General features: G+C 35.1%; 5 protein-coding genes across 5 annotated transcripts; 1 reads left to right on the top strand and 4 right to left on the bottom strand.

The window, feature by feature from the left end:
• Positions 1-33,183: 33,183 nt before the first annotated feature.
• LOC144356500 (uncharacterized) lies at positions 33,184-35,530 on the bottom strand. Its single transcript, XM_078011191.2, has 6 exons — positions 35,400-35,530; positions 35,060-35,123; positions 34,174-34,368; positions 33,906-33,980; positions 33,679-33,789; positions 33,184-33,446 (listed from the first exon to the last, which is right to left on the bottom strand). The coding sequence occupies exons 1-6, from the start codon at positions 35,469-35,471 to the stop codon at positions 33,415-33,417; spliced, it is 549 nt and encodes a 182-aa protein (XP_077867317.2). The 5' UTR covers positions 35,472-35,530; the 3' UTR covers positions 33,184-33,414.
• Positions 35,531-36,155: 625 nt separating this feature from the next.
• LOC102808063 (lysosomal proton-coupled steroid conjugate and bile acid symporter SLC46A3-like) lies at positions 36,156-40,562 on the bottom strand. Its single transcript, XM_085495026.1, has 5 exons — positions 39,596-40,562; positions 39,012-39,143; positions 38,319-38,402; positions 37,429-37,585; positions 36,156-36,378 (listed from the first exon to the last, which is right to left on the bottom strand). The coding sequence occupies exons 1-5, from the start codon at positions 40,560-40,562 to the stop codon at positions 36,306-36,308; spliced, it is 1,413 nt and encodes a 470-aa protein (XP_085351152.1). The 3' UTR covers positions 36,156-36,305.
• A 5,313-nt stretch (positions 40,563-45,875) lies between these two features.
• LOC100368289 (uncharacterized) lies at positions 45,876-51,796 on the top strand. The gene is made up of 10 exons (XM_002737066.3): positions 45,876-46,083; positions 46,793-46,960; positions 47,534-47,718; positions 47,924-48,083; positions 48,233-48,326; positions 48,745-48,910; positions 49,669-49,813; positions 50,478-50,643; positions 50,995-51,179; positions 51,654-51,796. Exons 1-10 carry the CDS (start codon positions 45,876-45,878, stop codon positions 51,683-51,685), a joined length of 1,509 nt encoding a protein of 502 aa, XP_002737112.3. The 3' UTR covers positions 51,686-51,796.
• Positions 51,797-56,130: 4,334 nt separating this feature from the next.
• Positions 56,131-61,248, bottom strand: LOC144356503 (proton-coupled folate transporter-like). Its single transcript, XM_085495025.1, has 4 exons — positions 60,291-61,248; positions 57,290-57,373; positions 56,442-56,598; positions 56,131-56,203 (listed from the first exon to the last, which is right to left on the bottom strand). Exons 1-4 carry the CDS (start codon positions 61,246-61,248, stop codon positions 56,131-56,133), a joined length of 1,272 nt encoding a protein of 423 aa, XP_085351151.1.
• Positions 61,249-65,785: 4,537 nt separating this feature from the next.
• Positions 65,786-70,704, bottom strand: LOC102807843 (lysosomal proton-coupled steroid conjugate and bile acid symporter SLC46A3-like). The gene is made up of 5 exons (XM_078011198.2): positions 69,738-70,704; positions 68,958-69,089; positions 68,161-68,244; positions 66,454-66,610; positions 65,786-65,975 (listed from the first exon to the last, which is right to left on the bottom strand). Exons 1-5 carry the CDS (start codon positions 70,702-70,704, stop codon positions 65,918-65,920), a joined length of 1,398 nt encoding a protein of 465 aa, XP_077867324.1. The 3' UTR covers positions 65,786-65,917.
• Between the last annotated feature and the right edge of the window lie 1,385 nt (positions 70,705-72,089).

Genomic DNA, 72,089 nt, shown 5'->3' with positions numbered 1-72,089 from the left:
ATTTGTTGACATCATTATTAGGGTTTCGAGCCCATTTGGTCGAAACCCTATTGTAATTGTTCCGTTTATTAGGGTTTCGAGCCCATTTGGTCGAAACCCTTTTGTAATTGTTCCGTTTATTATTATTAGGGTTTCGAGCCCATTTGGTCGAAACCCTTTTGTAATTGTTCCGTTTATTATTATTATTATTATTATTATTATTATTATTCTTCCGCCTAAATTTTTGGTCACGCTTTATGTCAACGCCGTTGGACCGATCAATTCAGTACTTGCCACAATGGGAAAGCTATATGAGATCTGGTGCATATCCTAAGTTCAGACACGTAGGTCACATGACCAGGCCGCCATCTTGGATTAAAGGCGAAATTTTCAATGCCGAATTGCGCACCTTTCTGAGGGTCTGAGTGCTCCAATTTTTTTATGATAGTAGCAGTGCGACAAGGGCTACAAATCTCATCAAAAAAAACTTTAGCGGTCACGTGACTTTTTTTTTTAGAATTTTTTTAAATTTTGTTTTGCATCTCATTTGCATAATTTTCGACAAATCAACTAACCCTGAATAACTTTGAAAGATCATATGACATAGTATTTAATTCGAAAATATCGAGTCCAGGCGATAAGCCGTTTTTTATAAGAAGATTTTAGAATGTTTTTCCATATTTTTTTGTTCTTTTACATGGTCACGTGACCTCATTTTTTAGACATAATTGCAATATCTCAAGCACTGTTACAGATAGGAACATGCAACCAGTGCAATATTGAAGTGATGGTACATGAAATTCTACTAACAAACAAGATGACCATATATGGTCATGTGATCTCATTAAATATGCATAAATGTAATATATCAAGCACTGTTACAGATAGGGACATGCAACCTGTGCAATATCGAAGCTATAAGACACGAGATGTGACTAACTAATGTGATGACCATATATGGTCATGTGACTTCATCAAATATGCATAAATGTACTAACTCAAGCACAGTTACAGACGGGAACATGCAACCAGTGCAATATTGAAGTGATGGTACATGAAATTTTACTAACAAACAAGATGACTATATATGGTCATGTGACCTCATTGAATATGCATAAATGTAATATATCAAGCACTGCAAGAGTTAGTTACATGCAACCTGTGCAATATCGGAGGTATGGGTCAAGAGATGTGACTAACTAATGTGATGACCATATATGGTCATGTGACTTCATTAAAAATGCATAATTGAATTATCTCAAGCACTGTTACAGATAGAAACATGCAACCTGTGCAAAATCGAAGCTATGGGACATGAGATGTGAGTAACTAATGTGATGACCGTATATGGTCATGTGCCGTCATTAAATATGCATAATTGTAATATCTCACGCAGAATCACAGATAGAGACATGCAACCTATGCAATATCGGAGCCATGTGACAAGAGATATGACTAACTAATGTGATGACCATATATGGTCATGTAACTTCATCAAATATTCATAAATGTAATAACTCAAGCACTGTTACAGATAGGAACAAGCAACCAGTGTAATATTGAAGATATTGCACAACAGAAGTGACTAACACATCCGATGACCATATATGGTCATGTGACCTCATCAAATATGCATAAATGTTATATCTCAAGCACTGTTACAGATAGGAACATGCAACCAGTGCAATATTGAAGCTATTGCACAACAGAAGTGACTAACATATCCGTTGACCATATATGGTCATGTGACTCATCAAATAAGCATAAATGTAATAACTCAAGCACTATTACAGACGGGAATATGCAACCTGTGCAATATCGAATCTATGGAACAAGAGATGTGACTAACTAATGTGATGACCATATATGGTCAGGTGACCTCATCAAATATGCACAAATGTTATATCTCAAGCACTATTACAGATAGGAACATGCAACCAATGCAATATTGAAGTTATTGCACAACAGAGCTGAAAAAAACATCCGATGACCGTATATGGTCATGGGACATTATTAAATATGCAAGATTGTAATACCTTAAGCACTGTTACAGACAGGAACATGTAACATGTTTAGTATGAAGGCCATGCAATTTCCTTTAATATATTATTGTCAATGATGCTGATTTTGGAACGCTGCTAATATGTCAGTGGGCTCGAAACCCGACATTGCTGCAACGCAGCTATATTTATTATTATTATTATTATTATTATTCTTCCGCCTAAATTTTTGGTCACGCTTTATGTCAACACCGTTGGACCGATCAGTTCCATACTTGCCACAGTGGTAAAGCTGTATGAGATCTGGTGCATATCCTAAGTTCAGACACATAGGTCACATGACCAGGCCGCCATCTTGGATTAAAAGCGAAATTTTCAATGCCGAATTGCGCACCTTTCTCAGGGTCTGAGTGCTCCAATTTTTTTATGATAGTAGCAGTGCGACAAGGGCTACAAATGTCATCAAAAAAAACTTTAGCGGTCACGTGACTTTTTTTTTTAGAATTTTTTTAAATTTTGTTTTGCATCTCATTTGCATAATTTTCGACAAATCAACTAACCCTGAATAACTTTGAAAGATCATATGACATAGTATTTAATTCCAAAATATGGAAGTCCAGGCGAAAAGCCGTTTTTTATAAGAAGATTTTAGAATGTTTTTTCATATTTTTTTGTTCTTTTATATGGTCACGTGACCTCATTTTATAGACATAATTGCAATATCTCAAGCACTGTTACAGATAGGAACATGCAACCAGTGCAATATTGAAGTGATGGTACATGAAATTCTACTAACAAACAAGATGACCATATATGGTCATGTGATCTCATTAAATATGCATAAATGTAATATATCAAGCACTGTTACAGATAGGGACATGCAACCTGTGCAATATCGAAGCTATAAGACACGAGATGTGACTAACTAATGTGATGACCATATATGGTCATGTGACTTCATCAAATATGCATAAATGTAATAACTCAAGCACAGTTACAGACGGGAACATGCAACCAGTGCAATATTGAAGTGATGGTACATGAAATTTTACTAACAAACAAGATGACCATATATGGTCATGTGACCTCATTGAATATGCATAAATGTAATATATCAAGCACTGCAAGAGTTAGGGACATGCAACCTGTGCAATATCGAAGGTATGGGTCAAGAGATGTGGCTAACTAATGTGATGACCATATATGGTCATGTGACTTCATTAAATATGCATAATTGAATTATCTCAATCACTGTTACAGACATGAACATGCAACCTGTGCAAAATCGAAGCTGTGGGACATGAGATGTGAGTAACTAATGTGATGACCGTATATGGTCATGTGACGTCATTAAATATGCATAATTGTAATATATCAAGCAGAATCACAGATAGAGACATGCAACCTATGCAATATCGAAGCTATGAGAAAAGAGATGTGGCTAACTAATGTGATGACCATATATGGTCATGTAATTTCATCAAATATGCATAAATGTAATAACTCAAGCACTGTTACAGATAGGAACATGCAACCAGTGCAATATTGAAGCTATTGCACAACAGAAGTGACTAACACATCCGATGACCATATATGGTCATGTGACCTCATCAAATATGCATAAATGTTATATCTCAAGCACTGTTACAGATAGGAACATGCAACCAGTGCAATATTGAAGCTATTGCACAACAGAAGTCACTAACATATCCGATGACCATATATGGTCATATGACCTCATCAAATAAGCATAAATGTAATAACTCAAGCGCTATTACAGACGGGAACATGCAACCTGTGCAATATCGAATATATGGAACAAGAGATGTGACTAACTAATGTGATGACCATATATGGTCATGTGACCTCATCAAATATGCATAAATGTTATATTTGAAACACAGTAACAGAAAGAAACACACAACCTGTGCAATATCTAAGCTATGAGGCAAGATATGTGACTAACACATCTGATGCCCATACACGGTCATGTGACATCATTAAATATGAATAAATGTAATAACTCAAGCACTGTTACAGACGGGAACATGCAACCTGTGCAATATCGAATCTATGGAACAAGAGATGTGACTAACTAATGTGATGACCACATATGGTCATGTGACCTCATCAAATATGCATAAATGTTACATCTCAAGCACTGTTACAGATAGGAAAATGCAACCAATGCAATATTGAAGTTATTGCACAACAGAGCTGACAAAAACATCTGATGACCATATATGGTCATGGGACATCATTAAATATGCAAGATTGTAATACCTTAAGCACTGTTACAGACAGGAACATGCAACATGTTTAGTATGAAGGCCATGCAATTTCCTTTAATATATTATTGTCAATGATGCTAATTTTGGAACGCAGCTAATAAGTCAGTGGGCTCGAAACCCGACATTGCTGCAACGCAGCTATATTTATTATTATTATTCTTCCGCCGTTTTTCGGTCACACTTTATGTCAACGCCGTTGGACTGATCAGCTCAGTACTTGCCACATTGGTAAAGCTGGATGAGATCTAGTGCATATCCTAAGTTCAGACACATAGGTCACATGACCAGGCCGCCATCTTGGATTAAAGGCGAAATTTTCAATGCCGAATTGCGCACCTTTCTGAGGGTCTGAGTGCTCCAATTTTTTTATGATAGTTGCAGTGCGACAAGGGCTACAAATTTCATCAAAAAAAACTTTAGCGGTCACGTGACTTTTTTTTTTAGAATTTTTTTAAATTTTGTTTTGCATCTCATTTGCATAATTTTCGACAAATCAACTAACCCTGAATAACTTTGAAAGATCGTATGACATAGTATTTAATTCCAAAATATGGAAGTCCAGGCGAAAAGCCGTTTTTTATAAGAAGATTTTAGAATGTTTTTTCATATTTTTTTGTTCTTTTATATGGTCACGTGACCTCATTTTATAGACATAATTGCAATATCTCAAGCACTGTTACAGATAGGAACATGCAACCAGTGCAATATTGAAGTGATGGTACATGAAATTCTACTAACAAACAAGATGACCATATATGGTCATGTGATCTCATTAAATATGCATAAATGTAATATATCAAGCACTGTTACAGATAGGGACATGCAACCTGTGCAATATCGAAGCTATAAGACACGAGATGTGACTAACTAATGTGATGACCATATATGGTCATGTGACTTCATCAAATATGCATAAATGTAATAACTCAAGCACAGTTACAGACGGGAACATGCAACCAGTGCAATATTGAAGGGATGGTACATGAAATTTTACTAACAAACAAGATGACCATATATGGTCATGTGACCTCATTGAATATGCATAAATGTAATATATGAAGCACTGCAAGAGTTAGGGACATGCAACTTGTGCAATATCGAAGGTATGGGTCAAGAGATGTGACTAACTAATGTGATGACCATATATGGTCATGTGACTTCATTAAATATGCATAATTGAATTATCTCAAGCACTGTTACAGACATGAACATGCAACCTGTGCAAAATCGAAGCTGTGGGACATGAGATGTGAGTAACTAATGTGATGACCGTATATGGTCATGTGACGTCATTAAATATGCATAATTGTAATATCTCAAGCAGAATCACAGATAGAGACATGTAACCTATGTAATATCGAAGCTATGAAACAAGAGATGTGGCTAACTATTGTGATGACCATATATGGTCATGTAATTTCATCAAATATGCATAAATGTAATAACTCAAGCACTGTTACAGATAGGAACATGCAACCAGTGCAATATTGAAGCTATTGCACAACAGAAGTGACTAACACATCCAATGAAAATATATGGTCATGTGACCTCATCAAATATGCATAAATGTTATATCTCAAGCACTGTTACAGATAGGAACATGCAACCAGTGCAATATTGAAGCAATTGCACAACAGAAGTCACTAACATATCCGATGACCACATATGGTCATGTGACCTCATCAAATATGCATAAATGTTACATCTCAAGCACTGTTACAGATAGGAAAATGCAACCAATGCAATATTGAATTTATTGCACAACAGAGCTGACAAAAACATCCGATGACCATATATGGTCATGGGACATCATTAAATATGCAAGATTGTAATACCTTAAGCACTGTTACAGACAGGAACATGCAACATGTTTAGTATGAAGGCCATGCAATTTCCTTTAATATATTATTGTCAATGATGCTGATTTTGGAACGCTGCTAATAAGTCAGTGGGCTCGAAACCCGACATTGCTGCAACGCAGCTATATTTATTATTATTATTATTATTATTCTTCCGCCTAAATTTTTGGTCACGCTTTATGTCAACGCCGTTGGACCGATCAATTCAATACTTGCCACAATGGTAAAGCTATATGAGATCTGGTGCATATCCTAAGTTCAGACACGTAGGTCACATGACCAGGCCGCCATCTTGGATTAAAGGCGAAATTTTCAATGCCGAATTGCGCACCTTTCTGTGGGTCTGAGTGCACCAATTTTTTTATGATAGTAGCAGTGCGACAAGTGCTACAAATCTCATCAAAAAAAACTTTAGCGGTCACGTGACTTTTTTTTTTAGAATTTTTTTAAATTTTGTTTTGCATCTCATTTGCATAATTTTCGACAAATCAACTAACCCTGAATAACTTTGAAAGATCATATGACATAGTATTTAATTCCAAAATATCGAGTCCAGGCGATAAGCCGTTTTTTATAAGAAGATTTTAGAATGTTTTTTCATATTTTTTTGTTCTTTTATATGGTCACGTGACCTCATTTTATAGACATAATTGCAATATCTCAAGCACTGTTACATATAGGAACATGCAACCAGTGCAATTTGGAAGTGATGGTACATGAAATTCTACTAACAAACAAGATGACCATATATGGTCATGTGATCTCATTAAATATGCATGAATGTAATATATCAAGCACTGTTACAGATAGGGACATGCAACCTGTGCAATATCGAAGCTATAAGACACGAGATGTGACTAACTAATGTCATGACCATATATGGTCATGTGACTTCATCAAATATACATAAATGTAATAACTCAAGCACTGTTACAGACGGGAACATGCAACCTGTGCAATATCGAAGCTATGGGACAAGAGATGTGACTAACTAATGTGATGACCATATATGGTCATGTGACCTCATCAAATATGCATAAATGTTATATTTGAAACACAGTAACAGATAGAAACACACAACCTGTGCAATATCGAAGCTATGAGAAAGATATGTGACTAACACATCTGATGCCCATACACGGTCATGTGACATCATTAAATATGCATAAATGTAATAACTCAAGCACTGTTACAGACGGGAACATGCAACCTGTGCAATATCGAATCTATGGAACAAGAGATGTGACTAACTAATGTGATGACCACATATGGTCATGTGACCTCATCAAATATGCATAAATGTTATATCTCAAGCACTGTTACAGATAGGAAAATGCAACCAATGCAATATAGAAGTTATTGCACAACAGAGGTGACAAAAACATCCGATGACCATATATGGTCATGGGACATCATTAAATATGCAAGATTGTAATACATTAAGCACTGTTACAGACAGGAACATGCAACATGTTTAGTATGAAGGCCATGCAATTTCCTTTAATATATTATTGTCAATGATGCTGATTGTGGAACGCTGCTAATAAGTCAGTGGGCTCGAAACCCGACATTGCTGCAACGCAGCTATATTTATTATTATTATCAATCATACCTATCGTCGAATATCAAGTAAGTTAATTTGTTATGTATTTGAAGTATGAAGAACTTTGACAACATTTTATATCGGTTTTGAGGTCCACTGAATGCATCATTAACGATGTGGCACATAAATCTATCATATACCCTGCTCACACTATTTTAAAGAGAGATATCATGTTTATTTTCAGAGCTAACTGGTACGACTTTTGGCAAAACGTTAAATGGTAATCATGAATTATGAATGTATATATTCAATTATATTTATTATATTCTCCTACCTCACTATTGGACGATAGTACGAACCCACTGATTGACAGAATCTCCACTTCCCCAAGTGTAATATTCAAAGTAATATGTCGTGTCTTTACAATTATATCATATCATGGCTGTGCTAATTAAATTGCCTCAGTACGAACTATATATTAACATTACTGGAGTTATAAACAGTGTTTAACAAAATTTGTTAACAAGATGTCACCAGCTTTTTTTAATCAAAAATAAAAATTAGTTAGCACTTAATTTTTTACGCAATTACGTATTTACAAAAAGGATTGCCTTTGATATTTGTACTTATATTACCTTTGTTCATGTACTTATCAGTCTGATCATTGCAAATGAAAATAACGTCAATTGATAATACATACGTTGAATGCAAATAATACTATTTAAAATAAATTGTATCAATGCAATTACTTCATGAAGCGTATATGGAACATAAATCTAAATTTTGAAAACATAATTAATATTTGAACTAAATATTGAATTTTATGTACCAGAGTTGTAATGTTTTTTCTTAGTTTGACTAAATGGCTGTGTATTTTGGAGATTTACTGTGTAAAGTAATGTCGCTTTACTATGTTGTGTTTTCATTTGTCATATAAAATATATCAAATTTGCAAATAAAAAAATACAAAGTCTTATTTTTTGACGGATGAACATATACCAAAAAATATTGGTGATGTGGGCGGCATGTTTTACAACGATTAAGGTAACAGTCAAAATTCATCGTTGGAGGGCGCTGAATAAAGCGTGTTGTTAACGATAGTTTCAGATTAACAGTGATTTACTTATTTTCTGAAATAGAACTAATTTATTACGCTTTTTTCTCATCTGTCAGAGTTGCCGCGTGTTGTGGGTCGAATACTCAGATAAAACAATTTGAAACAGCGAATATCACAGTTGCTCATATGATAAAAACATAATATTAGTATCAGTCATCAAGCTATTCTAGTCAAATGTTCATGTTATCAAATATAATTATGATTTGAATGAATATTGTATGTAAAGATAGTTATATCATTCCGAATTATAATGAGTTTATAGTACAGTATATTATATGGAATGAGTTAATAACACAATGACATGAAATAAGCAGAAGATTCACCCCCAATTCCCAAAATGTGTCCTACTAACTAACTGTGCTTGATAAAATAAATTCCAGACATACCCTTTCTACAACTGACAATGCACTGGTACAAAAAGGTAATTTCATATTGCAACGTTTAGCACGACTTTTAGTAATTTGTTGGTTCACGGCAGAACTGGAACACTTTGTGAAAAGCTTTCCGTTTAAACGCTGGATAATCTCGTTGCAGCTAAATCTATCTGCTGGTTTTTTATCACAATTTTTGGAAATAAATTCCTGATTCTCAGCAAATACTGGCGTCAAGCGATGAGCAATTCCGTATCGTTGGTACACAGACCCGTCAGTGCTACTAATAACGTGTGTCAACAAACGTTCTACTTGTTATGCATGTTAAATTGCTGGTTTTATACGCACATTATTTAGGAGACACAAATTAAATAACTTTAAATAACAATAAAACAAGCTTGCATTAGGTATCAGCGGTGTAAATCGCAAACAGTTCTACTGCCATGTTTGACCTAATAATGTAATGAATTGCTGATGATATATCATTAACCGATGATGTAACACAAATAAACCGATATTGTAATAAACACCGGTAATGCTACACGCAACCATTAGTATAAAAAAGTAGTCGATAATGTAACAAAAACCGTTAATGCAATAGAAATGGCACAGGAGAATGATATGCGAGAATAAGTTGGGGAATTGACAGCCTCGGCGTGCAAGCGTCTTCGCCGTCTATTTCATGGTATCGCGATCGGTCGCCTTTGATAAATTTCATGGCAAGGACTACGTGGTACTTGAGTTAGGGTGCCACCAAAGTACATGCACTGAAAACGAAGTTTTGTTTGTTTTTTGCTAGAGCGTAAGTCAAGGTGGTGTACACTGACATTTAAGTAATGGATTAAGAGTAAAATCAAAGCGAACTACAATAAAATGCAGACTAAATCTCAAGAAATTGAATATCATCTACAAAATTACAAATTAGGAAAGTGCACACACAAAAAAGTAAAAATAAATCGAGTGCACATGAATGAGATGATTACTGCAAAACACAAGACTATAAAAATTAGCGAGATCGAGGTAAAAGCCAAGCATTCTGCTTGCAAGTTGGCAAGGATTGGAGTGAAGTTAAATTATAGCAATGTTCACCAGTGTTGAGCAAGCGTTGCTGGTACGTTACGAATCATGTCATTTGGTGTGGTAATATATAGCTGATATGCATCAGTACGCCATAGTCCAGTACTTTTATCAGCCAGTCAGGGAGGTTACCCTCAGCAACCGTTGTTGCCGCACCATTGCAGAAACTGTGACTGGCGTAACATTTGTTAGAAATTCTGCATGAAAGAGTTGATCTCGAATGTGATGTGTTACAACTTGACGCGTAACATAGATGATAAATGACTGTGCAGGTGCAATGGTGTCGACAAAATGGGTCTGTTTTAGAAGCTTTGAAGCGTGAGGGTCGTCACGTGCCCACGAGGGAATTGAGTCCCAACAACACAAGGTAATGGTGCAAAGGCTCGTGGGTAGACGCTTGAATGACACGCCATGGCCATTTGACGCATGCGCAGGTGACAACTCCCCCGCTTTGAAGGTGATGATAAGATTATCGGCGGGCTATATGTCCGAGCCAAGAAGGGTACTATCGGTGTCAAATATTGAAGCTCATGCGTCAGTGAACTCACTAACTCGCGGAAGCCCGAAGAAAGCACAAACACAGACCACAACATTAGTTTGTCATTCACATGAATGATTCGATTTTACTGATCAGTGTCATCGTGATTGACAATCTAGGACGAATGGGGTCACCGTGATTGCGTTTGACGCCTTATAATACATTACAAAACATACCGGTTGGTTGATGGAACATTTGTCCGGTGACCAAGGCAGGGCGAACCATTGCGTGTTGTAGAAGGCCCTGCAGGCAATGACAGATGAAGCGGTTGTGTAGAGATTCAGAAAGTATTATGATTCGGTTTAGTAATGAAGCAGTGGTGATGAGGTCTATCATGCGTCTTGGAAATATTCGTCCAACAGGAACACATTTACATGTGAAGTTCAGAGTTTCAATTAATGATAGGAGCAGTGATACTTTTAGATCAAAGTGGGATAGCAGGTAAGATGTTTCTCGGCTGGTAGGTGGTTGGCTATATCCACTGTGTGCAATTCAACACCATAGAAAGTAATAACAGATCATGGAACTGCAACTTTGTTGGCAGCAACAGGAATGCCTAGTATGAAGCATGTGTTTAGAATTATGTCCTCTGCTTCTTTGAATACATTGATGATTAGGAGGGTCGACAGCTAGGAAGTCGTCCAGTTTTTGCTTGGTGTCTGACTACCCATTGAAATGCTCTGGCTATCCTATTAAATGGGAAAGGTGCACAGTGAACACCAAAAATAGGACGCGGTGGAAATAGTAATGATCGTCCCACTTAAAACCAGTCAGTTTTTGTACAGGACACAGTCTGAATGCATGTTGAAAGCCTACTTTTGCGAGACGAGAACCAGGTCACTGTTTTCGGATAGGACACAGTCTGAAAGTTGTCACATTTAGGAGGCAGTATTTCTTGTACTAGGTTATATAGCACCTGGTGGAGTGCTTTTGGCTGGTCACTTCCAGGGGACCAGCGACGAGTGAACACACTAAATATTGTGTGTAGAAACTAGAAGTTTGCCATCATAGCCATGCGTTGCAGGCAGTTTTCAGGCTATGAACTGAATCATGTGCAAGTCGTGTGATACGCTTGTGTTGTAACTGACAAACAACCTAGCTGGGGTATGGTGGTCGGCGCGCTGGGTGGTCGTAACTTTGTAGTGTCAAGTTTCTGCAGGATTTACTGGAGCACGCTGGGTCTGGGTCTGGTCTACGTTTCTCTGGGTCAACTACTGTATGGCGAATGCACGCACGTGACGAGCGGATATCTGCAGTTGATATTAGCAAGGTCAATACAGGAAAAGTTGGAGAGAGTGAGAGAGACAGCTGTTTACGTCGCACTAGTTGTCGCTAACTGTGTGGGACCACGCACATTGACCGTCCAGTGTTGAGCCGTATGTGGTGGTGTATAGCGTTTCTGTGTAATTTTATTGTAATTTGTATTTATGTATTTGTAAAGTAACGCACGATCAGTTGTTGGTTACTTTGGCGTGGCCGGCCTGGTGATTATTTAATTTGTAGTGATTAATTTGCTTTGCAATGCGGAAAGTCAGTACTGATAATTAATGTGAAGTTATTTTGGCATTTATTTCAAAAGCAAGACAGTAGAGTGTGGGAGTACAATTGTATTTAAATTAACAATATGCATATTGAATCTATAATTCAGAAATATAACCGTTATGTACGTTAGTTTTGTTTTCTTGCTTTATGTATATAAATATGATGTAATGTACCACAGTGTGTTTATTGTGTGCGAGTGCTCGAGCGTGACTTTCGTGTATGAACAATAATAAAAACACCCCGAACCTGTGACAAATGCATGTTGAATGCCTATTTTTGAGAGAAGAGAACCAGGCCATTGTTTGTTGATCGTGGCGATGGCATCGTCAACGTGGGCATAGACAAAAGTATAGAAATTATTGTGGTCCAGGATTGTATTTGGTGAGCTCCATGACCGGGTAGATGTGTCGTGGTTTTAACCAGCGTGCAATCGAAATTCCTTATCATACGCTTCTGGCTTGTAGGGTGATTGCCGTGGGGCAAGAAGTTTTACATAGTTCATCATAAGAATGGCGTCTTCCAGGAAGTAAAATGAACGGTAGGCTGCATATGCAAAATGGCATTTAATCCATGATTCCATGATTTTTTTCTTTGATTGGTTTGTAAGGCCGGCGGCAAGGTGACGTCGGGATGAAAATCGAAAGCGTCAAAGTATTTTCCTGGGGTGCTGAACACCTCAATAACGGTAGGTTGGCGAGGTAGGGTGTGTTGAGCGGTGATGTCTGCCATTGCTTTGGGTTCGTAGAAATCCCATTTGCGTTGTTTACCAGGTTGTTTTAGAAAGCAAGCTGGTTCAATGCGGAGATGGGGCAAGTGGAAGTCGTATGCTTGTTTGTTTGCTGCGTTGGAATTTGTGTTGGTTCCCGGAGTCAACTGCGAATGACAAGTAAGACGCCATATTGTTCCGCTAGGACGTGATTATATTCTGCGTCAGACAAACGACTCAGTCAGTGCTGGTTTACATCCAGCCGACATTCTTACTCTATCATGTCATTTGTAAGTGATTTGTTGCACACCCTGTTTTGTGTTAGATCAATATAATAGCTCGCATTGATGTGTTCGAAACCAATAACATAATATCCTGCTTATTCTATGTACATTGTTATATGTAAGCAGAGTTTCCTCTAACGTTAGATTTAAAAAATAAAAAAGATACATGAACCTAAACGTGTCAGAAGATATACCACGGCTGTCTCGTGATGCGGTTTATCCATGATGTATCATAACTCGTTTATATCATAAAAGCATGGCCACATCAGTCATAAAATTACCCATATACCGATAAATACCAGGGCAAGGTCAGGGGCTCTGATATATTATGTTATCGATAATATGTTAGCAAGAGTATTAAAACTGCTTAGTATTAGTATTGCTTAGTATACACCCACTGTAATAAAACGATCGCGTGAGTCTACACGTTCCTAAGTTGCTAAGAGGTTACCGTGGATCAGTCACATTGTGAGTGTTCAATGTAAGTAATTTAACACAGTATACGTATTAAAAATGTACTTTTGTCGAGAATGTGCTTATAATAAGAATATTCTCATGTATTCTATTCTATTCTATTAAATACTTATGTTCGGATTATAATTTTCGAACAAGAGAAAAACTTTCAATGTTAAAAATATAATAAACATGTCAGTAATTACAGGAATTTATTAGTCTTAACTCATCAGTGACACTCACGCCCTCTAGTCTATTGTGCTGCATTTACCTACAAGCAAGTTCGCAGTACACTCGGTTGCGCATTACTTGTCTAAATGCGCAGTTAGAAGACATCACAGATACATTTTCAAAGGTAAGAGTTGTCGTTAGTGAAATATATCTCACCTACATTCGCTTTCCATGGTCTTAAGTAAGACGTATTTATAAGCTGGACGTTATCAATGCAAATATAAATACAGCGTATCAATTCCATTTATTTGTATTTTCGCCCAATTTAGTTACATAATATATGTGAACAAACAAATGTATAATGTATGACAAATATGTAGATATGGGTATTGGAATTGGTATTTATCTCAACTAAAAACTGTTTATTAGCGTTGAAATTCTACCTGGTGCGACCTACTTAATTAGAACAATGGTATCGCACACATTCGTTCGTTGCTAGTTGGTAAAAGTGGAGCAGTCACCTTCTGGGTGTTCAATGTTTCCATGCACCTAGTGTCTATTCGTTAAAAAGGACATTTGTAGAAATTATTATCTCAGTCAAATGTTGGGATTAATTGAATTAATAATTAATTAGTTTTATGAAAACATATGATTCGTGTTCCTGCTTTCCAGTAATTCTATTATCATGTCGTTTTACCATATTACTCCATATATTCTTTGTGAGAATACCGATTGAGTACGTGTCGGTAGCACTATCATTGCACTACCGTGGTCACTAAAATAATCATTCACAAAATTTTGCAAATATTTAGTCATATGTTACCATAGCGACATTATGTAGGCACATTTAATTCACACACCATTAGAGTATTGTTTAGAATAAGCAACTTGCATGTTTGGGCTAGACATTATAAACTTATGTTACAGGAATTTGATAAATATATCGTTTACTAATTGCATTTAGTAGTGGTAACTACGCAACGCTTTAACCGTCACATCCATGGCAATCACGTGATCGTGCCAACGGTTGCAGCGATTGGGTGATCGCATATTTACTTTGCCACGCCTTAGAGATTTAAAGTTTGAAAGATTTGTAAGAGAGAAGGGGGCGGCAAGGCGTTCCCTCAACTAAATGTTTGGATGAATAAAGCTGGACCATCTGTAGTTGTGCTTTTTTAATGAAATCACGAGTACGAGTTTTCGCCTGGACGCGACTTGGACTAAATACCGTCGGTGACTCCTTAAATACCTTCAAATCGATGAAGAAATTACATGTACCATCAGAGGAAAGAAATTTAAAGCTTCGTTTGCAAAAACACTATAGTTTAGTTATGTTAAAGCGGGGGAGTTTCAGCTGCGCATGCGTCAAATGGCCATAGCGTGTTATTGTTCACAAACAAGCGTCTACCCATGAGCCTTTGCGTTTTTAGCGTGTGTTGTTATCGTCGCTTGGTGACTCAATTCTCACGCGCGCGCAGGTGACGACCCTTCCTCTTTGATGTTCATACTAGAGATAATTTTAGATGAAAACTTCACATATGTTAATAAAATTAAAGATGTTGGTTACTGGCAAATAGTTGATGATCTCGCCCTCGCGTAAATCGACCTTAAATACCACCCCGGGATACTTCCTCGTTTTTTAATTGTAAATCGCAAGCAGACAAGTTGTTTATTTAATTATTTATTTATTTACTCTTTATATCACTTTCTTTCCTTAAAATAGCTTACAGTAGTTGAGCAACTCTCCTTCCACTAATGGAAATTGTAATATATATTCTTGGTAAATACACATTTTTTTTTCTATTTCTTGGTTTTATTGCTGTGCCGATCGCAGTCTCAAAACTGTTGTTTAATATTAAAATTTTCGAATTGTGAAGAAATATTGCCAGAATGCAATTTAATCGATAACAAGTACAAACAACTCATAATGTAAATAATTTATCAACAGTCTGTAGTGTCGTTTCGGTGGCCTACCTCCCAGTGTCTGTATTTGGTAGGTTTTATTTATTTATTTATTTATTTATTTATTTATTTATTTATTTATTTATTTATTTATTTATTTATTTATTTATTTATTTATTTATTTATTTATTTATTTATTTATTTATTTATTTATTATTATGTGACAAAAAGATGTACATTGTGATTGGATTCATTAATTCATTAATTCTAATGTTTTCACCGCTTTTTAAATTAAATTGGCAACGCGTTTAATGTATATTTATTTTTATTGTTTCATTACATTATATGCATTTGGTATAGTGTTTTTTTTATTGTTAATATTGAAAGTTATCGCCAAAAATAAATTGCGTTTTTTTTTTAATATTGGCAAAAACACATTTTTTTGATTCAAACAATGATTGCTTTCATCGTTTTGTTTAAAAGGTCAAACCAATCTTCATACCCCCTATTTCACAAATGGACCATACGAAGAGAATATACCTGTAAATACAGCGATCGGTTCTACAGTCGTAAAAGTTACCGCTATGGATGAAGATATTTTAGAACCCTCTGTTAGTATTATTCTTTGTTTGTTAATTGGCAATAATATCGACATTACGTACGATATATCCCAGACGTGTACATGTGGAGAACATTTGAATATTAATTATGTCACATTAATTATAGACGAAATGATACCATGAATGCTATTTTACTGTTTTCAGGAAGTATGCAATTATGAAATTTCATACAGTTTACAATCATATTTAGAGGATATCGCACTGTTGTATTTCGAGATTGATAACATCAATGGTGAAATAACAACGAAAAGAAACTTCATTCAGGAACTTGGACATTGGTCAAGCGTACGTTACGAGGTAATTCAGAGTCAATCCATATCATTGTTACCATAATAAACGATCATTATGACACAGAAGGATTGTATTTATAGTTCAGTGCCCATATTTATGGAGTTAGAGGGCACCGGTCATTAAAGCTAACCTATGAGACATAGGCCGCTCAATTTGATAGAAACTAACAGTTAATTTGGCTCTGAGTACGTTAACATCGACATATTAACAAGTATGTTGTTTGAAAAATCACAATATTTATTTTGATAACGCGAATTGCATTACCATTAAATTGCCATGAAAAACACAGTCCGGATATACATGTTCATAGATGTATATGTTTTATACAGCAAGTCGATGTCATCACGTTGTTCAATGCGGGCGTGTTTATAATGCCGATTGTCGTATATTACACACGGAACGAGATTATTGACATGCATTGTTAGCCGAACCATGTGTATTAGTCGTCTGCCCTGTTGTAATGCAATTTAATCTCTTATATCGCATAATAGTGCAGTTTGATATGTATTCCAACTAGATTTGTGTGCCAAAATGGATTTTATTGGCTTACTTTATTAATTTTGATGTGCTGATTTCAAAAATGTTGGGTGCCATTTTTTTTAGAAATGTCTTGAGCCGCCATTTTGAATTTCAAAATGGCCGCCAATAAGTGTTTTTTTCTGATTTTAAATAGAAGAATAAATGAATAAAACTATTTATTTTTTATCTTTTGAAACATACGAGTTACTGCCTCATCAAAGAATGACATTATGAAATATTAACACTGTTAAAAAGCTTGTTTAAAATTTACCAATCACAGTTTACTATATAAACCCACCAACTATCTGTAAATTGTAACAGAAGTTAGTTAACATTTACAAAACTTTTCTACAGACAAATATTAGTTTCATATGACTATTCAAGTCAATGTTTATACACATTTAGGATTTACATGGTCCATTATAAGTTATGCATCAATTGGATTTCAAAGATTAGTAACAAAATTACTATGGGAACTATGATATAGACTATTCGAAACAGATACAAAAATGATACAATGTACTAAATTCTAGCAAATTAATAGAAATTTCATACTTCTGACATCCTTCATAAAAGATATAATAATGTAGCTCCGTCGTCTGGTCGACTTGCTTTACTTGATAGCTCGTGTAGAACTTTAAGTCACATACAAGTATTGTATCGCGATGAAAGGTAGATCGCAGCGTTATTTCCAACAACGATTTGATTACATCACACCAAACCATATAAATCAATAAGCGTCCATATCAGCACACCACATAATCACCCTATCAACTCTCCACACATTTGCCATCAAATCCAAGAATTTTTTTTTAGATTTTTGTGCCACGCGACAGTTCTGATCATTGAGTGTCGCTGTTTTCTCTCCAGACTTTTTTTCTATATGTTTGTGCAAATTGCGGGTGCTAGTGCTGACACATTTGTGCCACAGAAGTCATATTCATCATTGCGACGACATGACAGGGCTGCGCGGCCATCTCTCTATCAAATAGCAATTGCAATGCTCTATATCCTGGCGTCAACCAGGCTGGGTCGAACACAAGCACCTACGTACCTTAACCAAGGTTCTCCCGAAGTGAACTCGGCCAGTAGAATTGGCCTTCAAATTAAGTCTAGTGGCACACTCACCCAGGGTAGGGGTCGACCTTTTTGATGTTGAGCCTAAGGTAGGATTTTAACTTGGGTCTGCCAGTGACCAGTTTATTATCCAAGACGTTTGTTATCATGTTTTATCAATTGAGTTTACGCCCTCTAGTGTTCGCTTTTTATGATCATCACTTACATAATTGCTCTTTTTTCCGCTGAGTAACAAATAGAGTTAGTTGCATTTGTTTACGCTCGAACAGAAGTGTCTGGTCTTTGCTCATACTGGCGGTTATAAGTAATTTGATGAATTATCAAAGTTAACATAAATATAAGCAAAATCAGTTTATCAAATAGCCTCAATATATATTTCCCTTACATTTATAAATAAATTTAGTCAAGGCGTTACTCATCGTAATTTTACAAAACCTCAAACTTAGTTAAACCAATCACGTCATTACTGTCCCCTGCACCAGTTGTATTTATGTGGCATGTTACACGATGGTCTATATTTTGCACTTCACCCATTACAACATATTCGGTACGCAATTTGGCTGTGAATCGATCGAATTAAGTTACAATGCGCTGTGTTTCGTTACAGTGTTCAATTTAGTATTCATAGTAATACACAGTAGTGTGGGTGCCATGTATTTCATTTATGGAAACAGTTTCGCCACAATACGTACTTGTGTCACGAATAGTTCACGTAGATGGGATTTACACACTTAATTTGTTTGGTATTTCTATAATTAAATTTAATTAATTGGGTGAAAGATGGGTTAGCGAGCGGGATGTTTACATGACTTTTATGCAGTATACTTGTTAGTAAGCTTCATTGAATGCCCAAATTAATTTAAAGTCGACAACACCACGATTATATGGACTGTTAAAAGAAAATGTACACATTAAAAAAAACTTATGTCAGTGAATTTGTATTTCTAGTTTTTAGTGGTCATTTCCGATGATGGTTGCCCAAGCAAATGGAACAGTAGCATTGTCACAGTGAATGTCTGGGACAAGCCTGTATTCAATGTTACAGAATACATGTACGTAAATAATCAAGACAAATAATATAAATAATAATTTTATTTTGCAATATGACTTGTACACATGCAAATAGATGCATGCTTTTAACACGGAACTTTGACTTTGACGATGAATTTATCAATCAGTCATTTGTCAGTCTTGTAAAGTTTTTTGTATTTTCATGACTAGCATGCCAACATTTCCGGTCGAAGGAGATCCACCGAAGTCATGGTGTGAAGGCATTCCCAAAGCTGTATACGGGATGGCAAATGAAACTATTATGTATAGCATCATTGACGGCAATGAAAAAGGTACAAATGTCTAAAATAAAATATTCACTGTAACTTCTACTAAAATAAATTGTTGTGATTACTATATCTCTAATATTCCAGTGTGTTATAATAACATGTGCTATTTCAAATTAGTACCGGGAACACACTACAACCGACTTTTTATGATTTCAGGACATTTTATAATTGACTCGCAGACTGGGGTTATATGCAATGATTACGAACTTGATAGAGAAGATACTGAACACTATATTCTCGTCGTTGCTGCATCCATACAAACAGTATTAGAAGGGCAGTTATATAAATCGGGTGAGTAATTTGTTGTGCTATTTTCTGTTGTATTTTTCTCCATGAAACTTGTGTTCTTGATAACGACTTTACAATTATGAAATTGAGTCATACACTATCTCAATACATAACACATTGATCTAGTTGACCTTATTGTGAGTTTTGTAACTGTTTTCATGTTATATGTATCATTTCAGATTCAGAATTTCTATCAAATGATTTGAATGTTTTGATAACTGTAGACGATGTCAATGACAATAATCCATATTTTGAATCATCAATGTACACCATTGCCATGTATCACGCTGTACCACCTGGGTCCCAAGTGATAAATGTCAAGGTTTGTCACAACTATGAATATCATCTGACTATGTTTCAAAACAACTCGATTCAAATAGACCTATTTTGAGCCATTCCATTAGAAAGCATTTGTTCCGTTAGGAAGCGATCTTAAGGATCAGATGACCATGTCATGTCATGTCTCTGGATACAAAATATAACATCGAACGCTATCAGCTTTACCTACCGTCTTAGTTGGATTCCCTCGTTCGTAACCCATTTACAAAAACGACAACTTTATTCTACTAACTGTTCTCCATACATGCTCAGACTGTTAGTGGCGGTATAAATATCGTTCAACGTGCCCCAATGAGTTGCTATTATGCGTTACAAATATCATATACGCGGAGCACATATTCAGATCAAATTTGTTCTGAGGCATATGATTGGTTATCAATACAAATTACTGTACAATGTTTCGAACATTTCAAAGTTTTAATTCGCCATGGGATCTTTTTTCTTCCTTTTTTAATTATTAGGAACGTGTTACTTTTGTGTCCATTATAAGCCGTTATAGCACAAACGTCACTTCATTCACCTGCATCACATTTGACATGAGAGCTATAGAATATATGTAGTACAATGCATTTATGTATTTTTTAGCATTTTAATCGATTATTTCACCGTTAGATTTTTTTATTCCTTTCAAAGTCATGTCACTCTCGGTTTTGTCAATATTTGAAATTACTGTTCGGCATTTTAAATCATCAGACAAAGGTGACTAAATATAGTTCCACAATTATTTAATAATGCAGTTTAACTACATAAAGGTTTTACAATAATATGATGTTATTACGAGGATACAGCAAAGTATGCATGAAGACAGTATAGCGTGTGTTACTGTATCGTGGAGGTCAATGAATGTTTTGCAGTATCCTCGTAATAACCTTGTTATTATACAGCTTTTCCACCAAAAGATACTTCATGGGAATGCCAAAATCCTAAAAAATTAAAACATATTTAGCGATTTTTATCTTTGTTTGGGTTCCGGCCAAGCTTCGCGATGGGGGCTGCCATGTTTGTTAATGTTAGACAACGCTTACGCGCGTATTTGTTCCAGATTTAGAATTCGCATTTGCTAAAAATATTGTAGGATGCAAATACCCATTGCAATACCCGGTGAATTGATTCCTCAATCACAATAGAAAGACATATTTATAGGAAACAGTATATCAGTATGAACAAAATATCGTCGATAGATTTTGTTGATGCTTGAAATAAAATTAAACTATACTTTGGGACTCGAATTTGGAACATAACACCATTTTATATATGCCATTAACCTAAATTAACGACCACAACAGGTGACGTCGTTCAACACATAATGTGGTCATATGGCGAGTTAAATAATTGAAATGTTCAATAAGATATCAATGCATTGTACTATATATATTCTATAACTCCAAGTCAAATAAAATAAATACAGTGAAGTTGGTTGGAATTAAAATGGCATACAAGGAAAAAAAGAGCGACATGTCGCTAAAAAAATAAAAGTCGCATGGCGAATTAAAACTTTGAAATGTTCGAAACGTTGTGTAGTAACATATATTGAAAATTACTCATGTGCATCAGAACAAATATTACCTGAATATAATTATGATCCTCTTATATAGTTAGACTTAACGCCGAGTAGATGAAAGTTGTCGCTTTTACGAAAACTGGTTACGAACGAATACGGACCCTCGGAACGGTTGGTAAAGTCGTTAAATCTAACGGCGTTCGGCGTTATATTTTTTCTAACCAGCGATGGTCGGGTGATTACACGCATACGTTGAGTTGATCACATGACATGCTCACTTGATCGCTAAGACTTCTTTCATGGCATGTTTCCAGCTAGGATTTTCCCACAGAAATGAAAAAAAAAAATAATGTTTATTTTAAATTATTTTATCACGCAGGCTTTAGATACCGATTCTGGGAATAACAGCGCCATATATTATGATTTAGAAGACAATTCTGGTTTATATATAATTGAACAAACTACAGGAAAGATATTCACATCAAATCTATTGCCAGAAAGTACAAGTGAAACTCATATATGCTACGTCAAGGCTACTGATAACTTTGGTACAGGGTTGTCATCAACAGATGTTGAAGTTAAGGTAGACACATGTCTTAAGGATAGCTCAAATAAATCATGCACACTACACAAAAATATCATGCCGAAAAAGTGTTCCATGTTCTTTATTAAAAAAGGTGTACTCATGTGTTCTTCTTTGAAATTAGATATACCTCACCGGGCTCAGCAACATCGTTTTGATGGCATCTTTCTTCACAATAAGTCACGTTAAATCGAATGCCGAGCAGTTATCACAGTGAGTGTAATTAAATAATAAATAACTAATCACGACATGTATACATGAACGTCTTGCCTATTTCTTATTTGACATATGATTTTACCGATGTTATAGGTGGATTATATTTGTTGATCGCAACTGTATTTGGAATAATAAAATTATTATATACTATGTATACTACGGGGCGTTGGTAGTTATACTCATATCGTGGTACGTGGTATATTGTTCTACAGAACAGAGATTGTCAATTCTCTCAGGGAACGTGATCAATATTGCATATCGCGAGCTGAAGTTTGACTATTATGCAAACATATATAGCTCTAACCCTGACAATAATCATTCTTTCTAAAGCTTGAATGACAATGTAAGTTTTAACACTGCAGGAACATCAGCAATGCATTACTCCTAGAATGTAACTTTTTACGTATTTGGCCAAGCAGTCAAGACGACAGTGGTCTAAATGCAGATATGTAAGTTAAATAATATCTAACAAGGCGAAAACAAGTAATTTTATAAATGAGTGTTCCCTAACGGCCTGCAAAATGTGATTTATGAATGTGAAATTATCAATTTTATTTCTCTACAGTACTGACATTTGGTTCTCATGCGTTTATCCAAAAACAAATGAAATTGTATCCGGAAGCACATTGACAGAGTGAGTAGTTCGTGTGTGAGGTATTGGGGTTGCAACACAGTAACCTCAATTATCAAATTGTAGGTATAGTATAGCTAATTCATTGTGTTTTTGGTAACATCAAAAACAAAAAATAGAGTTGGTATAACTTTATTTTGATTTTTTAACATATATGGTTGACCATTATAAAGTTGGAAGAGATGATGAAATGTGACGAATAATCTTGACGTGACGAATAAAACAATCAAAATCAAATCTACAGGGAAAGATAAGATAGAGAAAAAATATTATATAAAAAAATACCACACGTACCATTTCTACGGTATATCAAATAGATGACCAAATGAAGCTTTGGGTCATATGGAATAATACAAAGTCAGATTCGAAATAAAATCTATTTAAAATTCTCTTTGACGGGAAATAACACATGACGCTAACGTTTTTCTTTGTGGAAAAGCTAGTTCATAAAATCTGAATACCTGTCCCCCAAGAATGGTTGAAAATAAAACATTCAATCCAATATGGCTGCGAAGCAATTTTACCAATCAACCAATCAAAACACTGAAAGTTAGATGCATCATATCAAATTAAGGTAATTAAGCACAGAATAGTTGACAACGGTGTTTGCATTGTGAAATGTACTTTCACGCAAAATCCAAGATAGCGACAAAACCACGTGGCTGATCAAAATTGTTTTATAATTTTGGTAAGAAACTTTGGCAATATAAAATTATTCAATTGCCGGGAATCCCCGATAGTGGCCAAACTACGTGACTGTTTAAAATTATGTTATTGGCTCCCGTGTGTCTGTGTCCAATTGTGATAAAATGTGATACATAAGTGCTTTGGGATAATGTGCCTACATGATTAGTTTGGGGTCGTGTCCGTGCACATAAGGTAGCTAATTTGAGTAACCGTATCTCTTTCCAGACTATGTATGAATAATCTCAAAAACCTTTAGGTGGATTTTGATCAAACTTGGTACATATGCACATTAGGATAATGTGCGCAAATGATTAGGTTTGATCCATGAGCACGTATTAAGTAGATACTTTTCATATTGCCTAATTTATACCTGTGTAAGCAAATTCATAATTTGTAATGCCATTGCATATACAGTGATTTTTGGAAATTTATTTCATTTCTTTTTATTAACTAACATTGATTGCTTGTCAATATATACTACATACCCCGTGACTTGTTTGAATAATTCGTTGGCTTCTAAAGCAGTTTTGTATAAAGATTCAACTTTAAATTGAAATTGAAATTGAAACTGTAGTATAAGTATATACTTTGCTGTAATTCTTTTCATACATGAGTACCAGATTTCAGATGTATGTGTTATGCCGCTCACGAAAAGACGATTTTCAAGCGTGTTTTTTTAGTTTCAACCATGTTCGCATTGTCAACGTGGCACGAAAGTCACGTGGCTGCTAAAGTTTTTATTTTTTTAAATAGTAATGCTACAACAACATATTCAGAATGTTAGGTCCTCGGAGAGAATTTTAAATGGTCACTTCTGGTTTAAATTCATTCTAAGATAGCCGACAAGGTAGTGGAGCAAACCGTTTTATTTATTTCACCATACACCTTCAAATCATTGTCAACAAATTTAATAATTTTCTGAATAATTAGATTTGAATGACTAAAATGTATAAACATTAATATAAGGGGTACAAGCTTTGCATGCAATCCTGAATAAATACAAGAAGTGTATTAACAAGTGCAGCATACATACATACCAACAATAAATGCCATTACTTTATTTCTATGACTATGAATCATACTTGGCAGTCAAAACAGGGATTTTATTTTGCTGCTCATATTGAATTATAGCATACTCCTGCTTAGCATTGAATAAAATGTTATAAAAGGTAATATCATATAAATACCAAACTATATGTTATAGTCTGTTTATCAAAACTGTTTCAATCTAAATTATAATCACATTATAATCATACTAGGAAAATAAAAGACAGTGAGGACATGTTGGAGTCATGGCGAATTAGAACCGATGATGTGAATGTTGGTACTGAAGATCGGTGGGGCAGTCCATCAATGACAAATGACAACAATGGTTTAAATATTGGTATAACCGTTACTATTATAATGATAGTGTTACTTATTGCTGGGATACTGGTACTATTATGGTTGTACATACAACAATCGAGAAGATCACATGACAAAATGACAAGGCGTTCTCCCACTGTCCATAAAGGGTATTTCACAAAACAAGACTACTTGGTAATTTACATTATACGTTCTTAGACAATGTAATCCATATACACATATTCATAGACTAACCACATACATCTATTTATGGATTATGTAATTCAATACGTAGTTTTAGAAATTTTGTAAAGCACATACAGATATTCATTGATTATGTAAGCCACATACAGATATTCATTGATTATGTAAACTACATACAGATATTCATTGATTATGTAAAACACATACAGATATTCATTGATTATGTAAAGCACATACAGAAAATTATTGATTATGTGAGCCACATACAGATACTCATTGATTATGTAAAGCACATACAGATATTCATTGATTATGTAAAGCACATACAGAAATTCATTGATTATGTAAAGCACGTACAGATATTCTTTGATTATGTAAACCACATACATTTATTCATTGATTATGTAAACATCATACAGATATTCATTGATTATGTAAACTTCATACAGATATTCATTATGTAAACCTCGCACGATTATTCATTGAGTATGTAAGCCTTATACATATATGCATTGATTATGTAAAGCACATACAGATATTCTTTGATTATGTAAACCACATACAGATATTCATTAATTATGTAAACCTCATATAGATATGCATTGATTATGTAAACCACATACAGATATTCAAAGATGATATAAACCACATACAAATATTCATCGATTATGAAAACCATACACAGATATTCATTGATTATGTAAACCACGTTCAGATATTCATTAATTATGTAAACCTCATATAGATATTCATTGATTATGTAAACCACATACAGATATTCATAGATGATATAAACCACATACAAATATTCATCGATTATGAAAACCATACACAGATATTCATTGATTATGTAAACCACAAACAGATATTCATTAATTATGTAAACCTCATATAGATATTCATTGATTATGTAAACCTTATACATATATGCATTGATTATGTAAACCACATACAGATATTCATTAATTATGTAAACCTCATATAGATATTCATTGATTATGTAAACCACATACAGATATTCATAGATGATATAAACCACATACAAATATTCTACGATTATGAAAACCATACACAGATATTCATCGATTATGTAAATCACATTCAGATATTCGTACATTACATAAACCACATTATGATATTCCTCGACTATGTGATCCACATGAAGATTATATTGATAATTAGGTAAACAAAATACAGAAATTCGTGAATTATGTTTATCACATACATAAATTTTCAGAATATAAAGAACACAAACATACTACTAAAACGTATGTTATAGATTATGATTATTTTCTTAAGGAATCTGTATCTGTACAAGAGTTATTCCCAAACGCCAGCAAGATTAGAAGAGAAGATATTGAATTTGATTATATTCTTAGTGATCAGGTGTACAAGGCAAAGATTTCCAATATCTCATTCCGCGGAGTTCAACATGATGTGACAGCTGCTATCAAGTTGTTTGACGTAAAATACAAAATTGATATTGGTAAGAACAATGATAATTAAAGTATCCGACAACTAGTTAGCGCTATATCAAAACATACAAATGTGGTCACCTAATTTATTCTCATGTTTATAAACGAGCTCCTGGAGAACTGTTGTTGCATGGTAATCGTAATACAAAATCACACAAATGTAATTCTGCCATTTGAGGAAGGCAAATGAGCTGGAAAACACGCTCTAACAAAACAAATCATAAGACATATAATGTCCACTCATTGACGTGGTCTAGGGATGATCACAACTATTGATATACTTAAGTGGTTGTTAATGAATATATATCGGCAATGGGACATAGTAGGCAGTAGGTTATTTTTAGGCCGCCACGAAACCTACCACCCAACGCACGACCAATGTTCATATGTGTTACTAACTAGTCTTGACTGTGTCATTTAATAATTGCTGTAAATTTTTCAAATTTCTGTTACTAACAGAAACTAGTGAAAGAAATCAGATTTTCAAGAAACAAGTAGACATATTACGTCAAACTAGTCATCATGACAATATAATTGCATTCATTGGATACTGCTCGGAGCCAGGTTGGAAAACATATTTACTTTATACATGCAGATGCTTAAAATGCTGTAATAACATTAAATTATGCATTCGTCTATCGTAAATTGTTTTATCTGCCAGTGACTACTGATTATTTTTTCATCTATGAAATATATTTTCAAACTATATTTAGATCCCAACTGCTTTTTATTTGAATATGCACCGCATGGACACCTTAAAAACTACCTTCGCACCACCAATGACATAGCAGAGCAAGATAAACTGAGATTTGCACGTGAAATTGCCAGAGGCATGTTGTTCTTGTATTCAAAAGAGGTGAGTCAGCTTCGTAAACTTTTCGAGAAACGGTTGAATCGATCACTGATTATATATACTGTCTTATGTATGATGCGTTTGTTGCTTTTAGATTATACATGGTAACCTTTCAGCACGAAAAATTCTTCTAGGAAAGGATATAACTTGTAAGATATCTGGCATCGGAGAGCATTTGATGGAGGCCATTTGTATGTATGGGTACACAGATGTAAGACAAAACAAAATTAGCATTTTCGAAAGAGAGTATCTTTTAAAAAGAAAAACAATATAACAATAGAATCGTCTCTTTTATTTATGTAACTGCATGCTGCCATTTTATATCAGTAATATTTGTTTGTTTGTTTTTTCATTGGAATTACGTACGTCAAAATTAGATTACTTCGATGATTTATTCCTCGAATTGGTATCAATTGAGTGTTTCATGATCCGGTACCGCCTGTTCTACAAGGTTCGATCAATTGATATATCAAAGTAAGCATTTGTTTACAGAGTGAAATCTCAGTCCCGATAGTTAAGCCAGAATGGATAGCCTATGAATGTTTAACATCTTACAATGCTGTGTATACTACACAAAGTGATGTTTGGTCATATGGTGTTGTTCTGTGGGAAATAATGACAAATGGTAAGATTTTGTATAGAGAGTTAGTTTTAAGGTGTGATAAATATGTGATTTATTCTCCTCATATTAATACATCATCATATGCAATCTATAAATATTTATTATAATTTTAGGAGCACAGCCTTATAACGACCAGGAAACACATCGAATTATACATATTTTAAAGAATGGTCATGTCCTCCGAGAACCTGAAAACTGTCCAGCAGAAGTGTAAGTATCGGGTTAATGATAACACGTTTTTTCCCCGTGTTGATACTGTAAGTTTGCCGTTTACAGCGATTATGATCTTTCGAACGACAGGACACATTTTGATGTGAATGATGTAAATACCACAAAACACATCGGTGAAATTATCTTCCCCAAATAATGTTTTCACTAGAGAACGCAATTTATAGAAAGATTGTATTTCGATCACAAATTGTGATGAACTTCTTATTTTATTAGTTCACTTGTATGAATATAGGCACATATGTTAATATATAAATTCTAATATGAATAGGTACGAAATAATGAAGATGTGCTGGAACCTAAAGCCGGATAAAAGACCGAATTTCTGTGACCTCATTGAAGCGTTTGAAAAGTTACCAACGGTAAAATACAAAATATTTGCGTTGATAATAAATGTTCTTCATCAATATTCGATAATTATGTCGAATATAAGAAATATGAAAAACTGCGGACGTACAGGTCAGCTCTTCGAATGTGTGATAAACCGTTTAATTAGAAAGAACGCCGATAACCAGAATAGTATGTAATGAATTAATAGTGTAGTAGGCCTTGGTACGCCTCGCCATACATTAGACTGAAGTAACTCAGCTGGACAATTCTTCTTCCATTCAACGATGTTAATTTATATGACCGTTAACTGTGTACAACGGACAATCATAGCCCCGTGTGTTCAAACGACAGACCAAATTAGTAGATAGGTGAAGGTCATTTTATCCTATGCGGCATCATTTCGCATGTATTCCGGTTTCGGTGCAGCCCACAGTATTATGCGTTTCAACAAGACTATTTTATCGCTCCATACTGAATTGAATATTCAGCCAGCATTGTTATGTTGTGGATATATCAATCCAAAGGATAGAACGATGTGAACTATTACGGTAAAATCGCCTTAACACAGAACTGCCTTATAATGGTTGAAATGACTGGTTGAAATCAGTTTAGCCAAACTATTAATAACTCAAGGAATGTTGTTTTTCTAGGGGTCAGTGGATGCATCGGTGTATGATGACGTGGAAGTGCAGGTAATTATAAGAGTTCAATATTCAGTGAACTTCGATAGTTCGTTAAATAATATTATACCTCGTGACCATGACATTCAATCAGATTCGCTCATTATAGGTAGAATGAATGCATCATTAACGATGTGGCGCATAAATCTATCATATAACCTGCTCACAATATTTTAAAAAGAGATATAATGTTTATTTTCAGCAGTAGCTGGCCATGACCGGTACGACTTAACGTTAAATGGTAATCATTATGAATGTATATATTAAATTATACGATATTCTCCATTCCAATATGATAATACGACCCCACTGATTGTAAGAATCTCCACTTTCCCAACAGCAAGTGTAATTTTCAAAAATGACATGTCGTGCCATTACAATTATATCATATCATGACTGTGCTATCTATATTATCACAGCACAAACTATATATTAATATTACTAGAGTTATAAACAGTGTTTAACAAAAGTTGTTAAAGATGTCACCAGCTTTTTTTAATCAAAAATAAAAATTAGTTCGCACTTCATTTTTTTTTCGAAATTACGTATTTACAAAAAGGTTTTTCTTTTATCCTTTTATCCTTTTTTACTTATATTACCTTTATTCATGTAACTATTACTCTGATCATTACAAATGAAAATAACGTCAACTTGATAATCCATAAATTAAATGCAAGTAATAATATTTAACATCAATTGTATCAATGCAGAGAGGGCCATACAATTACTTAATGAAGCATATATGGAACTTAAAGCTTAGTTTTGAAAACATAATTAATATTTTAACTAAATATTGAATTATATGTAGCAGAGATGTAATATATGTAAAAAATACAAATGTGTAATGGATTTTCTCAGTTTGACTCAATTGTTGTATTTGTGTAATTGACGAAACAAATCTGTACACAGTGTAAAGTAATATAGCTTCACTATGTTATGTAATAATTTGTCATATAAAATATACCAAAATGGTAAAAAAATACAATATTTTATTTATACGAACAAATATCAAGAAATATGGGTGATGTAAGTGGCATGCTTTACAGCAATTAACGCGATACATCGTCAGAGGGCGCTACATACAGCGTATTCTGAACGATGGTTTAAGATAAAGAGTGTTTTACTTATTTTCAGAAATAGAAATAATTAAAATCCAAAATGTGTTCTACTAACTGCGGATTTGCATATATACTATTATTATACATCTGTCACCGTAACGCCATAAGTTACTGTGTTTCGTAATTTTTCAGTATTTTACGGGGTATTTTCATCCTACCATATAAGGAAATGCGAATTCCAAATATGAAATGATTATAATAATAAGGTTATTACGAGGATACTTCAAAGTATGTACTCAGTACGCCGTCGCGTCGGTCGATACTCCCGCTGTACTGTCTTATTGCATATTTTGAGTTATACTCGTGATAACTCCGTATACATATATGTAGTTTCACGTAATCTGGACCGCACATTTGAATGCAGCTGTAACATCAGTTGAATCGTTCAATTATACTCGAATTCGGATGATATACAGCACCTACTCCATGTCGTACACCGTTACCATATATGAAACCTAAGCGAGAGACCACATGGTACGATGCAGAATACGATAAACTGGACGAGTTGGTGACGAGGTTAACCCCATGGTCGTCTGCTACAACATATTATTAATAATACAAGAAATGTTGTATGTGTATTAAATTGTTGAAACTTTACAAAATATAGCAACGTAGTAGTAATAACATAATGATTTATATATGTATACATATAATACATTTTTGGGAGAATATAATTATCCCATGTAATACACAGAGATAATAGTTTTATGGTTTTATGGTCATTATATTTGAAGATTATGTGTTTTTGCAAATATATATAAGCTGTCAGCACAAGATATATGGTTCATTTTGGTGTAATTATTCATTGGGTAACTGTTCTATAAAACAACGACCTATAACACCGCATTGTGTCTATTGAGATGGAACAGTTGCATATACCATTTCTGGCGCGTGTTTGTATGTGTTCATCCGTTTGTGTTAAGTTGGCCATGGCTAAATGTGAAATACTGGAGTGAGCTATGGCAATCGATTTGATAACAGCGAGAAATAACGAAGAATGCAAAAGACTGCAAGCAAGTATAACGAGAGTGCAATGCGCTACTGGAACTCTTAATAATTTCAAAGCGATAACACTGAAACGACCATGCATCTCACTGAGAATCCATGAACAATATTAAGATGGTACTTTTCTTAACAATTATAATTTATTTTCATATAACTGCATTTTAGAAATTATTTATTTTGTATAAATGTAGGTAGTCCTATAGATGTTTTGAAGAAAAACAAATCTGGTAAGAACAATGATATGTATACGACATTATTAGCATGATCACTGTATCGCCAAGTGGTTACTAACCTAGCACAGGCCCATTGACAAGGGTATTCAATGTCTCAATCTGCAACATTTTAATGTGATGAATAATGGAGTGGCTGTAGTAACTGATAAATATTAATAGTTTAGCATATATCTCGACATTGTTGGGCGACATAATATACAGAATAAATTATGTTACCTTACTTTAATAAAAATAATTGATGTTGCTTTTTAACATTTTCTAATTTTTGTTCAAAGGAAACAATGCAGGTAGAAGGTTTTCATTTTATATGATATAGCTGAAATGCCATGCTATTGTGCTATACAGCATATGACTTGTTGTTACCTACATGTATCCATGGTAACAAGAAAGGGCATTCATGTACGTCTGTGTGTCATTTTAAGAATATTGTCATTTCGATAATTCAACAATGTCAATCAAACAAATTCAAGAGTTCCAGTAGCGTATTGCACTCTCGATCAAATGAACGCGAAAGTCTTGTGACCGCGAAATCCCAACAGACTTGCCGTTAGTGTAAGCGCCCTCACATTACCGGCCAGCTTCGGGCTTGCGATGATCGACATGTCTAATATTTTTCAACCAATCAGAAGACAGGCTAATTATCACATGAACTCATACCCCGGAAGCTATACAAACTTTCTTGGATAAACTTAGATCCCGAAAACGTTACATACTTTTGCAGATCCGAGTCGCATACGCCATTTAATTTTAGCTTTAATTTTAAAAAAACGAGCAATATTATCAGAAAAATGTGTGGAGCGAGGCCTAGGCTGCTCCTCCCACCATATGACGTATACGTATTGCAAAGTCAGAATCTGGCCGATATTGTGAGGGCACTTACACTAACGGCAAGTATCGATATTACTCATAATATGTTTATGTGTTGCATAGGTATAAAATATCAGCTCGCTAGCTTTCATTTTATTCCTTCGTAGTGCACTGTTTTGTCTTACTGATAAATAAGTTGTATTCGTCTTGGTTCACCTAAGAATGGCACACAGTTATCTTAACACACCATCGGGTGCGACGTTCTCAACATATATGTTACCACCCTTTGTGAAATGCACACGTTCTTGATTAGAACGCGAACGTGGATGGTGTGGTCCCGCGAATAAAAGTGCATACAGTTTTCTTATGGTTCATAAACATTTTTATTTAATTCTAAATATAAATAATAATATTTAATCATTTTAGCGATGTGACACCAGCAAAAAAAAGAAACGATGGTACGATGTTCATTTTTTTCGCCACTGTACACTAAATACGAAAACTAGAATTGTTAAATTCTCACATAACATTGTTTACACATATGGTAAAATGATATCAACATATTTCAATGTTCCATTTTATTCCATTGCTTACGATTTGACTGACATGTCCCTTGTGGAACCTGTTCAAAAAGAAAAAACTGTTATTGATGTTTGATACGCAATTGTGAGTAATACATGATGTATGAACATATTCTATTTTAAAAAATCTTAACTTATAAATTGATGTTTGTAATTTGTTTAAGAGATAAAAGAAAATATTACCAATGCATGCTTGTATGTCAACTGCAAGGATAATTATTCTAATGATTTGACACTTATATTTAAATAAACCACACATCATTGGTTACTTACGTGTACGGAGCCTGGACCTCAACTGCGGTGGTATACAATTACATCTGGCTTTACATACGTTATTTGCATGTACACACTCGCCATTGCAAAGTATGGAACCGTCTTCACAAACTGAAATACAGATCATAATTAATGACGAGAGTGACTAGCGTTTAGAGATATTTGTCCTGTACTGCGTTGTTATAACTACAATTATGAGCAGGCGCTACAAAATAAATCTCACTTACGTTGAACGTCGTAGTATAACAGCATATACGTTTCCTGTAGACTTTCTTTTCTCGCTCCGCCAGTGTTAACTGCCCCTGTATAACAAATCATATGTCGATGTCAGTGCCCACCGTTTCCGCATACAATTAAAGTATCGTTATATCCAATCACGTGACAAGCGGCCCATATCCTACTATAAATATTATTTTAACATCAGTTTGTAAAATGACATAATAATTCACGTCTCGAGCGCAACGGGATTATTAAAAAATAGCACTTAAATCATACCTTGTTCAAGCAATTGCTGGAAAGCCTGACTTGATCTGCATATTGAGTTTTTCCAACGATTATTCCCAGACCCATGGACATTACAGTTCATACATGTATTTTGTAAACACGCTGTAATACTAATACACCCAGTGTCTTCGCCAGCACATTGATCAAATATCACGTTACATAATACTTGATTCCTCGGACAAATACCTGTAAATGTAGAAGATATGAGTTGCTATGACACGTGCGAATCGGGATAGTTAATTAATATGTGTCAGTATAATTGTGTTAATTGTGTCTGTTTTATATTCTGACTATTGCTAATGTCAGTCAATTTTCCGACCAAGATAAGAAAGGCTTAACATGACATCTGTTAACGTCTTCGTCGTGTCAATTCGGTTTACCCATTACAATATGCGTTATCCTTTAGAGAACGTTTCAAAGCTTATTTCCTACTTCAAGGTTTTCTGCAGTCGTTATGTTCGAAAATAACAATGTGGTAAAATAGAACAATAAATTTGATTTCTACTGGGTACAGTAGTTGTACGATTTTATACCTACTGTTAGGACATGGATACTTCATGGATAGGATTCATGGAAGTATTAAGAGTTACTAATATCAATTGTATTTCACCGTGTGATTGGATGTTTAGTTGTCTAACATATCAGATATACCATTGATTTATGTGCTTGGAAGAAGGCACCAAACGTCAATAACACATAATAAGGTTAAATTATTCTATCAATTGAAATCGACAAAATAACTTTTTGTGCGCAATGAAGACCATTACGACCAGCTGGCATTCCGGCTGCGAAAGAAAAGCACGGAAAAATAATTTAACAGAATTACTCAAACGACGCGTTGCCGATTGCAAATATGCAAACACTTTTTAAGAATTACCTTCGAAGATATTGTCACCCAACGCCAAACTGACTATGTCTTCTTCGTCAACTGAGATGAACTCCTATAAGTCAATGTATATTAAACACATTTTAAATAAACATCGACTCTATTTGAATTTACACATTCTTGAAAATACGTAAGAATCAATCTTTCCCATGATCGGAACACATTTTTGCAATTGTTGGCAGGCTTCTCTACAATATACTAAAAATATTGCATTTCATCGGACTCTAAGGTAAATCTTTTTTATGACCACAGCTCTTAATCAAATTTCTGAAAACATCTAATAATTACGCGTGTTTATTTTGTGAAAGTTAATAATAAACACATTACTTACGGCATACGACGAGGCTGCCAGAATGGAACAGTAATACATTAATAGCCATGAGCAGATAATGCCACGGTGCATGATGAAATAGGAACAATTACACTGTGTAGCGAGTCTGTTAATGTCTGCTAAGTAAAATAATTTACATCACTTGTCTTTATAAATAAATATATGTAATTGCCTAATTTCCGATTTGAATTATATTGATTCATAACATATGCTTGAAGCATGAATGTAAATATCCGGGTAAAATATTATCCCGGTTTCGGATGACATAGCAAATAATGGATTTTCATTGTTTATTTTATAATCAACAATAATCTGTTCTAATTTGTTGTAATTACTTCTATTTTATCTAGAAATTGGATAATTATTGTGAAGCCTTGAACCACACGGAGAAATAAAATTAACAAAACTCTTACAATGGAACAAGGGATATGTTCACGATAACATAAATGTTTCTGAACCTTTGAATATTGTCATTTTAAAGCTTTGTAGAATTCGAAATTTAAAAAATATATATATAATTCTCATAGACTTACCAGGGCCTTGGGAGTGAGTGAGTGAGTGAGTGAGTGAGTGAGTGAGTGAGTGGGAGAGTGAGTGAGTGAGTGAGTGAGTGAGTGAGTGAGTGAGTGAGTGAGTGAGTGCGCGTGCCTACTTGCAGTAGTAGCGTTCTGTTCGATATGGGACTCATAACGACGTATACAACGCGTGTAAAATACATTGTTTGTTTACATGAAATTCGAACACGCACAGAGCAACTACCATCGCCCTTTCAGTTTATTATGAGAAAAAAAATGTTGATCAGTTACATGGTTTTACGAGTTATAACATATTTGATTGGGTCCATCAATTAAACACCATAAACGCACTTTAGAAACAAACATAAAAACAATTTCTGTTGCAAGATTTTCAGTTTATAATAGCATCCACAATTCTAGTCTTTAGTGACTTGGTCCTCATAGCGTCTTGTCTGTGCGTGAACCTGAAAAGAAAATATTCTATATTTAATAATTAATTCCCTATAATTACATCCATAAATTTATTAATCGAAGATTTCGATGACGATTTCATTTGACGTTACGTGAATTGCGAGATGTTCACACAAAAATAATGTAAATGAGTGCTTGGGTGGGTGGGTGAGTGAGTGAGTGAGTGAGTGAGTGAGTGAGTGAGTGAGTGAGTGAGTGAGTGAGTGAGTGAGTGAGTGTGTTAGTGAGTGAGTGAGTGGGTGAGTGAGTGAGCCTTCAAAAATGGTTAGTACTCGTCTTGACCTGTTTTTTACTGTCTTCGAAATTGCTTGTTTTAGTGCGAGTACACCGAACATTTCCGTTAACACAAACGTCCACCACAGTCTGCGATGCAATTAGTGAGAATACTGACGCAAACACCGTGCTATCCAAAGATATCTATAAGTTGTTTATCATTATCGTTTAGATCTTGGACACATGACACTGGTGGCGCTGTATACAATCGAAACCTATTTAGACTTGCCAACGTTCACGCCGACGAACATTATAAAAAGTGCAGGCACTTGGTGACCAGTGTAGCATGATAGATAGCGTGTACAGTTTTCAAATAAACACAATAGACAATAGAGTGGAGGTCAAGAACGAATATGTGATTCTGGTGTTTCATAATAAATACTTTCTATTAATAGTTGCACTTTAAAATAATATTCATTAGGTATTTTCACGTCATAACCTCGTCAAAGTTATTAGCATATCGTGTACGCTGTGCGCATGCTTCGGGCCTTTTTTTTCGTATTCAACATGCGTTATCACAGGGAGGTCAATTGAAGTGTACATTTAATGCAAGGTAACATTGGTGGTGCTGAACATTGTGTTCGTATTCGAAGACCACACATAAGCGACGTGACCAGATATATACATCAGCTAACAAGCCAGCGACTGCTGAGATTGCAAATGATTTTTACACTCCCACCATGTCATACACAATATGCAATTAAAGTTCTGGTTTCTCTGGAACACTGGATCCATATATTTAGTGTTAATATGACTGTATTCCCACTCACCCTGTTAGCATCATGTTGATAACAGCAATGGCGGCCAACACTGTGAAAACGAATCCACTGAAGAGCTCCAGAGTTGCTGCATAAATAGCATTAAATGTAACAGGCGATACGAAGTTGGCAACGCTCTCTATGCAACCAAGGCAAGCAAATAGAACACCTGAAAAATAGAAATAATTGAATGATCAATTGAGTGATCAATCAGCAGTGGATGTAACACGGTATTTATCGGCCATGTGTATCAAGTAACGAAAAACAATGTCATTTATTTGCACATATAAATCTGCCTTCAATAGCTCGACAAGCATAGTGAACTCAATATAAACCCCAGTTCATGCAGTATGTCACAAATCATACCAGGTGTTTCGAAAAGAGTAATCATATTCTGCTTCACGTATCGAACTAACTTATTCTTATAATAGCGAGCGCGGCGAGAGTGGTCGAAGCGAGTTCTATAGATGACATGTGCATATATAATAGAAGAGTAAGAGTTTGAAAACGGTTCACTTCCGGTCAGTGGACGCCGCTGTTGTTTGTTGTTATGTGAAGCGAAACTGCTCGTTCATGATAAAACATCTCCAGAATGTTGTTAAATGATAGGAAATTGTTAGCAGCGGCGACACACGAATCGTCCGTGGTGCCATTTTGAATTTCGCCTTCCATAGTCCATGCGCTTCGACGTTCTAAAATTACGTCAGTTCTATTATTAGCAAATAAACTACACGGCTGCACTGCTCGTCAGGCATTTCCTGCTACATATTATATTATTCTTTTCTTATAGTCACGTTAGAAACTGATGATCAACATAGATACTACTATTTTCTTGTGTCTACAAATTTGATGTATCATAGTGGTGGTCATATATATGTCAACATAAAACAATGAGGTGTTACCTTGTTCCGTGGGTTCCACTATCCTGGACAGTCTTGATCGTATAACAGGGATAGTCAATGACGACAAAGCAGCCACGACTGGAACTGTTAAGGAATTGTTATGAATAAATGTTAACATTGTTGCCAAATGATTATACCCTTCATATAAGCCGTGTCTTCTAGCTACAAAGTGTTTTAAAATACACTGTACTCAAACCATATATTTGTTAACAGATTGCAAGAAAACTTGACACAAATGCATTTGGTTCGTGATTCAATTTATGATAGCCCACTGGCGATCCTTTTAAAGTAAATAATTTATTACAATAAATATGTATGTCATTCTGGAACCAAGTCTAATAAATGAATAAATTGTTAATTTATTTGTAACTGTTGTCCATTTTTTGTGTTTTAACCAGAGCATTCCGGAGCCACATCTGTGACATGTCTAGACTTATTATATTAATTATTGCATCGAAACTTACATATACCTGGTACATCAGGCATATTTGCATTATTTTCATTTCAAAATGCATGATTCGATGTATTTACATCTGCTCGAAGGGAGCTGTGTCATGTCTATGACTTTTTTGGGGGGGACAGTGGAAGTCACAGTGGTTCATAAACTGAATCAGCAAACGTGATATATGAAGACGTCATTCTGCCTTTTTATTGGAGAAATTGGTTAGTTAATTCATCTTGTAAAATACTTACCCATAAACATCATGATATCGTTGAATGCAAATGCTGACAATAACAAACTCGATGTGTACGATATGGAACTTACATAAATCATACCAAAATCAGATAAACATCTTGCGATCAGCTTTCCACCTATAAATACACCTGCATTGAACAAAAATATGAAAATGAATGAATGATGAAAACACTTAATTAAATAAATAAGTAGAAAAGCGCGAGAATAGAACAGTTAAAGCCCGGTGGTCGTCGCGCACCGCGTGTTCGAATTTCATGTAAACTAACAATGTATTTTACACGCGTTGTATACGTCGCTATGAGTCCCATATCTAATGGAACGTGGCGCGACGACCACCGCCCTTTAAATGTGAGATTTGTATCATTGAGGATATTGTGTGATGTTTAATTTTTATTAAAATATCAACATAATCCGTGTATAAGAGTGAATTCAATTTCTAACCATTACCCTCCAGCGATGAAGCGCTTCTGTGACGTCAACATGGCGCTCCTGTATGTAGGTGTAAGTAATATGATACGTCACAGGAACCGCTAAATCGCTAGAGGGCGTGCATATAGGAAGGTATTGATATATTGATTACCTGGACCACGTAGAGCCACCCTAGCCGCACTGAAATAACCAATCATTACAGAAGACCAACAGAAGGGATAATCCATACAATAGAGCACGTACAGACCATTGCATGCACTCTGAGACAGAAGTTGGATGAATAATACTACAATAAGAATAACCACCTGTAGACGTAGTCCTGATCGTTTATTCTTGAACAAAAGTGCAATCTGTTTGAAGTGGTCAAACGTCAATATGGATGTATTACTTGTATCTTCAACTTTCAAACTTTCTCTTACAAAAAACACGACGTAGAAAAATGCAGCGGATGAGACGGAGATGTGTAGCCAGAAGGCAGCCTGGTAGCCGTATATATGTATGGCATAACCAGCACAAAGTTGTGCTCCGCCGAATGCAAACGAAAATACCACCTCTAGTACAACCATTCTAAAAGTTCGTTGATGCTTGGTTGTGATGTCGGCGATGTATGAGCAGCACGTTGCAATCTCAGTTGTGTGTTCACCTCCAAGTCCCTGTAACGCCGCTCCAACGAAAAGAGTCCACAACGGTAAATGCAGGTATATGACGATAAGGTAATTCAGACCATTTAAGGCAGCGCCAACAGGCGGTAACATTAAAGGAATCTTTCGTCCAGCTTTATCACTATACGCACCCAGTATGGTTGCAACAAACATCGCTATGAATTGAGATGTTGCTGTGAGGTACAAAGTCCACATCGTCGCTTGTTTTTGTATTTGTTCTTGCATTATGTACTCCGGGGAACTTTTGTTGGCGTAACAAGTTCCGTTGGTGGTGTCCAACCCATTGACTTCGTATTCCTCCGCGATGCGTGATCGGATGTATTGTGGATATGAGGTTGTATAAACCCCCTTTCCAAACATAAACAACAATACTATCGGTTCTACCGTGATAATCGGCCATTTTCGAACAGGGCGTGATATCAGTGGCTCTGTCTCATCGTCTTCTGATGAATACATGACACTTGTGTAAATAAGCTGCGCTGCAAAAGTAAACATAATTCATTCTGTCATGGGGAGCATTTTGACTGTACTGGTTTGCGTATTCATAACAGCGTAGTATATAATCGTAGGGTCGGTTAGCCTTTGTGCAAATTACAGTGGATTTGGGGGAAAGGAAATTGAGAAAGCCAGTGGCTGGAATCGTGTGATACTCCTACACCACATGACCCCAAAATCTTAAACCCTCTCCAAATGTTAAGCAGGAAAATGTAGACTCATTCTCAATAATATTTGCATCAATATCCATATATGAATATTCATGTCAATCATGTTTTACTAAACAAATCAATGCTAATTTGTTTTAGGGTAATTAGGAAACACTCATTGTGACAAATTCCAAGGTACACAGAACGCTCTTGTTGCCATTATAAATCAGCTTCATCAGAAATATATTTTAATAATATCTTATTTAAATATAAATGTTAGAATTCAAATTAACCAATCTCGAAATGATATGGTGACATCATCGTCAGTTTTAGTTAACGTTAATGAGATAGTTCAACATTATCCAATCAGCAAGCGCCTTACTTTGAATATGTGGGTGGTTTCAGTTGCCATGTTACGTGAAGGCATGCGCGTATTATGGACGTAGACAATGATGATCGGCTTTAACATTTTTGTTATAAATACGTTTATAAGCACCGCTCTAGCAATGGGTATTTCACTGTCGTATGGGCTAGACAGTTCTTTCTTTCAAATTCCATTGATAGTTTTTTGAAAGCTAGAACCAAATTAGCACGAGATATATTTTCAAATGAGCATAAGTCAGAATCTACATAACAGATAGAATTACAAGACCAATAATAGTACAATGACTGCTTCTTTTAATAACTAATTAGCATGAAATGAGTAATTATTATTTCAACACACTTGGGGGAACTATTACACTTTCAGCAAAAGTATATAAATCGCAATGCTCTATATTATTTTTATTTTAAAACTAATAGAGACTGAAATATATCTAAATAAATTGAATCAAAAATTGAGAACAAATGTGTAAAAATAAATTGTTTTACATTCCTGTTCCCTCCACACTATGAGAAGAATATGTGAAAGGACTTAAAATCATATTAAGCTAAAATCTGTATTACTAGTACAAACTGTATTTTAACTTAACTCATTTCAAAACGAAATATTTTCTTACTTTAAATGAGCATAAGTTGATGGAATTAATGTGCCAAGTGCATTCAATATTTTTTACAATAATGAATTTTATCAGCGAGCTGTGTTCTTTGGTTTTGGCAAAAATAATTAAGATGATATTTTATTTCACAGAGAAAACGGTTTATTTCTATTTGACCAACTGTAAATGTACTACCATCAATACATATGCCTACCCTTTTGAATGCCTTAAAAAATGTGACTCACAACCAAACTTGCAAATGGAAATAAGTGCCCCCCCATCCCCGACACCGCCCACTAGTAATTAACGTCCAGTCTCTCTGACCCTGAACAATTTTTGAATGAAATATCAAAAGTATGATGATAACATACCAGAGAACAACAAGTTCGATTTGCAGAAATCCTCGCTTGCCCTCACTGAGTACGGAGGTCTCGTTAGTTCCGTGGCACTGCAGCTCAATACTACATACACGGTATTAACGCTTATTGCACCCGTCTTTAATGACACACTTACCTATAGCAGACAGGCCAGCACAGTGTGTTACATCTCAGGTGACGAATCCAGTTCTAGCGTGGCACCGGAAGTAAATAAATACCGAGTATATAGCTCACCTTTGGCCGGAAGGTCGTATGCTTTTCGCTGACCTACTTTTAACTATACGTACTTTGGAATACAAATATGGGACGATTGTTTTTTTATGACGAGAGTGTTTGTTTACGCTGCGATGTCATTTAACCTCTCACAACGAAAAACGTTGTGTGTCCATTATTTGCATTTGAGCTACATTAATATAATAATAGCGTTCTTGAATTCCGACAGTCGTCGTGCAGTATACGTCCAAATTTCATGTAAACAGAATAAGAATTTCACGCTACCTCGTTCACTTCACATAGGTCTCATATCGAACACGGGGCTATAAATGTGGCGTTTGAACAAATACGTATACGTGTGATTAGAGACGGCTATGGCAATTGTAATATTCGTTCTAATTTAAACTTAAACAACATGTACTCAGTCATTATATTTTGTTAAAAAATGTTAAAATGTACATGTATATCGATTCCGTTCATGAACGTCTGTTTGTAGACAATTACTACGTTTATGTTGGGGTATCGCGGCACGTGCCGACATTTTCAATCCTTCAGTGCAGAGGGATTACAGCAGTTGCATTCACGTTAGTAGGATCCCATTCGACCCGTGCCGAAATCAGGCCCTCTTTCATCGATCTGTTCTTTGACCCAACCATATGCGTATGGTGGTCATAATAATCATTTCATTGAAATCATATCTAATTGCTGTTATGGGATTTATTATGAGTAAACGTGTACATGAAGGGCATAGGATAATTCATAGAATAGTTATTTTTTACTTCAATAGAGCATTGCAAGACGAAACCGGTTGCAGAAACTCCTAAATATGCGTCGCCGATCACGTTCTGCATTCATTTCTACAGCATTCGATCATAGATGTACTTCACGCCATTGACATGTGATACGAGTGAGAATCAGTATATGTAAAATTAAATAAATTCACGGAGGGCGTTATTTCGATTCGTGCCGGATGTTCGGGCAGCAAATCTCGATCCCGACCCTCTATCTGGACCGAGATCGGGTTTTTTTCCTTACGTGCACTCGATCTCCACTCTCGGCACGTGCCAAGATTTGTAACGTGACGTCACTAAGTTATATAAGATAAGTTTACGAACACAATTTTGACACTAATCCACGCTTAGTAATTAGGCACTTTGCATAATAATCTGTTCTAATATATGTGTTCCTTTTGTGGGTGTGTACATATGAATTGAATATTGCTGCGTGCTTGAGTGTAAAGTTCTAAAAACGTGGAGTGCATGGCTATAACCTAACTCATCGAAGCCGCAAAAGTCTGTGGAAAATTAGGTATGATGTATAGATCTCCAAACATAAAAAGCAATGCGAATGAAATCTGAATGAAATATTATAAGATCTTTCTTCCTGGATCTCTTTTGTTAAACAGTTCCCACTGCAGGATTGTAAACCACAACAATAGCAGTGAACAGACGGGTTAATGTTATTTAGAACGGATTCTAGCTTTATCAGCCTGTTCGTTTTTTTTTTACTTACGAATACAACGGTGCACACATGACATATAACTACCAAGCACTAAACTACCACTTCCGATTGAAACATTACATTCAACGCAAAGCGTAAAATTGATGAAGATTCTTAACACTCGAGAGTCTTCTTTGTAATATTGCCAAGTTATGTTGAGTATTAGATAAATGAAGAAATAAAACATCTAATCAAACATTTTCTGATGAAATACTACATAATATAAATTGCACACTATGGATGTATTGTAAGTGGTTTAGCTAAAGTCGTAAAAGCCGCGTTAGTAAAGATGATTTACGAGGCTGTGTGTAGAGCAACGCATGATGCAAGGCAATGAAACTAACGAATACACAAAATGACTCAATGTGGCGGCATGTAACTTGTTGCCTGTGAAAAATAATATAACGCTTTTACTGGCGACGTTACCTTGCCCACCAAGGTAACGCATATTAATTTGCGCTTTGCCTCACGAGTTGCGTAGTGTAATCCGGTCATTATACGTGCTGAGAATTAGCGATTTAATTATTTGATTAAATTGCAAAGGACAGACGGGCGGACGGGGGTGATGTGCTTGACGTAGGTGGATAGATAGATGAAGGGATTCTTGTGTTTAAATTTAAAAAAGATTGAAAAAGCGTCAATCATAAATTATTTAAAAGATTAAATAAAAAATGTATAAAACAAATTGGTTGTCTTTGTATGTTGCCTGGTATTATATTATAATGAAAGTTATCAGGTAGACAACTAATCACCCATAGGGTATTACTACAGGGAGCAAAATCTACGTGTTACATGCTGTTTACCATTTGAAGCCCGCGGTGAACAGCTAGATTTGGATATACTTGTAAAGAAGTTGTGAATACATGCATAACGTGATGGAAAGTCCATGCAATTACTGGAACATAAATAATAATGGTACCGGGTAAACAGTCGATTAGCTAAAAGTGTGACATCCTAAAAACAAACGTTGAATACGACAACTAAAATGGTCATTTCCCTTTGTATGGCTGAGTCTATGTTGAAATTAAACACGTTAGTCTGTACGTCATTAGTGGAGCCGTGTTAATTTGGGGACATTGGTTTTTTTATTACTAACACGTTTGTACGTCTACCACGCATATAATACTATTTGTGTGTGTTGTGCTTTATGTTGTATGTGTTGTATTGTGTTGTGATTTTCAGAGTTTGTTGATTGAAATAAATTTAAATTTAACCAACATTCTGAAAACAAAGAATACATATACAAATTGAAAATTGTATGTTACTTATTTATAATTGGTACTTATATTGGAAATTTGTTTATCCCTCCCAATTGTATTCATTCATTCATTCATTCATTCATCCATTCATTCATTCATTCATTCATTCATTCATTCATTCATTCATTCATTCAAATCTGGCCGACTATCTCTGGTATTGAATTCTCAATTGATCACGCATACCCAGTCGCGATTACGGTTTTCTGTTTCTTTCAGATATTGTAATAAACCATTTTCAATCACCACAAAGCCATAGTATGCAATTTACAATACCTAATTTTTCATACGAACGTTTTATTCGATTGCATGTTTTATTACCTCATTTATCGTATACGCAGCAGAAATTGTATTATTACAAGAGAGATAGTCGGGCATGACGATTGTTCATTAGTTTTATGGGCTGGTTTCCGATTACCACATGCTAATCGTCTATCGTTAAAAGTATTTTTAAATCTGTGATCTGAACAAGGATGCTTGCTGTGTTGCGGGACGCTGTGGACTATTGTAATCGACTAAGTGAGTAAAATGTTGACACGTCAAGAGCCGATAAAAAATATATTTTTTTTATATTTCAGTTATTTTATTCAGCTTTAATGTTTAGCTGAATGATATGTTATCAATTACAGTGTTACGCTTGCTCCTATGCTGATTTTTTGTGATTTTAACCCCTACGGAGAGAGTTACTTTAAAATGGGAGCAAGGCAGACCGATCACGGTATACGCAAAGAGAAGCCTGCGCGCCGCACAGATCAACTTCTGATCGTCTGTTTCATTTTTACAACTAAACTTTGATTTAAACATGGTACCGATCGCCTTTCTTTTAATTCTGCTTCCTTGCAGTGTTTACACTAATAGTGTCCATGCAAATTTAGATGACATGCGAGAAGAATACCCATGGGAATTCGACCCCCCACCAAGACCAGCAATACCAGACTTGGAAAGCCCTGATAAAAAAATCTACGAAGATGATGATGATGATTTAACTGAAGACCGCAGAGATGTTCATAGTAAGTTGATTTACACATAGTTCGATAGTGCAATTCACTAGGCCACAATCACGATAGTATCACATATTTAACCCGTGTTCTATTTTATTAATTGAATCCAATATTATGTACACTTTAAATACACGAAGTGTTAAACACTCTGCCGAAGAACTAAAACAGAGATATTCACAAACAAACATTTCATGTAATTATAATCATCTATGTTTTGTAATTTAGGTATCTTTCTGCCATCTCGTTCCTTACGTTTCCTTCCGAGAGATATGCTCTGTCCTGATTAAAGAAATATGCCACATTTGCATAGACTGTTAAGTACATGCAACCAATGTACAAACATGACCGTATTCACAACCCATATAATATATACGATGCTGAAAAATTGAAAACATAGCCCTACCTCAAAATTGTTATTTACACCCTTCTCATGTACCGTATACCATAGACGCACTAGTACAATATATCAGTATTTAAACTAAATGTACACTTACCAAGTCAAAAAAAAACTTCTTCGTTAACTTTCTTCTATATTTTCTATTTTGAATGCAGGACGAGATTTAGCCTAGCACGTGTTGTAAACTTTGCATAAATAAATCTTTAATTTTTTTTATAGATATATATAAGTTGCGAGTAGCAACAACTGAAAACGACAACCCCACATATATTGTAATATCTGCATCTTTACTAATTTTGTTATTACCCTCTTCACCCAAAGGAAGATCTATGTATGACTATGGAGAGGTTCTTCACAAGTCCATTCTATTCTATGAGGCGCAGAGATCAGGACCACTTCCTGCGGATAATCGTGTATCCTGGAGAGGTGATTCAGCTCTTTACGACTGTGGATTGTACGGCGAAAATTTGACTGGAGGTTACTACGATGGTAAGGGTAAAACCGTTTAAATCGTGTTTATATTAAATTTATCATAACAATTTATAAGTCGCATATGTTAACGTGTTTGAAGTAGTTTATTCTGTATTTTGAAATACTCGACACTATGGCAAATTATAAATATTAAAACGTCGCCCTGAAATTGCATTCTTAACATTATTAAATATTATTAATATCGCTTAGCAATTTAAAATTTTCAAAGTGTATATAACAGTTCTTTTGGGATTTAATCAATATAAGACAACATAAAATTACACTCCCAGTCTAGATAAGCTACATATTTTCCACATGTAGACAAGCATAACAATAACACATTGAAGAGATGTCTGTGACTAATGATAAATTCGTTCCAAAAGGGATGTCATTTATATTTATAACCTACATCATTTTTTAGCTTGGTTGGTAATTTTTTTTTAGTAAAATGGATATCGCCGAGGAATGAATTAGTATAGCTTTAAAAAGTGGTTCTAGCGCTTACCGGTGAATGTGTGAATTTGTGCATTTTCAGGCTTAGATAAAAACTTATTTGGATGATCTTTTTTTTTTTTTTTTTTTTTTGCACAGCCGGTGATCATGTTAAGTTTGGTTTTCCAATGGCGTACACAACCACAGTTTTGACATGGGGATTACTGCGTTACAAAGATGCATATGAAGCCGCTGGCGAGCTGGATAACATGTACAGCACAATCAAATGGGCTACTGATTATTTTATAAAAGCTCATCCTTCTCCAAATGAACTGTACATGCAGGTAAATCCAGTTGGAACCAACGGTACTGGTGCATACATGAACACTGTATTCCAGTTCACAGGGAATACAATTCACTCGAAATGTTATTAGTTCAATATATTGCTCTAAATATAAGTTAGTCACTTTGTACTTCTATGTATATCATAATAGGATTGGATTTGGTAGAGGTTGTCTTATTTACCCTTTACATTATTAATGTATTTAGGTCGGAGACGGAGCCATCGATCACTCATACTGGATCCGACCCGAGGACATGGAAATGCCACGCCCGCCTTCCGTCGTCAACCCTTCAAACCCTGGTTCAGATGTTGCTGGCGAGACAGCGGCTGCATTGGCGGCTGCATCTATGGTATTCCAGGGAGTAGGTACTAAAAATATTTAATGATATTTATACAATAAAACCAATTACGTAGTATATATTTCGTAAAGGTTAATCTGTGCAGCATTGGTATATCGTCTTTGATGTATGTTTAGCAATATGTATGTATGATTCTCGGGTGTTTCTTCTCTACAGATGATGCTTATTCAACAGAGTTACTGACACATGCTACCGATCTTTATAAGTTGGCTAACAATTATCCTGGTATATACTCATCCGAATACTATACGTAAGTACCGAGTGTACTTTCCTTGACAATTTCAAGAATTGTTATTAATATCAATGAGAACAGTGAGGAAGTTTCTTCGGTATCTGCACGTTTTTTTGTCAATATGGGAATCCTGAATGTTGAATCCTGAAATACTAGGTGCCAAAATAACACGCAATAATGAAATTATCTATCAACAATTGCGTGACCATGTTTTTGCAAATAAAATATTTGTTCATCTGTGGATTATTTACATCAAGTGATGTTCAGCGGAATCAAATACTCCCAATCCTTCTTAAAGTGTATTTTATTTGCTTGAATGCGTGAGTGTTGCCTAATAAATTGCCTGTAGTCAAGCCCTGTCAAACTAAGCTATAACACTGTTTCGGGGCATTTCATATTATTAATAGTTGTCACCTATTTTTTACACTTCACACAGCTCGAAGAGTTATGGGGATGAACTGGCCTGGGCTGCAGCCTGGATATTTTATGCTACTGGGGATCTCGCGTGGAAAGCAGAAGCCGAGAGCATGCATACAACATACATCGATTCAGAGGGGGTCCCATGGTCATTTTCCTGGGGAACAAAGAATGCCGGCGTCAATGTGAGTTATACAAAACATATTTTTGTATACATATTGTGTTGGTATTAGGTTACATGGACAATACAGTTTATTGAAACGCATAGTATTACAAATTACGTGCTATTGTTGTCCAGGTCCATAATTTATCTACGCCAGTTTACATCAAGACTTGTTAACATGTTAATTCCTAATTTGAAACACCTCCGTCACTGTTTAATGTGTGGTTTCTTGGTGAATATTCTGGTATTGAAGAGTCTAACCAACATCGGAGTTCCTATAAATTGATAACGTCTGGGAACGTAATATTACAGCTCTACAAACGCGCACCTGTTTTATTCTGTGTATATCCGGCGTAATTTAAAGTGAAACAATTGATACATCCCATTTTACTTATATGTGAGACAGCTTCATTTACGACATGAATTAATTTCAGTACAAATAATAGTGTAGACCATTATTATAATTGAGTAGTCAATGTGGATGATAATCTTTTAAAATTTGTAGAAAGAGAGACAATCTTTACAATCGGCGTGTATAAAGAGTAAAACACGCACACTATTTCTAAGTGAAATTATTGTACAAGATTTACACGAAACCATAATATTGATAACATTTAATATTTACACCGATAAGTCACATGTGTTATTAGCACAATTGCCATTAAGAATGTTAAAAGTTCTGTTATATCAATTAATTCTATCATGAACCATGGTAATTGCAACGGCATTATTTCAGTATTTGGTGTCATTAATTCAAATTTGATCATATTCCATTGACAGCTGCTCATGTTCGAAATTACTCGAAATTCTACCTATGCCAAGAAGTTGAAAAAATTCCTCAATGGTTGGTTACCAGAGAATGACTTCCCGCACACTCCTTTAGGTCTTGCTTTCCGTAGCGACTGGGGTCCGTTGCGATTCGCAGGTAATACTCGGATTTACATCTCTGTTTCAAAGTGCCGACTCCTGGCAAATTACGTACCATTCCTTGGCACGAGGCTTTAATCTTATACTCGAAAACGTTGTTGATTAATTAATTATCACACATTTTTCCATTTAAAAATAAAACCTTAATTAACATTTTTTTACTCCTGGACATGAAAATTGTATAACTCTTATCGTAGTATCTTGTCGCACAGCCTGAATTTTGTCACAGACTATCAGGATTATGATTTCTGATCTACATCACAAATGTCACCAGGAAACAAAACACGTGATCAATAATCAATATTACAATTATTTGCATTCAGTAGAGGAAACTATGGATTCGTGTATAACGTCTTGGTTGTGTTAGTTTAAACACTTTACGTGAAATGTGTTCTCTCACAATTTTCATATGGAAGAAAATATTGTTATAGATAGTTTAGTGAAAAAAACACAATATGTGTATTTTATGGTACATGTTTCCCCAAAGTTATGCCAATTAATAAATTACCAATACTACCCAAGTGTCACGTAAACATTTTCCATAAAGTTCTGCATTGGTTAATCAATGTTTTCAATGTAAACTAATCTGACATTCTACAATAGTTTTTTTTGATATCAAGTAGTTGGTATCAGTTATTAAAGATGCATATTTTATATTTCAGCGGCCACTGCCATGTTATCTCTGTTCGCAGCTGACAGCGGCATACGAGCTATCAGATACAAGGACTGGGGAAAGCAACAAATAGACTACATGCTTGGCGACAGTGGTAGAAGTTTTGTTGTCGGGTTTGGAGTTAACCCTCCCCAATCCCCCCACCACAGGGCAAGGTAATGAACAGATTTTGTAGATGTGAAGCCTAAACTACACCACTACTCTCTTTTCTAAAATACATTTGCATAGTAGAAATAACGTCATCCCATTGACAACCAAATTCACGGGGAATTTACACAGTCGAGTACAAGTTATGGTAATTGCATGCAACCAAGAAGTGAAATCGGGAGATTAAAAAAATGAGTATATCCTACTGCACGTGTGGCACCATCGTCTTCATCGAAACTTAGACAAAATCGCTTTTAGAACTTTGGCAAAGTTGAATTGATAGACTAGGCTATGAGACTGTCAAAACAATAGTTTGTAAGATCTGACACATTATCGTATGTTGACTGTTGTTTCATCAGTTCATGTACGGAGGTAAAGTGTGGGAGTGTTGCTCTCAACTCAGCCGATGTGAACCCTAATGTGCTGCAAGGAGCGCTGGTTGGTGGGCCTGACATTCAAGATAACTACATTGATAACAGAAAAGATTATGTTAAGAATGAAGTAGCGTGTGATTACAACGCCGCTTTTCAATCAGCCGTAGCAGGTACGTTATCACAATATTATTGACGAAACATGGGTAGTAGTCGTTAGGAATTTAGAATTAAAAGTATCCGTTTATTAGGATATGTATTTGGGTAAATACCGTTCAAAACCAAGGCATTTTAGTTCTGGATTAATTATCCTGCTTTGCATATTCGTATTTATGCATGGTGTATCAATACTTATTTAAAGGGCGGTGCCCGTTCTGATCGATTTTGGACTCATAGCAGCGTATACAACGCGTGCGAAATACACTGTTTGTTTACATGAAAATAGAACGCGCATTGCGCGATGACCGCCACCCTACAAATATTAAAGCGCGGTGGTCGTCGCGCAGCGCGTGTTCGAATTTCATGTAAATAAACAATGCATTTTACACGCGTTGTTTACGTCGCTATGAGTCTCATATCGAACAGGACGCGGCGCGACGACTGCCGCCTTTAACATTTATATCATCTTGCTTGTTATTCCATTTCAGCTCTGTTGCACATGGAACTACCGGTGGTGTAACACGTATTGGGACCCATTCCAAATACTACATAAATGATCACATCGAGGTGTCATAATATAATTTTAAAGTAAATTAAAAATAAACGACTTATAGTCTAGATTAGTGATGCACGTCTTTGACTCTGTTCAGTATTTACTCACGTAGAACAGAAAACGAATACGATCACAATATTTGCATTTCCTGTATGGTCATGAACATTGTAAGAGGTAACAAATGAAGATTGTTTTATCGCCCCCAGGAAGCATGGTCCTGTCATCCATATCAATATTTTGCTACGTGAGACCATCGATGGTTTAAATACACATTTGGTGGTATAACCACAAATGACAGTAATGGATTCGACAGATTCTAAGGCATGCTCTGAACATGTTTATTTAAGTGCGCCCTCTACCGACGCACAAATCCAGGTTCGTTTCCAAAGGAAATGAAGCTAATATCGCTATTATCAGCAAATATCGCCCTTCAGCCCGCAAAAAAACGACAAACCCAGCCCACGTCAATAGGAGCGGGCCCCTTACCGAATTTCTGGATCCGCCAGTGTTATTAGGCTTTTCGGGTGTCATGTAGGTCTGGGCGATTTATTTCTTTTTAAATTTGAAATTAAATAAAAAAAATAGCGAAATGGAGGTGTTAACGCGAAATCCCCTGTAACCGCAAAATCACCCAGACTGGACGTTTTTGCCGCGCCCTCTGTGGTGAAAGCAGGAACTAGTGTGTTTTCAAACTAGTTTTATGTTAGTGAGCAGAATGACAGGCAAGAACGTTATCCAATCAAAGTAATTTGACCTTTAAACTATATCTAGTTAACCTTTGTACCTGAAGACTTCACTTTTCTTCAAGTTTCTCGATCGTCAATCATAACAAACGAATTACTATTTATAACGTTCCGTACAAATTATTCTAATGGAGAGAAGTAGCATGCGTGTAGCTTTATCTCGCCTGGGGTACAGTGAAGCGCGATCTGCACAGAAGACCTACAATGTTCACCCCCACTCCTTTTCTGTATCCGTTCAGTGATGACACTGCATATCATGAATAAATAATAGCAACAGATTTGCTGCAAATAAGACCAGTCTGTGGTGATTTCGCGTTCACCCCCACCTTTCCCAAAACTATTTTTCCAATTGTTTCACAGCTAGGCCAGTTTAGGTGTCATGCTCACAACATACTTTTAGAGGGTCTATGGTACTCACTCACACAGTGAACACTAGCTTACTCACTAGTCGTAGTGACCGTTGCTGGGGTTTTTTACAAAATATGTTACCGGACATTGAAGTTGGTGACAAGAAAAGCTACTTTCACTGGTCTGCTTGATATAACATTTCATTGAAGACCAAGTCCAATTACAATAGTTATGCCTACCTAAATATATTTTGAGTTGACTAAACGTGTTTGGATTGAAGTTGGCGATACACGCAGCTATGGGTCTCCGTTAACGGGAGATAGATAGATCACAGTCATTACCTCGTTAAATACGATCGGTCAAGTTTACAGGCTTGACAAAAATCATCCAGGCGATCGGTATCATAACCCTTGACACGGTCATCTTGAAAAGAAAGTCCGCACATGCACACTACTGACAACCCAACAGAGACGTCATCTCAAACAAATACGCATGCCCAGTAAACTTATTATTGTGATCTATCGATTCCCTTGTTATTAATTTCCATTTGTAGCTAAGTTTAACGGATTAAAACATTTTGAATTGATAACATGCGGACAGTTTCCGAGTTGGTTTAAGAAAGAAATGGACGAAGCTTTCCTACCCTGTTTATATTTAATATATGCGTTCTTTTACTAAAGTGTTTAAATTACACATACAGACAACTGATTAAGAAACCTATAGTTGTCAGCCGGTGAAAATGCCCGGACGTCCGCCCCTGAGAATAAGGATTTCAACGTACATATGACAGTAACACATATTTACACACAAACATTGGACAATATGTATAGTGGTACAGAAGGGGTGTAAACGAAAAACAATGTCCAAAAGAATGAAATATGTACGTCAAGGGTCTGACCAAGACGTGACATCAGGTGATTGAAAATAAAAAATACCCGAAGTATTTTGAAACATTATTTCATATCACCTGAATGTTATGTTTTTGTAAGGAAACCTTTGATTCACTTATAGATGATTGAGCAAGTATTTATTGGTCATTTTTTAAACTTAAAATCGGTTGAAAATTAGGAGAATTTCAGTAGACGTTTTCTCAAAATACATTAACACAACTCTATAAGATGCCTCTCCCCTCAAGAACTGACTCAACTCTATGCGCAGTTTATAAGAGACCTGATAATATCTGCTTCGCCGATTTTTCCACATTGTTCACATTTTGAAGCTCCAAGGTTGTTGGAACCTGGATATATTTTTTTTAAGAGAGCCTGATGTTACTCATTTGTTTTATTTTGCTGGTAAAAAAAACTAATCTGTGTATGCAGTTGTCAAAAACACCAGAATTTGTAAATTTAAGGTTTTTGTTAAAGGGATTGACAATACAGAAAGTTACATTGCAAAGAAGAAATGGGAAGTTACACTAACCAAACCATTGAAGACTTCTTATTTCTGTTCATAGTATAAGATGACTCAATAAAGTGTTTAAACTGCAAAAGACGTTTCATTTAAAAACTTGACTTAGCAGCATGGGAGACAGTGATCATCAGGAGTCATATTGAAATACAGTATAGTAACCAGGTTAGGATTGTTTGAAAAATTAATATCTATTTCGTCTACTATAAAAGTTCTTTTCTAAAACAATCCAAATATACACGCACATTTGATCTGTCGGGTCATCCTCAATGTTTAAACTACTTTTACGTCATGGCAAGTATGGTTAAAGAGGGATTTTCACAGTTGTTAGCAACTTATGTCACGAAGCTCAATGTCATGTTGTTTTCATTCTAGCAGCCTACACGTCTTTGCAGTGTTCAAGCTCCGTACTCAGTTAGGGTCATTGCTCGTGTTTTTCCAGGTTGACTCTCACCTTTCACCTGCTAAACATGGAAGGTCGCTCTCGGACACCCACAAAAAACTAGTGGTTCGGCAACTCTCTACAATTCCTCCGTCTCGTCATGTTCACCACGTAATGTTGTGTCAGTCAATCCCCAGAGCAAAGTAAATGACCAGAAAGTAGGCACATCTTTCTGAACACACCACCATACATGCAGCCTACTAATGGAGCTATCATTGTTCAAACACATATACTGTGGATGGATTCATCCCACAACTACCAGTATATCGACAGAATCGATTAAGTGAATCTAGAACTGAAGGATAATTCTAAGTGGCACTGTCCATTTAAGGAACCGACTGAATAAGAGATATAACCGATATCTGAGACACCTATAACCAGATAACTACATCTGTATTCGACTTTTTATAATCACTCTCAAGAACATCTAATACGATGTCCATATTTAACCCTAAAACCATTACTTCAAATTTAACAATCTTCTCTATCAAACACCATTTTTACACAGAATTATTTGTTCATGATTATAAATTATGGAGTTCGATACTGCAACTATGTCCAAGACAAAGCTACCTAATTTCAAGTTGAGTCGAAGCGTATATACAAGGCAGAATAATATTAATTCAGAATTTTAGTTACACCAAATATGCCTAGGTTACTTGTATCCCAGTTATCATTTTATTGTGGTCATAAACAGGAATTGCCGCACACCAGCTCAAAGAATGAACACGGTACGAATATGTCAAAGTATGGGAATTTATTGATATATTTTTGACCTTGTTTACAATGAAAATTCTTATGATTTTGCCCCTGTTTGTATTTGAATAAATGTGAAGACACACACTTACGTTTTTTCTTTGTACAATTTTTTTTTAAAACATGTTGTTTCGGGCGGATGGATACACACATAGAAATAAAGCATCAATCCTAGGTTTGCACTGTGTCCGACAAGGTATAAATTCTTTGTCCGTTTTATATCATGAATTCATTTCAAACTGGAAGGCAAGAAATGGTTATATTACTAGATCCACTGTTGATCTTATAATAAGGTAATTATTTTATTCAGATTGTTGTTATTCCAAACATTGCATTTTGGTTCCTTGGTGCAAGGTCTAGATCCGGCATCATCACCAGATAGAACCCTTTGCCAGTAAATCTCGATCTTAGGATTGATTTACAAGCAGACTATATGAAAATAAATACGGAAAACAAACATTAAACAGGGGGTTAAAGCCATGACACTCAGCTTGAATAATCATAAGGGTGTGCGTTGTACGCTCACTGAACTCCTGATACCACTACTCAAATGACAACATTCCATGGCGGACTTCCAATATTAAAGTAATAATATTTTCGACTTGATGTGACAGTTGATGTGTATGGACTCAATCAATCCAAATAATATTTTCTTTAGATGCCTTTATTTGCTATTACATTCATCACTTTATCGCTAATTAGATTTTACAATTTATTCAATTTATTATATTATCTTCAATTCTTAAATTTTCCGACTTGATCCTTTGAACATCTTGTCTGTGCGTTAACCTGAAAATGAAATATCTCATACTTATCATATAATTATCCCATAATATGTGAACAATGTACTACCATGGTTATCTTTTCTTTTGTGCATGTTGTGAAATCACGACATTTATGACACACTTTTTTGTCATTTAAAGTTCACATTATTTTGCCGTTGCTAAAAGGCGCGATTAAAAGATGAATCATATCCACGCACATAACAATAATATATTCACTTTGATGCAGCTGTAATCAAACTCACCCTGTTAGCATCATGTTGATAACGGCAATGGCAGCCAACACTAGAAAAACGAACCCACTGAAGAAATCCAATGTCGCTGCATAAATAGCGTTAAATGTAACATGCCCTAGGAAACCGGCAATACTTTCTGTACATCCAACGCAAGAAAATAAAACACCTGAAAACAGAATTAATTTTAACTTAAGAGCGGAAGACTGTTAAGACCCATAAGTTAAACTTGCATGCATGGTTTCGCAATTTTCGAACCATATGAATAATGCGTTGATTCAGCCAATCATACTATAGGATGTAATGACTAGTTTATATGATATGTTGAACAGTTGAAAACTACATTGGGAAGACGAGTAACGAGGACTTGGATAAATTAGGAGTTAGCATATGTTAACAGACTGGCGAAATGTGTCGGTACTTATATTTATCATATGACATTGGGCTAGAATTAATAAAAGTGCTTCACTTGTTGCAGAAAATGTTAGTGCGTAACCGAAAATCATTATTTGCTTTTAAAAGAAGTGTTTTGAATCTGACAAGCGAGTTAGCAGAATTAGTAAGAAGTCTAAAAAAATGTGGTTGCGAACAGCCTGTTCTGAATGCGTACTTTTTCGTTGAAAGTGTACTATATTGTAAAACTCAAAGAGCGACTGACTATATTCGCACTGCAATACTAAGCTTAATCATTGGTTCGTTGTGTTATTCATTCTGTCTACATTGTTCCCTTTTTAACATAGTTGTAAATATGATAATAGTTAAAAACTACATATACTTGGAATCTCCTGAAGAACTGAAAAAGTGAGTTGTTTTTATTTCCTAACGTTGATTGATTCAAGCTTTATCCAAATAAATGTTACCTTGTTCATTGGGTTCCACTATCATGGAAAGCCTTGAACGCATCACAGGAAGAGCTAGTATTGACAAAGAAGCCACAAAAGGAACTGTCAAGAAAATGTCAATATTGTAACATCATTTTCTGAGAATACATAATTGATACCATCACATTGAACTTTATTCAAGAATAAACGATCTTTTCTGCATTATTATTATTATTGTAAATATGCAATTGCTTTTAAATGGTCCATTGTATATCCGTACTATTTATTATGTAATGTAATGACAATGTAAAACAATAAGAAGTGTAACTATTTTACGTGTAGAACCAGTGAATCAAACCCATCAATTTTACAAAATTATCTCAAAGTTAACCTCTGGTGACCTTGCCCTTTGTTACATAATATTATTTCATTTATCGTTTTTTTCAATATGAATATGCATTGTCATAATTAATTTTGAATACAAAGAAATATTAGGGTCGAAACAGCAGTAACAAATCAGTTTACCAAAAGTCCTGGATTGATGTAATTATCTTACAAACACATTGGTGCCTAATTTGAACTGATGAAATAGTAAATATACTCTTCAGTCTGAACTGTGTCTACACTATTAAATACTGTCACACATGTCATCAAATTTATTCCATTTACCACCTCGAGCTTTGATACATGCATAGTAATGAGATGATGTTGATTGATGAACTAAGACTGTATATAGGTCAAATATTGTGTTACTACAAAGATTACAACTCACATATTTTACATATTCCATGAGAAAACAACTGATGTTTTAGTTTTGGGGAACAATTTGAGAACGCTTTAACTGAATAACAAAGTATGCTGACAATATTTGAATAGTTTCTTTCTGTACAATATCATGAATAAGATTGTAATCATCACATGCATAATTATATATTAAATCTTCACAGAAATAATCATCCAGAAGTTTGATGTCTTTGAAGTGTGTTTCAAATTGCTAGTAGTATTATAAAAGCTCTATAATTGTGTTCTAATAGCTGAGACAAAGCTTTGTGAGTTTGTATTTGCAAAGATTATTTACCCTGACAAGGAAATGTTTCGTTAAAACAACCATTCCATTGCCATGTGAACTGTATGTCAAATACAGAATACATATTTTTGAGTGCATTTTTTCTTTCCAAATGTTGATGCAACATTTTTCCTGTTATATATTTTTATTTTGATAATTTTGAAATAAACAGACCTAATTTTCTACTGACTTCAAATTTTTATCAAACGTTTGGTATTGGAAGGTTTATAAGGAGTGCTTATATCGATTGTCTGATATAATGTTTTCTGTTAAGATAGTTTGTGTATTTTATTGGTGTGTTTGCAAATGTGTATTAGACTTTGCAACAATTCTCTCCATGAGTTGACATTGAAACCCAATCTAGTATTCCCATGGGATTCGGGGGATACATATTATTACAAGATAAATGATTTACTTCATTTAACTTACACATCAATGCATATTCCCACTGGGACCTTCTAATGTGTATCACTAGTAATCAGTAAAGTAAAAACAGTCAACATTTTTGTTTTACTACTACTTTCTCAATTTGTTTGGATGATCTGTCGTTTGAACTAAGGGACGATTTTATACTGATGAATTAGGTTACCAAGTTTGATACAGTTTGTAATATAATTAGTAACGTCATTGTTGATACATTAACAATTATTAATAATAACAACGAGAACAACAACGACAACAGACAATTTTCCCTTAATACACCTTTCCCTTTCATCTTCGATGATACGGGCAAGGTAAAAATGATTGATTTGTGTACTTTTAGTAAACAGCACCGCCACAGTATTGGAAGTCCAAATTAACTACAATGACATCGGGAATATTATAAAAAAATTGCTCCTATTATTGAAACCGCTCCAGTTAATGTGGACATTGACCAAATTCCCAACCTCAAAACCGTCAATATTAGCAAATCCTTGACTGATAAATCCCATAGTTAATGACGGAAGTAGTGACACTAAAAACGGTGTTAAGCATTGACAGGAGAAAAAATCCTAGACAATTCCCGGTGAAGTCAACCCCCCCTCCTCTCAGCTGCATTTAGAAAAAACTATATCGACAAATGCAATATTATTATTCGCGGTATTAAATATGATGCCGATATCACGGCCAGATTTAGTGATATTTCAAACACTAGGTAAAGATAATCTCGATTGATAATATGCTGTTTACTAGCATACAATTATCGAAACCACGTGGTGAACTACCTGACCCACAGGACAGAATATACATTTTATAAACAGAGGAAAACTACTAAAAGACACAGATATTATCCATGAACATTTAGTAATGTTAGTTTTTAAAGTGACAATATTTTATTTAATCTTTATTTCAACTGTATAACCTTGGGAATTAATATGTAAATGATTTTGAATCCTTGTCAAATTACAATGTGCAGCAAAGATTCTGACACAAGCTTTTTGAGATTGACAGGATCATTATGATGTATTCTCCCCTTTTGTTGTATTATATTGTGTTTCTGTATCCATATTTAACATACAAAATATCTAATTATGGAATGAAGCTGTATTTTTAATTAGTTGGTTGACAGGTACCCTCATATAGTGTTGCCTTGAATATTTTCAACCTGTGTAATATTACAGATTTACAGTTAAAGCTGTAAGGTAAACATATTCAAATTGCTTTGATTAGTTAATATGCGTTTATTAAGACGGTGTGATGATTCTAATGTGTTTACCAAAAAAACAATGAGAGGAAAAATATTTAAACATTGCCGCTTTAGTAATACATTTCAATGTTGAAAAAACTCACCCATAAACATCATGGAGTCGTTGACTGCAAAGGCAGACAATAATAAACTCGACGCGAATGAGATAAAGCTTACGTACATCATTCCAAAATCAGAGAGACATTTTGACAACAACTTAGCACCTAGTAACATACCTGCGTTGTAATAAAACAAAATCGGATCTCAGATGAATGAATGAATGAATGAATGAATGAATGAATGAATACCTGCACTGTGTAGAACATTCATAGCTGCACTAAAGTAGCCTATCATTACAGAAGACCAACGAAACGGGTAGTCCATACAATAGAGAACGTACAGGCCAACGCATCCATTCTGGGTCAGGATTTGGAAGAATATTATTGCTAGAAGAATAACCACTTGTTGACGTAAACCAGATCGTTCCTTCTTCAATAAAAGTGCGACGCCTTTGATGTTGTCAAACGTTAAGATGGAAGTATTGCTCATGTTCTGATGAACTTCCACACTTTCTTGAACAAAGAATACTGCATAGAAAATAGCAGCGGATAAGACGAAGAACTGTAGCCAGAAGGCAGCATGGTAGCCGTATAACTGTATGACATAACCTGCACAGAGCTGTGCCGCACCGATTGCTAAGTAAATGACCACCTCCATTATAACCATTCTAAGTGTTCTTTGTTGTTTCGTTGTGATGTCGGCGATGTATGAACAGCAAGCCGATATCTCGGTTGTGAAATCACCTCCAAGTCCTTGTAACAGCGCGCCGAAAAAGAGCGTCCATATAGGAAGATGCAGATATATGACGATAAGGTAATTCAGGCTATTTAAAGCAGCGCCAACAGGCGGTAACATTAAAGGAATCTTTCTTCCAGCTTTATCACTATACGCACCGAGTATTGTTGCGACAAACATACCTATGAATTGAGTTGTTGCTGTGAGATACAAAGTCCATATCGTCGCTTGTTTTTGTATTTCATTTTCCTTGTTGTACTCCAGAGAGCTGTTGTTGGTGTAACAGGTTCCGTTGGTGTTGTATTCCTCCGCGGTTCGTGATCGGATGTATTGTGGACGTGCTATTGCCAAAACCCCCATTCCAAACATGAACAACAGCGCAATTGGTTCTACTGTGACAATCGGCCATTTTCGAACGTGTGATCTCAGTGGTTGTGTCTGATCGTCATCGTCGTCGTCTAAGAAATTCATGACACTTGTATAAACAACTGCGCTGCAAAATTGAAAGTAGTAAATTCATATAGTATATAATATTTAGCTAGCTAATAAATAGCTATTTAAAATAGATAGACCTTTTGCGCTGCAACAGTAATCATAATTAGTTCTGTCGGAATTTGAAATTTGGGTTTTGAAAGATGAAAAGAAAAAGACGGAAAAGTAGGTAGTAATGGCCCATGATATATTTTCACTGGAAACATAACCTGGACACAATTTCCCAAAATGTATTAGTATTGGCCTGAGAGACCAATTACACCTTTAGGATAGATATATGGCAGTATTTTTTAGGGTCTAACAATATCTAAGGGCGGTCATTTTAGCTCTATTTATAGTTATTTATTCTTCTTAGTTATTTATTCTGACATATATAGGGTTTTAGTTTTGATGGAATAAATTATCACCCTGGTCTATATTTTTTCCGGCAGGTTATCCGGCAATAAATATACAACAATGTAATGCAATGTCCTCTTAAATTTCATACAACAATCACCTGTACATCACTGGATACTTATTTTGACAAGATGTGAGAAACAGAATCTCCCGATTTATCAAAACTGTGCTGGCTGGCTAGCGTAGATTTTACATTGATTGTCGTTGCTTATTAGACTGACACATCGGTAACGGTTTGATGCATTTTCGCATTCAAACATTTATAAAACTATCATGATTTATATTTCAGTCAGTTTGACAGTGGTTGTCATGACATATACTGATAAAGGTTAATGACAAGACCAGATGGCGAGCTGGTCGAAATCAACCAAAAACATCTTATGACTCTGCAGTTTTTAAGATACAAGACAGTAGCTGTAATTCTAAACCAATGTTGTTTGCGATTTTAAACTAAGGTAGTATCTTGGTGGAATGTTAGTGCGAGATTATTACCCCATCAATATTAGTTAGTGTTGACAATGTATAGAAATGTTTTCTCTAGATAGCTTGACGAGTAATTAATTGATTATGATGTGTAAAACTTTCATGTGATTGGTTGTTTGTTGGAAGGCAAGGCCTTGGAGTCTCTTATACTGATTGTAATTGGTTAAGGGGTGACAAGAAATAAAGATGGATTTAATGCTGTCTCGGGTGAAAACCAGGGACTTGGCAGAGAATCGTTTTGGGAACATGAACGAAGCTTGTGTGTGTCTTTTGTTAGCCTAGCGTGGAAACGACCGAATCCCGGTTACCTAAGTGAAAGGTTTTTATCCATCAAAAAGACCTATCACAAAACAATAAAATCGACAAATCTTTATATTGACTATTTTCTGAAAATGAGAAACAAATATTCTCTGACATGAATCCTCAAAAGCTGTTATGAATTATGTTCTTTAAAAAGTCCAATAAACAACAACCCAGGCGATTATAATATAATGGATCATATCATGAATCTAATTCGTTACATATTATGTATTTGAAAAATGGTTAATTTGATAATTGTTTTTGCTAAATTAAGAGCAATGCATAATTTGTATTTTGTATGTATTCGTTCAATACTTTGGTGAAGGTAATGGTTGCGTGATATAAATATCATTACAAAACTGTCTCGAGTGGAGTCGTTGTTCCAAGGTATTTTAGAACATGTCGCACTCTTACGCTCAAATCAGAATCCAAATTTAGTCAAATGCACAACAATAGTTTAATCCTGCTTTTTTGACGTCTCATCTAAATCGACACTGACTAGAATCTAGAAAAAATTGCATTGACGACAGGTACTGTACATGAGTACTAGCAACGTTCTGTTTACTCCTGGAGTTGTATAATACTGATAACACGCCTGCAAGAAATCATGATCCGTTTCTCTCATACGAACAGTCTGTTGATTTGTTAGTGGAGTAGCAAGCTGATATTTGGATTGAAGTTTCCTTTATGAACATAATCAGGGTGAATGGAAGTTGTAGCAAGTTAATGAATCAAAACTTTCCAAAAATATAATTTGAAAATATAATTTGATCGTCATTCATTCAAAAATTTTCAATTGTAATACACTGATTATAAAATTATATTTGTAATCATGACGCCAGTGACCGATATCAGCATGACAATGAATAAAGAATCAACATACAATTGTCGAGAGAAGATGCTTGGTTGACTAAATTTATGTTTTTGGACAGTATAATTAGAGCTTGAATGTTGCATCAATTATGCACGTTACTGACTATATTTCACAGAAATACGGGAGATAAGTCCCCATTGAATATAATTCAAATGCCATTCTTTTATAAATGGTAACAAACTCAATTCAATATGAATAAAAATAAATGTTTTATTCGCTTTGTCACCAAACTAAATTTCTAGATATGACATGTACCGTATACATAAAATCAAACAAACCTGAAATGAGCACTGTGTATTTGTACGAGGATTAGCCTGGCTTCACAAAGTATTGTTCAGATGCATGCTAGTTAACATAATACACTGATTTAATAAATAAATATTCGTGGAGATAGTCAGTTCTATTTTTACATAAATATCCCTAAAACGTCATGACGCAGTTTTGCATACATATTAAGGAGGATAAAAATAAATGACAAAAATTCGTCCTAGTATATGAATGATACCACGGAACAAATGTACATGGCTTCTAAAAAAAATATCACAGTGGACCATATAAATCAAATAAAAAAACAAACACCATTGCTTCACCAAGATGCATAAACTGATTTTATAAATTTGTGGAGATAAAGACATCTATTTCCACACAAATACATAAATGGTTCATGTCATGTCTACACGATATGGTCACATGCGTATAAAAATAATTCGTTGCAGTATGTGGGTAGTATTACGAAAAAACTGTACATGGTTTTTAAAAATATTACAGAGACATCTCATTTACATAGCGTGGTTTCAGATTTTCAACTCATTTTCTAAGTCACTTACACAAATGTAGTTTCTGACTAATATATTGTTCTAAATAACTATGAGTGCAATAAATAACGTACTCACAGGTGAATCTGGGTGTAGAGAGTATTTTTTACTGTATTGGTCTGGTGATTTAGGTGACTGCCTTGTGATGGCTCTAAATAATCCCTGCATTTGATGTACCAGTAACATTTTTTTTTAAATGTTGGTGATCGAAATGATAAACTATAGAAAATGCCCGGATGTTTCTGACCTGTTCTATATAATAAAACAAATCACTCTTCTTTTATTTTACGTATTAAATTCAATTAAATACTTTTTCATAAGATGAATAGATGAAACCTCTGGTCATATATTATTAAATTATGATTTATTTGTAGGTTAAGATATTGATTACACTATATGAATAAGTGATGTAATTTCATTATTAAGTCAGGGAAATGTTTGACAGTATATGTCTCATACACCAAAAAAGCATCATGTCATGGTACAAATCAGCATTTTTGAATATATAATATAATATAAGACATATGATCTGATACAAACCATGTGTTTACTAATTTGGGTCATTAATATTTATATTATAATTTGGAGTTTTACAGAAAAAGTATAATAATCAATGCAGTTCGTGGCTATTTTAGTTTTCGACATTTGTTATGCAAAAAAACACAGTATTTTCACAATTAAAATCACTTTCGTTCCTATGAATGTTGGTGATGTGCTACGTCCCCTAATTTATTATTATCTATGATCACGGGCGTTGTTCTTCTTATAGATTGAGGAACTGTGTGTGTGTATTACTCACCCGGGATTTCTGGAACTATATTGTATTTTATTCCATCTACGTTTTAATTCCCGATTTAATCAACTATTGCCGTGTTTTTATGTTAGTTGTCTGTTCCGGGGGTCATTCTCTCTTCTTGTTTCACGGTGCAAACAGTTCAAGTGTTGGACATAGACGCTATGTATTTGTTCAGCTGTCATATTTATAACGCACATCATCAAAGTCTTGACTTCTAACTTCATTATCATCTTTCACATATTGTCAAAGACTTTAGTCTCCATCGGACGTATTTCGAAACTGGAGTTATGTTTGGTTTCCGTCTGTCTGTTTATGCTTGCGTGCGGCCATTTATTCGAACATGCCTTTATTCAGACTATACAATTCTATGTCCTCATACGTTAATTCTGCCAAATACTAACGGGGACTTTGTCATTGAGATACTCATCCTCATTTACCATTTAACTAATGTGTTCCATGAACACTGGTCACTATACATTATTATTGACACATACTAAGCTCACATAGCTTTACCGTGAAGTAATAGCGGACAATAGATGGCGCCGTTCACCAACATTGTAGAGAATTTAGATCATTCAAAATGTTAATTGATTACCAATTATAGACAAATATACTTGTTATGCAAACAATGCACAACAATGTTGCTATATGGATCATTATGTATATTTTGTAATATCCATTAATATATTATCTAGACTATTGTGACAAGTATGATTGGTTGGCAGGGGTAATGTTTACATATTCCGGGCACATTGTACCTCCACTAACACGCCAGTACTACATGACAATCTTTTAATACATTATGTCGCCTAGTAGTTGAAAAAAGTTACTTTGTATTGAAAAGATCGATACTTTCGTTTTGCTTCCTTTATTTGATATTGCATTCATTGCTTACGTTACAAAGCCTTGCATGACCTAAATACATTTTTAGAAACTCATAAAAACCTTCTTCCAAGTACCAGTGTCTGTTGTATGTTTTTCAGTTTATGGTATTATCGGCTTTTCCGAATTGCTCCTCAGAACATCTTGTCTGTGCGTGAACCTGAAAAAAATATATTCCCTGTTTAATATATATAATGTGATGCAAATACTGACCAATCATGTATATGTCAATACGATTATCATATGCTTTGTTTACTCTGTATGTCCTGAGACTGTTATTAAACCACCAAATAAAATTGATGCCACATGAGACATGATGTATTGAGTACGTACCATCACCGATGCTCATAGCATATTTGACTGAAATAATTATTATTCTATTATTGAATTGCTTCACAATACACCATTCGTATAATTTATGCCCTCTAGCAACAGCGCACCCTGTGACGTAATTATTCATAGCGCTTACAATATTGTGATCTGCGGTCGACTTTCACTGATAAATGTTTGTGGAAGATTTGACCGTACAGCCTAGCAGAGTTATTAAATAAAGGTCATAAGATATAGTCGGTAGAGGGCGCAACCGATTGAAATTGATAGTAATATATACAATTTAATGTAGCTGTAGTCCCACTCACCCTGTTAGCATCATGTTGATAACATCAATGGCTGCCAACACTATAAAAATGAATCCACTGAAGAACCCCAGTGTTACTGCATAAATAGCATTGAAAGTAACAGGCGCAACAAAGTTGGCAATACTTCCGGTGCATCCAAGGCAAGCAAATAGAATACCTGAAAATAGAAATAAATTGTGTTCTGACAATAACGAGTTGCGATACTGATCCACAACGAAGACAATAACATTGCTTTGCAAATATGTACAGCACAGTACTAGGAATATTTTATATAAATTCAAAAAGCTAAATTGTACAATCTTGCTTTTGCCCATGAATGATTTAATGCCTGTCACGTGAAATTAAAAACACCATTTGCAAAATATCTATTTATTTAACGATGGCGCAGATTTATGGGATGCTGTGTGTTGTCTTTCGGATGTAGTGCATGATCGAATCCCATCTTTGCTAATATTGTCCAGTATTTGAGAAACAAAATATAAAAGTGACAACTCGCAACCTAAATGTAGACGAGGCACAAAACCTATTTGTGTGAAGCGTTACGTATACAAGATTGTTGTGGTTTATTAATCGTAATATACCTAAAACGTTGTGCATTTACGGGAATGAGCGAATGATCTGATCGAGGTATCACATTGCGTCTACAAGTGTTATTTTTGTTGTTGGATGGATAGCAAACTTTCACTTACAGACGTCATCATTGGTTTCCGTATTTCTCGAAATTGTTGTTTATCGCACTGTGTCCGTCACATCACTTTGCAATCAAATATGTATTTGTATGTAAGTTTAGTAATGCAGACATATAAAAACGTTCAAACAACTATTTAGACTTGGCCGAATCTGGCCGGTAATGTGAGGGCGCTTAGTACACTGATGGCAAGTCTGTTGAGATTTCGCGGTCACATGACTTTCGCGTTCACTCCACGTTTACGCAATTTATATTTATTTTGTCAAGAATTTTCAATCGGAATCGCAACAGACTGCAAGCAAGTCTAACAACTTTTTTATAAATGGAATAATGCATCACTTGTAAGGAAAGTAATAATTCCGTTTGTTGAACTGGACCGCCTGATTGCACGAGTTCAGTATGCCACGTGAAAGGTTAACTAGTTAAGTGAACGGAATAAACTAATTGAGTTCGATAAGTGAGTTAACACGTACGAACATTGATGCAAAACTATTACATTTTTGAAGATAGGATTGTGTACGTATTGTTGTTTGATACACCACACCGGTTTGTATATTTTTAAAGCTTATTCAAAGTGTTTACCGTTTTGTATGAAATTGTTGCACAAACTTCCTATTTATATTAGCTAATTTAGTCTGTCTCAGATTGGAATCGATACTTTGAATGATTATTTATGAGTAATTAACAAAATTATCGCAGAATACAGTATTCTTCTAAATTTACTCAGAAGTGTTGAGTTTGATAGTAAGCGTTTTTTTTCACTTTCTTTTCAAACAAAGACACTATTTTATTGTAAATTTCAACTATAGTACATACGATGTAGGAGGCTCACATTCTTTTAAAACAAACAAAGACACTATTTTATTGTAGGAGGTTGAATGTGATCTTCAACGTGAAATGTAAGTCTCAACAACCAAGGTCACATTTTGATATAACTATAGCACTGCTATGGGATTCCCGTTTTCGTTCTCTAATTGTGCTATATTCTGAACGACTACGCCGCTCTACTCAAACGTTACCTTGTTCTGTAGAATCCACTATCCTGGAAAGTCTTGATCGTATAACAGGGATAGTCAATGACGACAAAGCAGCCACGACTGGAACTGTCAGGAAAATTTATGAAAATAAATATTAGCATTATTTGCACGAATGCATTGTTCTTATAAGGCGCGCCCTCTGGTGACGACTTATTTCCATGACGTAGAATGTGTACGGGATATTGTTCATATCATCGATATCATGTTGAACTTCGACCGCCCGTCAATACAAAATGTAGGACTTTACTTTCAGATCGGAATTCGGTGTTGTTGGGGTGATCAGTAGGTTATACAAGTCCAACCTACATAATGATTAGAGTAATATTATCGCAATAGTGAACGTTTTTCAAATCTGTATTATCTAGCTTTTTTTACACAAAAAATAAATAATAATAAAACTTCAAAATGTATTTTGATGGTCACAGACAATTGGAGAATCAGTTTCTGTATACCCTAGAACAACATTTAAACGTCACAAGAGTATGTGTTGGGAACACAGACTAATCAGCGCTTGTCACAGTACGATGATATATTATTTTATAACATAATATATAGATATATGTATATATAATTTTACGTGCTGATTCAAACATCTACAAACTTGAAAAAATATATCGCCCATGACCTCACTCCACAAATGTCACTTAATTAATTGTCGGCTTTGACAAAGGGATAATTAGCATCATAATTGAAAATAAAGTCAAGGTCATAACACTCAATCAGAAATTTTGTTCGTGATATGATAAAGCCCCTCCCTCTGTTGGTGGTATAATACTTACCCATAAACATCATGATATCGTTGAATGCAAATGCAGACAATAACAAACTCGACGTGTACGATATGGAACTTACATAAATCATACCAAAATCAGATAGACATCTTGGCAACAGCTTACCACCTAATAACACGCCTGCATTGTGGAAAAAATACTCCGTTGTGATATTAATTTAAACAAATGTAATGTTTGGGTTTTTTTTTTTTCTCTAGTATTATGACAAAAACCCTCACCAATTATCGCCCACGACGTTAAAATTATTGCAAATTTGGCGAGAAAACCATAGTACATATGAAATCGTCGAAACATCCGTTGTTTTATCTTGTTGAATATTCAATTTGCTGCACTTAGTGAATCACTTGCCGCTAAATATGCACATTCCCCAGGATAAATCTTTAAGTTAAGCAAATATTCTCCTTCGTCTATAGCCCCTAATTCAATCAATAATAATAATAATAATAGAAAGAAAGTTTTTTTTCTTATCATTTCAATACGCATATCTTGGGTCGCGCCATCTATTGTCGAAGCGCCTCAGTGACGTCACAATCACGTGACTGGGTTGTTTGGTATTACATGTTGGGTTAGTATAACATATTAAATGATACAAATGTGAACAATGTCAGTTGACAGATATGTTTACACTGTACTCGTTTTTAAGTCAAATTAGAACTAATATTAATATCCACGTTGTGAGCGCAGTCTCTTACACCCATTTACGTCACAGAAGCGTTTCGCCACTAGAGGGCGTAAATTACATGAGCAGTGTGACGATATATTGATTACCTGGACCACGTAGAGCCACCCTAGCGGCACTGAAATAACCAATCATTACAGAAGACCAACAGAACGGATAATCCATACAATACAGCACGTAAAGACCATTGCACCCAGTCTGGGACAAGATTTGGAAGAATAATACTACTATAAGAATAACCAATTGTAGACGCAGTCCTGATCGTTTATTCTTGAACAAAAGTGCGATCTGTTTGAAGTGGTCAAACGTCAATATGGATGTATTACTTGTATCTTCAACTTTCAAACTTTCTCTTACAAAAAACACGGCGTAGAAAAATGCAGCGGATGAGACGGAGATGTGTAGCCAGAAGGCAGCCTGGTAGCCGTATATATGTATGGCATAACCAGCACAAAGTTGTGCTCCACCGAATGCAAACGAATAGACAATTTCCAGTACAATCATTCTAAAAGTTCTTTGTTGTTTAGTTGTGATATCAGAAATGTATGAACAACAAGTCGCCATCTCAGTTGTGTGTTCACCTCCAAGTCCCTGTAACACAGCGCCGAAGAAAAGAGTCCATAACGGTAAATGCAGGTATATGACGATAAGGTAATTCAGGCCATTTAAAGCAGCGCCAACAGGCGGTAACATTAAAGGAATCTTTCTTCCAGCTTTATCACTATACGCACCGAGTATGGTTGCAACAAACATCGCTATGAATTGAGATGTTGCTGTGAAGTACAAAGTCCACATCGTCGCTTGTTTTTGGATTTGTTCTTGCATTATGTACTCCGAAGAGCTTATGTTGGCGTAACATGTTCCGTTGGTGGTGTCCAACCCACTCACTTCGTAATCCTCCGCGATGCGCGATCGAATGTATTGTGGGAATGATGTTATGTAAACACCTTTTCCAAACATAAACAACAACACTATTGGTTCTACCGTGACGATCGGCCATTTTCGAACTGGATGGGATATCAGTGGTGTACTCTCATCGTCGTCTGAAGAATACATAATAGTGCTGTGAACGACTGCGCTGCAAAATTTAACAAATCCACACAATAAGCAAAATTAAAACGCCATCAACCATTCAACATATTACTACAATATCTGTCGACAATACAATGTCAACAGTTGTCAAATTTGTCTTCACACGGTGTGGACACAGACGCTCAGAAGGTTTCTTAGATAATAAAAAGGGCCTAAAGTAAGGTCGATATACTTAATCAATCGCCGATACATTCGCCGACCACTCTATAATAACACTAGGTGGGAAAGGAAATTTACCATGACATAGAAATTGTCCGAAAATAACTCGAGCATGCGCAGTTTCCAAACATGTACACGCGTACTGCCCCGTCTTACAATTCGAATATCTAGGCCCAGTACAAATTCACAGACGGCGACCGCACGTGTTTTTAACGTTTTATCAAAATTTTGAAATTGAATTTTCCTGAAAAATAAAAATTAGGCTAGTAGTATGCAACATAATTAAATTAAAAAAAATATGAATGACAAATTTATAATTTTTTTTATGGCAGCAAATTTTCGAATTTCATGTAAACAATGTATTTTACACACGTTGTATACGTCGCTATGAGTCCCATATCGAACGCGGCGCGACGACCACCAAGCTGCCCTTTAATATAATACATTATGTCAATATGGAAATAAAAAAGGGTTGAAGAAACATGTACAAGTATTGCTTTATAAAACATAATTGATTGTGAATAGAAGACGAAATAAAAATAAAATGAAATAAATAAATAATAAAGTGTGCTGCTTGTTATTGGTTTGAATCGTGAATTAGTAGGAATTGTCCTTTGTAATATTTGTCCTCTAATAATAAAATTCGTTTTCAGCAGAAAATACAAAAAATAAGTCCTGTATAACTTTATTTGTTGTTCACAGTAGGCTAGCTTTCTGAAATTATTTTCTACAAGTGTAAGTATGTATTGCCTTCGTGATATTCACCTCTTCATGCTGCATTATTTTAGTGCAAATATTCATTCCATTTTGTTTTTTACAAATTTCATATTTTGAATTATGTTCCATTTTGAAGTCGGTCATTTGTGAACTTTTAATATTTCATCAGTGTTTTGGAGTAGGGCTTAGCGTATAAATCACAAGCTGGATTTGACTAAAACTCTGATTGAACTAATCATGAATCAAGCTAGAACAGGCATGGCTGCAAGTCAGCTCTCCCAAATTAAAGCTATAACTATTCACAAATTTAATAGATTAAAGGACGGAAGACTTCAGTCTTCAGATATGCCATTTGGAGGTGTACAGTTGGTTGTGTGTGTCGATTTCAGACAGTTGGGCTCCTGTTCCCAACAATAAGTTTGGTGACAATGCTTTTGAAATATGCAGGATATACATCGTTAAACAGAGGTGGA

Source organism: Saccoglossus kowalevskii, chromosome 21 (assembly GCF_978046115.1).
Source record: "Saccoglossus kowalevskii chromosome 21, keSacKowa6.1, whole genome shotgun sequence".
Lineage (NCBI taxonomy): Eukaryota > Metazoa > Hemichordata > Enteropneusta > Harrimaniidae > Saccoglossus > Saccoglossus kowalevskii.
The sequence above is the reverse complement of the archived record's forward strand: the minus strand, read 5'-3'. Positions and strand labels throughout refer to the sequence as shown.

What these genes read in the sequence shown, in the direction of transcription:
- LOC102807843 (XM_078011198.2), bottom strand. Translation starts at nt 70,704, where the DNA reads ATGTATTCTTCAGACGACGATGAGAGTACACCACTGATATCCCATCCA. An exon ending in GGTGGCTCTACGTGGTCCAG is followed by an intron (nt 69,090 to 69,737) that starts GTAATCAATATA and finishes TCCACAATGCAG; the next exon opens with GCGTGTTATTAGGTGGTAAG. An exon ending in AGTGGATTCTACAGAACAAG is followed by an intron (nt 66,611 to 68,160) that starts GTAACGTTTGAG and finishes TTCTATTTTCAG; the next exon opens with GTATTCTATTTGCTTGCCTT.
- LOC144356503 (XM_085495025.1), bottom strand. Translation starts at nt 61,248, where the DNA reads ATGAATTTCTTAGACGACGACGATGACGATCAGACACAACCACTGAGA. An exon ending in GAATGTTCTACACAGTGCAG is followed by an intron (nt 57,374 to 60,290) that starts GTATTCATTCAT and finishes TTTTCTTGACAG; the next exon opens with TTCCTTTTGTGGCTTCTTTG. An exon ending in ATCAACATGATGCTAACAGG is followed by an intron (nt 56,204 to 56,441) that starts GTGAGTTTGATT and finishes TTTCATTTTCAG; the next exon opens with GTTAACGCACAGACAAGATG.
- LOC102808063 (XM_085495026.1), bottom strand. Translation starts at nt 40,562, where the DNA reads ATGTATTCATCAGAAGACGATGAGACAGAGCCACTGATATCACGCCCT. An exon ending in AGTGGAACCCACGGAACAAG is followed by an intron (nt 37,586 to 38,318) that starts GTAACACCTCAT and finishes TCTATTTTTCAG; the next exon opens with GTGTTCTATTTGCTTGCCTT. An exon ending in ATCAACATGATGCTAACAGG is followed by an intron (nt 36,379 to 37,428) that starts GTGAGTGGGAAT and finishes TTTTCTTTTCAG; the next exon opens with GTTCACGCACAGACAAGACG.
- LOC144356500 (XM_078011191.2), bottom strand. Translation starts at nt 35,471, where the DNA reads ATGCACCGTGGCATTATCTGCTCATGGCTATTAATGTATTACTGTTCC. An exon ending in TGGCAGCCTCGTCGTATGCC is followed by an intron (nt 35,124 to 35,399) that starts GTAAGTAATGTG and finishes ATTGACTTATAG; the next exon opens with GAGTTCATCTCAGTTGACGA. An exon ending in GGGTGACAATATCTTCGAAG is followed by an intron (nt 34,369 to 35,059) that starts GTAATTCTTAAA and finishes CTACATTTACAG; the next exon opens with GTATTTGTCCGAGGAATCAA.
- LOC100368289 (XM_002737066.3), top strand. Translation starts at nt 45,876, where the DNA reads ATGGTACCGATCGCCTTTCTTTTAATTCTGCTTCCTTGCAGTGTTTAC. An exon ending in TACTCATCCGAATACTATAC is followed by an intron (nt 48,327 to 48,744) that starts GTAAGTACCGAG and finishes CACTTCACACAG; the next exon opens with CTCGAAGAGTTATGGGGATG. An exon ending in GGGTCCGTTGCGATTCGCAG is followed by an intron (nt 49,814 to 50,477) that starts GTAATACTCGGA and finishes TTTATATTTCAG; the next exon opens with CGGCCACTGCCATGTTATCT.